The following is a 72089-nucleotide window of genomic DNA, read 5'->3' as shown; positions in this document are numbered from 1 at the left end:
ATGGGAGAAAGAGAGAGAAAGAGAGAGAATGGCAGGGGAACAGAGCGTGCACTGGTGCTTTTGACAGGCCGATGAATTGAATAATCGCAAGTCGAGTCGAGGGGGTCCGCCAAATCTCAGTCCCCAATACGTCGGTATATAGATGTAGATATCCATATTCGTCTAAGCGTATGAGTGTACATGTGAGGCACACCTATGATTCCTTCCAGTACGTATACATTTACGTATATATATTCGGTAGATTGTATGCGTGCAAAGCTCGCGGAGCTCGATCGAGGATTATCAGGTTCGTGGAAATGAATCCTGCAAAAGAGGGAAAAAGAGAAAGAGTCGAGGGTTAACGATATTATCCTGTGTCTCGTTAAGTGTACGGACACTTTGCGAAATCTCGCCCGAATTATGGCGACAAATTTTCTTGTCACTTAGGATTACTTTCGAATTAATTATTCTTCTTTCTTTTTTTTTCTTTCTTTATATTTCTTTATCATTATACGAATTTTTAATTATCATCGATATCATTATATTCATCGTAATTTATCATACAATATCAATATGTATTTGAAACCTTTCGTATTGTCTTATGTTCATTGAAGAAGATTTAGATTTGCTTACTTAATGCATTAATTCGTTTGCCAGGAGGAAAGCTATGAAATTACTCGGTTCGACAGTTCATAAGCCTCGAGCGGCGCCTGGCCCGCACGTGGCCTCCTCGCCTCCTCTTTTGCTCCTGTCTATAAACCCCGTTTCTGTTCCGAGCGTTTACTCAGCGGGATGTGCCTTGATCCTACAAAGCAGGAGGATTCGTTTCTTATGGTACGCGTAGTCAAACATTAGCGTAAGGATATGAATCTTTATATCCCTGTATAATATAGTTAGAAATTATAAAAGGGTTCAAAGGGGGAAAAATAAATTTGATCTTCGCAACGAACGATAGTACGATGAAAATTTTCAAACTATTTCAAAGCAAATTTCTTTATTATATATATCTTTATATATAAAAATTTAGTGTCACATTGTTGGTTTCCTATGAACTTTGAAATTACTGAACCGATCTTAATGATATTTATTTTATTTTGTGTGATTATTTTCAACTTAGGATATAGGCTAATTTTTATGGCGATTATTTCTATTTTTTATTGCTAATTTAAGGATTTGTTATTTAAAGGTTATCTAGATCTTTAGGTATTGTAAGTTTTCAAAAGATGGTGCTGTATTACAATTCAATTATTTCGATGTATTCACGTTATACGTTTTTTTTTCCAGATTTATATATGACATAACTAACTTTGTTTTTTTTTATTTTTTCCTGTATTAATATTTTATGTATTCCATTGCAATTGTATGTTGTTATAATTTACTAAATAGTTTAGAATTATATTAAATCCACATTTTATAATAAAATCACAGCAACGCGTGGCCGGAGCATCCTAGTATATATAAACATATATATATATATATATATATATATATATATATATATATATATATATATATATATATTTTTTTTTTTCTTTTGTTCTTTTTTTTTTAAATCGTTGAGAGTAAAATCGAAGGAATGAAACACGTAAAACGTGAGGCACGTAAACGAAAATGGATGTATAGAAGTTTAGGTGGACCGTAGTGAAAGGCAATATGTTACAAGATATCCAACGAACGTTAGGTTCGCTTTCTGAGTTGGACCCAGCCTACGTACAGAGGATGAAAATGGGTAGAAGCACTCAGAAAGGGAATGGAGAGGCGAGTCGAGTCGAGTCGAGCGTCTGGTGCGTTTGACGTTGATACCACGATAAGATGAAAGAGCCTCGAAGCTTATATCCGACCTATATGACTGTATTGTTGCGCACGTCTAAGCACAAGGTAATGCCATGCCGATACACGCTGATATGTCTTATACCAATGGAAACGAGCACGATACCAAAGAGATCCTCTCTATCCAATAGAAAGGAAGCGAACGCGTATACGTAGCAACGCAAAGGCCATCCAATTCCATTTCATAGACAGTAATCGTATAAGGTTTGATATACGGTGCAACCGATCTTACCAATTGAAATATTGACCTTATTTTATTTGTTCGATATTTCATAAAGTATGCTAGAAAAATATAAATTGTGTAATATTAATAATTATAATCATTTATAATTATAAGTAATATAACATCTAAATAAATAGAAGGTAAGTTATATGATTCATCATAAGACATTTATTTTTCCAACTGTCGAAATTAAGACGTGAAATATAAAAAAAAGTAAAAAAAAAAAATAGTTTACGACGTGATTTATAATATTTGTTTACATTTCGTATAAACTCTAAGTAAGAGTAATTGAAAACATTATAAGAATGTATAATACATACATATGTAATATGTGTATATACCAATTTCTCATAGCACGTATATATGTATAAATAACCATATGTATTGTCGTCGAGGTTTACCTGATTCTCGGCGTTTCCACGATTAGCTGCCAGTACCGCGTCGTTTCGTTTCTTCGTTTTTTTTTCATTTGGTCGTAGCACAGAGAGAGAGAGAAAGAGAGAGAGAGAAAAAAAGAGAAAAAGAATGGGCGGTTCGTTTGTTTAAACTGCAGGTGCCGGTGGAAAAATGCAGCCTTTTCTCCCACCTATCGGCGATATCCATACGCTTACACGCTTGACTTGATATACGTGTATGTCTATACATTTACGTATATGTATATGTGTGCGTGCGTGGGTGGAAGCGAGCAACGGTACACACATCCGTTCTACCTGCGGCTGACGAGCAACCGAACAACAAACGCCACCAGGAAAACGCGGAACCGCGACTGATTGCGGCTTGAAAATCAAACCAGACCCATTGTCGGAACGTCCTATTAGTTTTCCATTTAGTCCTGGCCTCTATCCACTCTTCTTCTGTCCTCTCCTCTCCTCTCCTCACCTCACCTTTTTCTCCCAACCTTTTGCACGTTTTCCTCTCCGATGCATCAACTTCCGATGCCTCGAGCATGGTTCCAAGCATCTCCCAATTCAATCTTTTATATTGTGAATACGATTCTAAAATGAATTGAACGATATTGTTATCGCAAAGAATGACGTAACTTCTTTAGAAAAATTCATTTAGGAGAATGAACTCTTTGTTGTTTGAACGTAGGTTGATATATTTTAAAATTAAGGTAAGTAATCGACATGTCTGTCGTGTGTACGTTATCAATCGTGCAATCATCGACCAATATAAGGGGGGAAAGCACATAATCGACGTCGCATAACGTACCATCCCTATATGCGATTACACGTACATGTGGCATTGATTGGTCGACCCAAGTACCCTCTTGAGTATCTTAAAGGACCCACAGGAGACGAAACGAGAGGTTCCAGTCATGGGAAGGTCGTATCGCGGTATTATAGTTGCTATCTGTCTTCGCGTATGTATGTCGAGCGACAGTCAGAAACACTCGTCCAGAAATGTCACCCACACGCCAGGTCTATAAAGGATTTCTATGGATTGGTCGCGTGCCACCGAGTTCTATATGGACGTACGCTTATGCCAAAGTGTCCTTTCCTTTCTAACAAGTAAGTAAGTATAAAAGGTTGTTTGATTCAACCCCAATATCAAGGATTACATCCCCACTATTGTAATAAGCTTACTTTCACGATTACCCAAGCATCCCGTAGAGATAGCGATCTATTTGTTAAATAGAAATATCGATGTCAAATCTAGTTCCATCAACGTCGTCGGATTACATTCTCTTAAGTTAAATAACATTAGGGCGATGTTTAAGGATCATTATTTCCGTTAATAGGATGATAGTGGATCGATTTAACCGAGACATTCTTGGATACAAGCCAGACGACTCCAAATGAGATGTTGTAATGTCTGGAATAGTCGTGTCGTCACTCGAAGAAACTCCAACGATTTTTCATTTTAATTCGAATACAACTGAATTTTCCGAGTAAGTACTCTCCGTAGTTATTATTCCCAAGTTCTCTCTACTAGTTCTACCGAAGCGCTCGCAAATTATTCGTGATATACTTATTCTAGGAGTGGCAGTAAAAAGTTTCCGCGACATTAGCCATCTTGTCTCTATTTTCGTTCGTCAAAATTTACCTGGCTTACTGACTGCTTGGTTGGTTGGTACGGCGAAGCAGGTTATGCAAATTAACGAGCACCAAATACGTCCGATCCAACGCTCCTGAGCTATGGGTGCCAGGGTTTCTGCATGCGGCGCGAGAGAGACGCGGATTTTAATTACCGAATTATGCGGAAGGCCCGTTTGTCCTCGAACTGAGCCACGGACTGTTTATTGCCACTGTCCTGGAGAAACTTTGGGCCCTTAATGATTCAATCGAGCGTATCAAGTACAAAGGAACGTGTTTCCTCTCTATTATACGGATCGGTCTATTCACGAGGGAATAATTAATGTTACGTAGAACGATGTAATTGCTTGTTAATACGCGCATCTGCTCTCATCTCTTTATCTTTTGTTACGAAACGTTTATTATGTAAACTTATGTTCCTACAATCTAACGACATATCATTCTAAAACTATTATATTTCAATTCATTCGAGATCATTTATCATAATGTATATGCATATTATTTTCACGATAGAAATTTCACTTTTTTTCTTATCTGTCGTGAATAGAATGTACGCATAAAACAATTTCATCATAAATCCAAACTATATTTTCTTGTAAGAATATACGAAAGAAATATAACAAATATTATGAAGAGCTTTTTCCTATCGTTGAAAAAGAAGGTACCGAGTGTCTTGAAAGGCTCGTTCGATCCTGTCGTCCGGTGTGTTCGTCCGTAACTACTATGTATCACACGTATACGGATACATAAGATCTATATGTTACTACCATGGACCTTACAGTAAAGCTATGCCGAGCAGCAAGCAATGCGAGTTGGTTCCATTTGAGTCAGGGTATCGAGGTGTCAATAGCAGCTGCTATGTTACACACAAGACCCCTGCCTTACGGCACCCCCTTGTTGCATTCACTTCGCTTCTTCACCCTTATCTACAACTCGGACTTGGATACCGAAAGCATATTCATCTATGAACCTCTCTCGAGGATACCTTCTTATCTTGACAAATCGACTTTTTTATATCTACCTCTATCTTTCATGAATAACATCAAAGAAAAACTAACTTGACACTAAATATCAAGATTTAATTTAAACAAGAAAAACCCTTAATAACTCTATAAAATAATAATAATAATAATAATAAAGTACTGTGATCATCATTAATCTAAAGAAAAAGAAATGATGTTCCTAAGCAAAATAACTATCCCGAACGATTGAATTTATTTATTATCCGAGGGTCGAAAGACTAATGAAAGGAGCAACGATAAATTAAGTCCTTCCACGTTAATTATTATCCTCGCTGGCTATGATGATTCCACGGTGGTACCAAAGGATCAAATGAAAGGTGTGCAAGTAAGTCTCGCGATTGTACTCGCGATAAAATGCGCTTACTCGCGAATGCGCTCTGAACGAGTAGGTGGAGCGACCCCCCGATGTTTTTAAGCGTCGGTGACTAATTGGTGATGTCGCGGCCAGGCGTTGAGATACACCCCCTTCGCTCTCGCTCCCGTTCCTGCTCTCGCCCTCTTTCAAGCCGTCACACCCTCTCCCTCTTTTCTACCCTTCTCTTTTCCACAATGTACCCTCTCTTGCTTCATCTCACAGCAGACGCCATCGTATCGTCTCCGTTATGTACATCCTGCTTTCAGTAACGGCTCTAGGAAATACGAGAGCCACCCTTCCCCTCTTATTTACATTCTCGCTATCTTCTTCTTTTTCTCTTCATCTCTCTCTCGATCCTCTTCATTAAGGACTTTCCGTCATTTGAACGTTAAAATTTCCTTCCATTTCTTAAATGAGTTTAAGACTTTTTATTATTATTATTCTTTTACTCGCGATGTTGTTACACTTTCATACGTTCGTTACAAGAATAAAAAATGTATCTTATCATTGAACATTTATATCATTACGATTATTTGATTAGAAATAAAATGATAGAAATGTTTACTTAAAAAGAAGAAAAAGAAGATGTTAGAGAGAAATGTTAGAAAGAAATAAGTTCCTCCTTCGATTTCCTTTCACGATATAGATGCTAGAACTCCAGGCAGCCAGTTATTATTACTATATACGCCTACTACTATTACTATATATATATATATATATATAAGGACGACCATATCCCGACATTGGCACGCGTTGGACGAAGGGTGTATTTCTATAAGGTGGAAGGGAAGGAAGAAGAGAAAGAGAAAGGGTACCCTTCATTAAAGGCGTTGGTTAACACTTGGCTATAATAATGTAATGGAGTACAGTCTGTTCGAGAGATTAAATCGAAGCTGGATTTTTTCGAAATAACAAATAAACAAAAAAAAACAGAAAAAAGAACTCATCAAAATGTTTCTGTTTAAATCTAATAAATGAAATGAAATTTTATGTATATAATAAATGAAATGTATATATAAATAAATAAATAAATATGTAATACATATTATAATAAATGAAAAATGAAATTTGATCTTTATCTCACATAAAATTATAGTAAAAAATTATCTAACGAATGATGAATTGTAATAAGCTTTTACTTGGTATAGTCGAAACTGCCATTAGTCAGTAACAAGGGTTAGCAAGCTTGGTATATTTGCGGCAAGATCGACGTTTATTGATAGGCGACCTAATAATGGGCGCAAAATCAGCTTTCCAACAATGAGATCGACTTCGTGCGAACAGCACGCTTTTATCCTATATTTGGGAAAAAAAGAGTCAACCGTTCGAAAAAAAGTGACGGTAAAAAAAAATAAAAAAAGAGTCAACCCCAGCGTTGCACGTACCTACCCCTAACTTTTTTTTTCCACGTTTTTAGAAAACGGTCGAATTATGCCGCCCACTTCTATCGTTTCCCTCTCTTTCTCTCTCTCTTCTGAAGTTCTTTCTTCGCCGTTCAATCCCCTCCCCCATTCCCCTCCTCTTTACTCCCTTAATCTCGTCACGTCGATAGTCGAACCCTCACCGTTCGCAGTGAATCTTTTTTTCGCGACTTTTCAATAGGAACATCGTACGGCTGTTAACGTCTACTCGGCCATTGTACGAAAAGTCTCGTGTCATCAGTCATTTCTTTCGGTCGGGGCTACCGACAATAATATGCCGTAATAGAAACGGCATAATGGCCAATAAGCTTGTGTCGGGCATTTTGCCTTTTCTCTCACTTTCTCTTTCTCTTTTTCTATCTCTTTTCTTCCTAGTCTTCATTCTTTTTTTTCTTTCTCTGACACGAAATCGAGAATTTTATTATGACACATCGGTGATCATTATACGCGTTGCTTTTCTCGCCCTTAATCTGTAATTTTTACGCAATCATTTGATCGTGTTTTTCTTTGATCGTATATATCGTAATCTGTTCTTCCACGATCATGGAAATGTAAATTATAATGGGGTGTATAATGGGGCAACGTTCTAGCCATCGTGACATGAGAATGTTAACGATTAAATTTAAATATAATACTCCAATGATGCATACATAATATATGTATAGTTTTGCCGTTTAGATGACAAAGGAATAATACAAAAATAAATACAAATAAATAAATAGATTGTGAAAATCGATCGAAATTTACTCGATAGGATATATAAACATCGATTATCTTTTATAAAAAGCTTTTGTTCACGGTGCTTTTCATGGATTAGATTTTAAAAATGGGACTGAAAAGTTTTAAAGGAACGTTCAACGGCTGTCACGGACGTGGGCGTATACTTTTTCCATCTACAAAAAAGAATTATTTTTTCGCGTAGTAAGCTTAAGTCTTTTTTCTATCTCTCTTCTTTCTCTCTTTTTTTTATTCCTCTCCCTCTCTCTCTCTCTCTTTCCACTGCTATCTTTCACCCTACTACCTCTTCGCTTAGTTAGTAGCAACCGAATATAATCTCCGTAACGCCATCGTGGCCAGCATTTTTGCCGGAGGCGTCGGGGTTACTAAAAGGCACACTCCGATGTTTGACCAAGCTGTGCAAATATAAACGAACATCGTTGTATATCCGTATAAGAGTGGAATACAATTCGAATGTGCTTCCACAGCCTCCCTGTTGGCAAACATTTTAACAGGATTAAAGCACACTTACAGGGACTAATCTGGCACAAATAGACCTATGGGAAACCACAAAGTTTAAGTAGCCTGTCATAGAGTCCTATTTTTTTCGGTTTATATATGATTTACCGTGCTAACACAAACTAACAATAAGAATGAGGAAATAAAAGAGAGAGAGAGAATTTCTTATAGAAACTTTTTCCGATTGAGGGTGGAACAGAAATATTATCATCGACACAGATCTCGCTCGAGTTTATCTAATTAATTACAAATATTTAAATTCAAAACGTTTATATCCCATTATCTCTTTATATCGTCCATAATCGAAAAGTAACGTATGATATAATAATAAATGTTCCCAATAAATCCGCGATATGAAGTTACGCCGGTGTGTAACGCGTTGTTTCTGTAATCGCGCAATTATTGCCGTTAATTAATTTCTCTCTTGCCGATTTTACGCTAATTTAATTTTTACCCGTGGAAAATTAATTACCATTTTCTCTATGTTTCTCTTTCTCTCTCTCTCTCTACATTTCTCTTTTTCCTCTCTCTTTCTTTTCAAACGGATAGAATTGATACACTGGCGGTGCACGAGCGTGCGCGCGCGCGCGTGTTTCTCTTTCTCACTTTTCCTCGTTTCTCTGGCTTTCCTTTACTCTCCTCTCCTCTCCTCACTTCACCATGCCATGGTATAAACAGAATACATGGCACACACGGTGAAAACCGTTTCCAGCCGATGCAAATACTTTCGAAGCGATGCACCAGTAATGTATTCTTTCTATCTCTCTTTTTCTCTGAAAAGGGTTGGCAAGAGAAAGGTAGAAAGAGTATTTGCAAACTGAATCTTTGCGGTGAGCGTGCTCTCGCACGTTTTCTCTCTCTCTCTCTCTCTCTCTCTCTCTCTCCCTCTCTCTTTCTCGTCTAACTTTTTGTCCGTCACCGCTTGTTGGCTGCGCTTACAGCGGCTATTATACATTCAAAATATTATCTTTACATGCGCGTCTACTGTGTAAATGCTACATGGAGAAAAAGCTACTACGATCAGATCGCTAGATATTTATTTAGAATGGCAATAGAATGTCGGTGTCTCACAGCAGACACGTCTCTTTCTCTCTCTCTCTCTCTTTTCGTATTCCCTTTAATTCTATCTATCTGTCTATCTCTTTTGTATAACGCCAACATCCGATTATTCTTCTTCGTATGCATAGAAAAAAAAAATATTTAACCCTTCGTCCCAAACTCCATAACAAAATGTACACCCCGAATTTTCATTTTTATTATTCTTATTATTCTTTTTCTTTTTTTACCCATACATTTCTTTTTTTGTCTACCTTTGTCGAATTGGCCGAATAACTAAAAATATGTATGAAGAAGAGGAAGAAGAAAAAGAAAAAGAAAGGAAGGAAAAGTAAAAAAAATGTATTAGGACAGAGGGGGGGAGATATAAAGAAAAAAGAAAAAAGAAAAAGAAACAAAAACAAAGAAAATGTTCGTTATATATCCGATACACGGCGATAACGAAAAGGTAGGAGCAACTTAATCCAAGCGAACAATAAATCATACACTTAATCGATTTCAGATACCGAAGCTGCTCCTCTTTCGGCAAAACGCAGAAGTTCGGCTTTATAATGCGATAAGGAGAACGCGCGCACACTCCGTCGTAGGAATAACGAAGCTGTCGATGAATATCTAGTCATATACACCACCATCGTAAGAACCTCACGCATCGCCAACGATGAATATAATGGCCTCTAATGGAATATTACCGCCACTCGCAACTAACTCCCTTTATCTCCTTCCCTTTCTCTCTCTTTCTATCTCATTTTCTCTCATATACTCACTCTCTCTCACTCTTTATCACACCATCATCCGCTATTGGAACACGCCTGCTGCACTCGTAGATGTCCATTAATCACGGACATAAACAGGCGACTAATTGTTGGCTTGCCCTAGGAGTGCTTAAAAGAGAGATAGAAATAGAAAAAAGAAAGAGAGAGGAAGAAGAAGAGAATGGGTAGAAAGGCATAAAATCGTATCCCCAAGTAAAGAACGCACCCCTTGCACAAGCTTACTACGATTCAACCGAAGGCTCGTAGGTTGACGCTGTGAAAAGTGATCATGATCATACGACGGGATATGACTCGACGAGATTTCACTAGATCGTTTGTTATTTTTCTTCGGAACATCGGTAGAATCATTTTACTATCATAGACATACTTCCATAATGATAATGATAATGATTATGATTAGAAAAATCTTATTTGATCTAACGTGACTCTGTTTTTTTAAATGTACTTTTATTTGTTGCTTAATTTACTTGGATTATTTGTTAATTTATATTTTCTTTATATATTTTATTGGAATTTATTTAAGATTAATAAAAGACGAAGATTGAAAGAGGTGTATAAGAAAATTCCCATAAAATTTGAGAACAATTCGATCGGCATTGAACTAAGCAAAAATCGGTAACCCTGAGGAGGACAATCGTGCTTGGTTCGCAACGTAAGTCAGATGCTGGCCCAAAAAGGTGCAAAGGGATATGTATAGATAGAAATCAAGGCAGTTTGGATCGCATAATCCATCATCGCACGCCTATTCGTAGGACAGAGAAACGATCTGTCATCCACTTTCGTCTCGTTGCATCAGTCCATCCATTCCTGAAACATTTCTTTTTACTATCTGGCCTAGAAATTGTCTAATTCGAACAAAAAAAAACAGAAAACAAATTAGAAGTTTGCTTGTCACCAATTGAAACTACCATAACGAAAGAAAAAGACGAACGAGCTTGTCCTTATTCTTTACCTAGTAAATTATTTATTCTGTTAATAGAAAAAATTAATATAACATAAGACCAAGAATCTTATCCCTTTATTTTATCTTCTAGGAAAGTTAAACGGAGTTTACCATAAATACAATTCGTCCACGTGTTAAGGGCCACAAAATCCGAAAGGAAGGATCGTTTGCTTAAAGAGGCGTGAAAGGCTTTGCATTGAGGATTCACTGAAGAAAATACGACTTTAATGGCTGTGCTTCTACGCTAGATGCAATGTGTATGCAAAACGTTACTGTGCACCTTTATATACGTATATATATGTATAAAGGTTACGATCTGTGTAAGTATATAGGTATATCTATACCTATCAACGAATGCGAGAACTGTTAAACGCACTTGAAAAGACAGGATCTATTTGTCATTAGATCGTACGCCGTGGAACGCGCGAATCTATTCTCTACCTCTCCCTATCCTTGCGCATCGTTGCACAACCATCACACTGAAAGAAGGAACTCGGCGCTAATGACGTCGATTCGTTCTACTTCGAGCTGCCAGTGTCGTTATTATTCTCAGAGTTTCTTGCTAAACGCCTGCTCGATCACCGTTTCGCTTCGTAAACGATTCGCGTCTTCTCGCACCTGGTGAACCAAAATGTCGATCTACTCTTCGATAAATATCTTTACGATATTTTTTTAAACATTTCGATATTTATGAATCCTAACAAAAAATTATCAAATAGTTCTTACATTTCTAATATGTCTTGTAGTATTGGATTGAGTCAAAAGTTTATTCATATTTTTTTAAGTAAATGTCTTTTTAGGTTTACGTAACTTTGTGCTTTTGAAAGTTGACATGTCATAGAATAATTAAAGAAAACAAATTATGATATTTGTTTATTCAGTCAAAAGTTATTGCGTCTTGAAAATGAGGGCAAATAAAACAGATATTCAACATATTTTGAAAATAAATAAGAAAAGTATCGGTATATATGTGTATGTGTGTAATAAAAAGTCGGTTCAAGCGTTTTCAATCTGAAAATTTTAATGTCAATGATACCCCTCGCTCTAGTCTACCAATCAATTGCATCGTCACATTAATAGCCATAATATTAGTTAAGAACTAAAAATCTAACACAAACAACTGTTAAAAGCATTTGGAAAAAATTGGATACAAAATATGAAAAAAAAATTATTTTACTTTTGCATTAAAATACGAAGAAACTTTATACTCGATCAAATACATTGAAAAGACAATTTGTCTGCTAATCGTCGAAAATAAAGGTAACAAAATAAAACAATAGGGAATATCATTGGAAATGGTCACGCCATGAGTATATATAAGTTCGAGGGTCACCATCCGAGTATCACTAGCGACAATAGAAGGGAGGTGACTGTCCCATCGCGTTTCTCATTCTCCCTTTTTGACCATCCCTAAAAAGTTCGCGCTTAATATTATTAAATTAGAGAACACAATGGTTGGGCCCGTGGCACGAGGCGTTTAAACGATTTTAATAACATTTCACGGAGAGATTTTTTTAATAATATGATAATAAAGCGAAATGAAAGAGAAACGTTCGAAAGATTATTATCATTCTGTCACGCAGCTTCCGTTTCTTTCTCTTCTATATCTTCTTTCTCTTTTTATTTCTTTGTCGGGTTCCATCTGCCTTCTATCACCCTTAGCAATTATTCCCGATGCGACTTACCCTTCGATTTCTCACCCTCTACTTCGACTTTTCTTTTTATTTTATCTTTCATTTTCTTCGAGTAATGTTTTCTCACTTTTCGTGGTATCAAAATCGATAAGATGTTATCCTATTTAAACTGTTCATCGTATCTGGGGTTAATACAATTTATAGATTTGTATCGCCATTTTAAAATATAAATATAAATATTAAATGATTTAGTCGATCGATAGTTTGTGCTTGAACGTAATCGAATATTTAACTTAGAAGAAGTTGCACGCTTTGCTTTAGGATCACCGAAAGTCCACCTTTCATGGTTTCATGATGCTTTGTACCACATAAAGGAGTGACGCCAGAGAACACGGTAACTATTATGGGTTAGAGAATGGCGATATTTTACGCTCGGTAAAGCACAGCCCATCGGTCGAACCACCCCGATTCGTTCACAATAGGCCGGGTGGCTTGATGCCCTAGGTGTCAACCCAACTTCGTTTCGTACGGGTGGTCTCGATACTCTTCTTCGCTTTTGTCCTACTCGAGTTGAACTTTCAAAAGGGTTGTCGTCTTTCATTCTTAACTTACGACATTTTCCTTTCCCTTTTTCTTTTTTTTTACATTCGAGATAAAGAATACTCCGTGTGTTTTATTTAAAGTACTTTCTTTTTTGTTTTTTATTTATAAGTATAAATTTTGTCTTTAACATTTTGAAAACATCAGTTAATGTTACCATATAAGACCAGTTTCAAAATACGTATCTCTCTGTCTGTTTCTCTAACACTTTTTCGAGTAACATGCAACGAAGTAGATAAAGCTTGAAAATATTAATCGCATGTCGGGGTAAATGTATTTTTCAAAATTTCAACGCGCCGTTCTATAATGCTCCAATAGTTAATGCGGAACCATTAGTCAAACGTCGGGATTCGTGCACACGAAAAGAGAAATTTCGATTTTAAATCGCTACATTTATCATGCAAGCAGGCGCATATGACACCGTTCTGATTTTATTTTATATATTTTCCTCTCTTTCTTGCTTTTCTCTCTCTCTCTCTCTCTCTCTCTCTCTCTCTCTCTCTTTCTATCTCATTCTCTTTCTATTTCTCTTTCTTTCTTTGCCTCTCGTTTCGCGTGTTAAACCCCTTTTTCGATCGTACAGCTATAACAGGCTACAAGTTTCGAAACGTTCTTCTCCTTCTATAAAACTAGTTCACTCGACACTGCGATACTCCTCTCTACGTTGGATAAAACATTTGTCCTACGAAAGAAGAGTTGAATTCGTGTTTTAAATTTAATCAAATAAGGTGTTAATAAAGTTTCTTTTAAATTTCCTTACCTTACAACCTAATTATTAAAATGTAATAATATGACAATCACGTTGAGAAGTTTATTAAATGATATTTTTTCGAAGTTTATCGTATGATTCGAAATAAAAAAAAAAGAACAAAAAAAAAGAATTATGTCACAGAATGATCACCAATACCTAATCTAAAAGCTATACTTGTCTCATAAAATTCTCTTTCATCCATCCATCCATCCATCCTCGTAAACACGCTATCAGAAAATAATAAAAATGCCGAGGGAAATAGGTTTGGAGTCCGTACCCGAGACTATAGCGCACCCAGGGCCGCTCGTAAATTTTGGTCCACGATTTACTCGTCTATTTATTTCTCCTTTAGAAAATCTATCGTTATATAAGTTTCTGGGAGAGAATTCTTCCGCCGTGCACGCCGTGTGTTCGGGAAACGAACTAAGAGAGAAAAAAATATTACTTCGCGTTTGAATCCTTTTCTTCTAACCGAATAGAAAACTATTATTCGAAAGAAATCGTGTCTCGTTTTTCTTTTCCTTTCCTTTATTTTTTTTTTTTTTTTAATTTTCTTCAGGTATCGTTTATGTTTGATATTTAAAAACTCTAAATGATCGTTCGATTTATCACCGAAGTATTTCGTTATTTAAAGCACCAAACAAAAATTGAATATTCAACGTGCCTATTTTACCGACGATCATGAAACACATGGTCCGTTACGGTAAACAACGATTCAATTGATTCGTGACTATCGAGATGTAATGAATATGGAAAATAAATATTTTACACATCGATTTACTCTATCGATCGTTCAACAACTGCAATTTTATCGCATGTATAGTTACATTGTATTTACATAATTTAATGTGTGTGTGTAACACATCTTTGAGAAGGTAGTTGACTCGAGGAATTTAAAGGACAGGTCGATCCTATCTCAACACACAAGGAACACGTATGCACAAATAGAAAAGCGTTTAGCAACCGAAATAGAAAAGAAGAAGGGGTGAGCTCCCCTCTCGGACCTTGGAGATAACTGGGCGTAACCCCCAAAATCATCTTACAAGTGTGCTCATGTATCCGGCCGGATTCGTGAGGGTCTACGAAAATAAAACGAGGCTTGATTTATTTATCGAATCATAAATTACCGAAGTTACAATACGATGCAACGTGCAAAACGCACATTTCTCTATCTCTCTCTTTTTTCTTTCTGTCTGTCTCTCTCTCTCTCTCTCTCTCTCTCTCTCTCTCTCTCTGTCTATCGACCTAGAGCAGGATTGTTTGCGAGGGACTGAGAGCGTAAACGTAACGCGTGTTTGCGTTGCGTGCTCGACCGGAAACACGATTTATACGATGCAAATTAAACGTACTCACTGCTATTCGTGCGACGGAAATCTCGTTGGACGTATTGTTATTATTATTATTAACATTTCTATTAATATATCCTACGATTATCACGAAATATCCTAGGATATATAGAAAAATGTCATTGGTTTTTAAAGTATTAAAGATTAAATCGCATATACGTTTAAATCGATCGTTATAAAAAATATGGTTATAACGTTAACGTGAGATAATCTTAACAGTAACTCTTTAGAAGGGAGTTAAATTTATGCGATCTAAACATAATGGATCTCTCGTTTATGCTCGTTATTAGAGTCCTTTAAATACTTACTGATTCGCCAAGCATCATTTGAGGGTTGATCTCATTGCATAGATTTTAAACAGGAGGACCCCTTTTATTGAATGGACCACTGAAATTCCATTTTGAATGCAGACGGGAAATTTTTTACGGTACCGTCTGCGTGTCCGTCGATTGGTCACACAAGATAAGAGCCACAATCCGATTGCAAATTGTAAAATTAATTAATCATTTTTCTCATAAGACCAAAAGTATGTATATAATATTTGAATTAAAAGAGAAAATAGAGAAAAAAAATATCAAACGATTTCATATTTATAAAGTATCTTCGAGAATCGGTATACAAGCGAATGAAGTAAGATCGGCATACCTGTAGATCCACAAAAATGGCTAATTCATAAGGCGCTATTAATATCGTTCCTTTTAGCACATCGTCGATAAACGTCCCAACGGCGAGAACATGTTGTGACACCGTTAAGGGGCGTTTTGGGGTCTGCCGTTTTGTGTATGCTCCCCTTTTAGACTTTTCGTCCTTACACCAGCAACGTATCAGCCTTTGACAAACGACCGACATTAATTTTAACCTAGTGAAATTTAAGTCGTCGTCGAATCGGCACGAATCTCGTTCCCTCGAATTTTGGCTTTCCTTTTGTTCAATGCACTTTCGACACGTCCAAATATTGGCGATTTATTTCAAATTTTATTCCTATTGAATTTATACCTATGCTTATATTGCAAGTAAAGGTTTATCCACATTAACGTAAATGAATATAATCGCATGGTGATAAAAACTAAAACGTTAAACTCACATCTCGGAGATATAGTTTATTAAAACACGGTCTTTACGATATAAACGTTAGCCGGTAAGATTTTGACGAAGAGATAACGGATAACGCGAAAGTCATCCGCTAGATAACCGTCAGATCGATGGATAAGGATGAAAAATGGCGTGCGCACGTACCAAGTGGAAATTCGCTTGCAAAAGGGTAGAACGACATTTGGAATTAAAAAATGGTGCCTTGGGCCGATGTCGCTCACAGTGATGCCACCGTGACAGCCAATGTAACGCACGAATTAACGAAATAATTGATTTTCATACCGTTTCGAAACGAACGACCAAATACAAAAGACCAGGCGAAAACGTTTGCCAAACCGAAAGGATATTTCCTCGATTTTCTATTCGCGAATATTTCAATGTTTGCCCACGCGACCGGCCAGTCGCTTGAAAACTTTCCGAAACAATTTTTTTTCTATATGCGCATTACGCCCTGAGCGAGTATACCATGAATACCACCAACTACGACAAATTGTAAATTGCCTTACAAAGTTCTATTTGCCTTTTTTATTTTTTGTTCATTTTTTTTTTAATTTTAATTTCCCTTTTTTTTTGCTTTTTTAGATAGAAAAAAAAGAGAGAAATAAAAAGGCGATCCGCAAAAATTGCTTTTTCAATCGAACGCAACACGAGCGTGTGGTGTACACCTACCTAATAATTTGATTCGATAGGATTGTGTATATCAATTTGGTAGCTCGAAAAAAGGAACCCTAAATTCCGGGCTATTGTACGCAGGTAAGCTCGTTTTTACGTCTCGTAACGTTAATGGGAAAAGCAAAAGAGATTATTCGTAGCTGGTCTGGTAATGTAAGCCGTCGAGCACGTTGCTATACGGTACTATGGTAGGGCTTACGTAGAGAAAGCAGAAGAGAAAGGAAAGCAAGAGAGAAAGGGAAAGAGAAAGAGAGATCTGGGAGAGAGAACAGATTTATATTTGAAATTAGATTAAGCTTCTGCGCTTGAAAGCTATATAAACGCCCCCCCCCCCTCCTCCTCTCCAACCTCCGCTCGCGTCGCTTACGTTCCTCGTTCCACAATCTAACGGGAGGAGAGGGACTCAATAAACCAACCACTCACTCTTTCTTCCTATGTCTCTCTCTCTCTTTCTCTTTCTCTCTCTATTTCGCAAGCCCGGCTTTTCTCTTCCACCGCCCTCTTTCTCTCTCTCTCTCTCTCTCTTTCTCTCCTTTTCCTTCTTTATCTTCCTACCTTTTCTCTTTCCTCATTTTCATCTCACTTTCTCTCACATCCACGAACTTCGCTTTTCCTCCTTTTCCCATCTCAAAACCGATCGTTCCTTCTCCCTTCGTCTCACTTTCAAATCGTATCGCCAGCCTTTACCACGTAATTTTCTCCTCCTTCTCTTTCTCTCCTACTCTTATTCCTACTCCTACTTCTCCTACTTTATTTCTTCCTTCATTCTTCTTCCATTCCTTTCATAGCAATTACCGACTCTTTCTGGCCGATCTTTCTTTCTCATTTTATCGTCATTTTCGTTATCTCGTTCTCCGATCCATTCGTATCATCTCTCTTTCCAACCATCAACCTCTTATCACTCCTTTCTTAGAATGCTTTAGCACCTTTTTTTTACCTCTAATACATTTGCTCCCACATAACTATAACATAATAATAATGATGATAATAATAATATCAAAAAAACCATCGGAGAGAAAAAATAAACATAAGGATATTATAATACCTAATACATTAAATGATTAAACTAAAATTTAAACAGAACTGTGTGTTTGTGTCGTGTATGATTGTCGTTTAACCTGTATGAGAAATCAAAATGTAATTTTATAAATGTAAAACTTCGTATACAAAAAAGGGAAAAAATCATACAAGCTACCATGTAAGATGCATTAAAAAGGATCGTACGATACGATAAAACAATATCTGCCACAACATTCGTTACGAAAATAGTAGTATCCATACAAATATTTGTGCATATTTGTAAATCAAAGTAGAATAACATTGAGTTTTTGCATATCCTCTCCAATATTATTGCTTCACATTGGGGTCTGCAGCGCACCGGCTCCGATACCATAACCGTATCCTTGCGGTCCGAAATTTCTGATGTAGCATTCTAACACACAGACAAGAAAAGAAAAAAAAGAAAAATATATGTAACATATTAGAAATCACAACGAAATAGAGATTTCATCATTTATACTAACGTTTACAATAAATCTCGCCACAATTCTCTTGATACGTTAATGGTTCGAGAGGTTTACGACAGCAGAAGCAACTGAAGCAAATGTTGTGATAGGGCACACCGGATGCGATCTTGTTAAGGTTCAATAAACATATATTTATTAAGAAATTCAAGATCACTTTTGTCGGTCATTTTAAGATCAAGTTCAAATATACACCACCTGCATTTCAGCTTGGTACACTTTCCGTCCGCAACGTTGACAATCTAGACCACCACCTAGGCATTCACATCCTGGAGGTAGTTTAGTCTTGCAACAGGAATCAGCTCTGTCGATATCGCAGCACGTAACGTTGTCGCAACAGCAACCACCGCTGAGAATAGTACGGCATGGTGAACTTCTCGACCTACACAGACGTTTGAAAATCATTTTTAGATGTAAGAGGTCGGTACATAAGTTCTCTTACCGGCAGTAGCTCGAGCCACTACCTCCACTGCAACATCCTCCTGCACTGGGTGGTCGGCAACATGGTGAAGTCGGATTACAAGGACGCGGAGATGTACAAGTTGTTTCAACGCAAGGAGGAAACGATCGACAAGGTGAAGTCGAACATGGTCGAGCCGGCATACAAGTTTGACCAGGCTTACCACATCCTCCAGAACAACCACTACCACAACATCCCCCACCACCACAACTTGGTAATTCTCCTTTACAAGGTGAACAACAATTTCTTCTAGGTTTCCTACAAACTGGTCTACATCCCGCTGGTGGACAAACTCTTCTATCGATACATGGTGGAGAACAACTAGCACTCTTGCAAGATGCACTTTTATGATTATCCAAACAAGGATCGTATTCCCGCGGAGGACATGACTGAAATTCTAAACATCGTTTGCGGTAACCGCAACCTTTATTTTCTACATTCTGACAAGAAAAACATCCGCATTCCTCACTAATCGCTTTACTAGCGCAACAACCTTCTACTTTTTTTGATTTACGACAACCGTTTCCTCCGTGACCTCCTCTCATACGATCGTCTTCATCCTCCTCATTTTTATCTTCAATGTTGTTCAACGAATCATGAAGATTTTTATGAATACAATTTGGCATATCCTTGTCAATATTGTTATCGTTATGTTTGCAAACGAGCGTATTATCATTACAAGATATTTGCGTGCAGTTAATGGTATCGGAATAATTTAAATCTTCGTCGTTTAAATCCTGATCGAGTTTTCTTACATCCTCGAAGGAACGTATAGTTAGAATATCTACATTTGAACTGTCGTCGAAATTACGATCTTCCAAGAATACTCTACAATCATTCTGCATATCCCGACGACAATCAATAATATTTTTCTTTTCGCAAAAAGACACACGACGGACCGATAATCTTGGACAAGGACGTGGCGTTGATGAATTGTTGATTTGATTTTTATGATTTCCTTCCGTACTGGAAATACCTGCACTTACGATCTTCACTTTTGCATTATTTTTTCTTTTTAAATAAATTGTTTCCAATAAAATCTTGATACGCTATCAACTAAATCAGGGCTTCTTAAGCTTTTTTTAACGAGAAATTTATATAAGATCTTAAGAATCCCTGAAATAGACTAGTATAAAATTATTGCAACAATTTATACCTCGATTGGGACTTTTCCTCTTCTTCGCCACCCCCACGAAGTCTACTCTTCTTCAAATGGTAATCCTTGTTATTTATCGACGATGTTCCACCGATCGAAGAATCTTCGGTGGCACAACAGCAACAGCAATAACAACAGGTGGAATCGTTTAGGGAGATCGATGTATTTGGGATTGTTGCACATGGAAATGTTTTGTTTTCCTTCGATGAAATATTTCCTTTAGTAGAACGTAAAATAGTTGGAAATAATCGGGAATAACAATTTCGACAAAATAATTCGCCACGATGAGTCGATACTGTACAACTGTCCAATAATTTTCGACAGTTAACTGTAGAAATAATTAAAAATTAAATTAGATGATAAAAAACAATGAAAAAAAATTGTTTATTAATATATTTATTAATTAATTATATTAATCGATATACTTACAACAGGAGAAACACAACGTATGCCAAACTTTTCCGAGAGCCAACCTTTCCTCCGCGAAATAAACTTCGCGATGACAACGTGCGCAAACTCCGGGCATTTATTTTCCTTATTAATCGCGTGAGCGCATTTATACCGTTATCACATTTCAAATTTTGAATAATTTTTTTTACATAAAAAAGGCAAAGAAAAGGAGAGAAAAAAAGTACTTGATAATATACGTCGAAATTCTTAATACATCTTTTCACTTATTTTTTGAAAAATAACAAATCGCGTAAAGTTGGCTGAGAAGAAGATTTCGATTATCGAATTATCGATTTATTTATATAAATCTAATACATTATCGAAATTTTCCTCTATCTTGTATTATTTTATTTTACCCAGTTTAAAGTATTCCTTTTTCATTCTTTTCTAATTGGCAATTTATAAAAAATGTTTTTTTATTTTATATATTAATAAATCATCTGAAAAAAAACAATATTGATATCATTAAGTATAATGAAAGGAATCTATCGAGGGAAATACTACGTGGCACATAAAAACATGTATGATAATATAGTATGTAACTAACTATGTGATTCATTACAGTATTGATATCATTCTAAGAAAACAGGTATGATCTAGAAATAACTGAAGTGAAAAATTAATGAAAAAGTCGGATTAAAATACAAGTTAAATGAACTCTAAAAAAGAAGATTGTACCTCCTGGTAGAATAACCTATATATTTAAATACTTTCTAAACGTTCAACGAATCAGATTGCGCGCTTTCTGCGCGTGAACGGAGTTACGTATGTGCGCATTCGCGGCAAACGTCAAGTCATAGCGCGAGTGGCTCTGTGATTCAAAGAGGTTAAGAGTCTACTTGGAAAGAAATGGCAGCGATAAAGGGTCTCGCAAGGAACATCCCTTATTTAAAACAACAATTTGCGGCTCTTTTAGGAAATACCAGTACCAGCGTAAAGTTTATATGCATCGTAGTACTATTCTCTTATTGTCTTTCTTTCTCCCAAGAAGCGGTGCGCGCTCTCAGCGTGACACCAGGTTACTTAATACCACCAGCATTTTGGATTTGGACGGCCTTCACTTTTTGTTTTCTTGAAATACACTTTTGGGAAGTATGTGCGGATATAGTGACTGTTGGTCTTTGTGGCAAATTAATAGAACCACTATGGGGTGCCATGGAGATGATGACCTTTTTTGCAGTTGTTAACTTTGGAGTAGCTGTACTCTCAGCATTATTTTATTTATTTCTTTATATGTGTACCAATGATACTGATCTATTATTTGATATACATATTCATGGTCTGGCAGGATATATTGCAGGTATTGTGTAATTAGTATTGATGGATATAAAAATATGAAAAAATTAAGATGTAAAAGATCAATTGTATATCAATTATTTATGTGTATTTTTTCAGGTGTCGCTGTTGCAGTTAAACAGATTATGCCAGATCATATTTTAATAAAAACACCGATTGGAAAAATCACTAATAGGAACGTACCTTTAATGGTTTGGATAGTTGGACTTTTGCTTTGGTTAATAGGATTATTGGAAGGTACCCATCCGACTATGTTTTTAAGTGGGTTACTAGTTTCTTGGACTTACCTTAGATTTTATCAGAGACATAATAATGGAACTAGAGGTGATATGGCTGATAATTTTACATTTGCGAGGTGATTATTTTAAAACTTAATTTGTCATTAAATTTCCTTTTGTTATTGCCCATTTGAATATTATGATAATAATGTATTTACAGTTTTTTTCCAAATGTATTACAACCTCCAATAGCAGTAGTAAGTAATACTATACATGGATTTTTTGTACGCATTGGACTTTGTCGAAAAGTAGTTAGAAGATTTGACATGTCAAATGCACCACCAGGTTTGGTAATTAATCTTCCTGGAATTGATCCACATGATAGTGAAAGACGCAGGTTTGTATACTACTTAATATAAAATCTAAAAAAGATAAAAAATGCTGGAAAATCTGCTAACAAGAATTTACTTTTCTATTCCAAATAATTGTATTTACTTGCTTAGCAACAAATTAAAATTATTATCATTTTTCAGGCAAATAGCACTTAAAGCACTGAACGAAAGATTAAGCAAAGATCATACAAAATCATGGCAACAAGATCGAACTAAAAAACATTCTCCTATACCACCTGCAATCTCTATACCAATTCCAGAATCTTCTACAACTAAACCACTCGCATCTCCTCTTATTCCACAAGTTAGCGTCAATATACACAATCATCCTTCTACAAATACGTGATTACTTGATGCAGACTGATTTCAATAGGTTTATGTGTAAATACATTAAGAAGCTTCTAAAGAAAATGTTCCTAAAATGGATTTTATAATATGGCAGTATACAATTAGTAATGAAATTCTAATATATGTATTTTTCGTTAAAAATATATTTATATATTTATGTATATAATGCAACTGTTTCTACATTTGGTCATACTATGAAACAGAGTCATTTAAAAAAATGAAAAGTTCTACATACATAATACATACACACATACGCACACAACATACATTATATAACATGATATCATAAACATTTTATATTTCCATTATAAAATATTATTAAATACAAAATTTGTAATATAACTTTATAGAAGTCTATAAATATTTTCAAATATTTTTAAGGAATTATCATTTCATTTCATGTGTTATTTTAAAAGAGCAGGATTTAATTTTATTTGTAAAAATAACCAAAACAAAATATAACTATATTATAAAATATATTAATATTAATTTGAATTTAATAATACGAAGATAAATAATTAGATAACTATAATTACAAAAAAATATGTTAAATAAATTACTATTTTAATTGCTTTCGTTAATATTATTTATCATATTATTATATTATATACATATATATATAGCAAAAATTATATATTTGATAGAAATTAATAAAACTTAAGGTATACATAATGTTGATAGATATAATGCCATATTATATTAAAACATAACGATCTTTAGAAGATTCTTAAAAAAAAATAGGAAGTATTAAAATTTATCTTTGTGCAATTTGTGATGCTGTTTTCCAACAAAAGCCATGTTCTTTGTTGCTAAAGATTATGGAATCTATTTACCTAATCAACGACTGTTGATAAATGATACAATAATTTAAATGTTTTTATACGAGGAAATAACCTCGTAGCTTTATAATGCTGTTCCGTCTAAAGTTTAATAGAAAACGACTGGAAGGTTGATAAGCAATGAAAATGAATAATGGCTTCCAGTACAACAGTCGGACATTTCCATTAGAAACACATTCAAACATAAAGAAAGATATAAATTATAATGTTTTTTTAATGGTTAACTTTTTACTACTACTATTGTAAAAATATTTTGAATGAAGTAGACTGGTAATGCAGAGATCATATTCACATTGAAATCAGTAGCATTGTCTTGAAATAAATAATTTCTTATATAATTTACAGCTCATTCATGATATATAGGGTGTCTCAACGTCATAATATTTTTTTTACATATTAACATGTGTTTTAAAAAATTAATAATGTGACGTAATCAGTATTAAAATGAATCCAATAATCTTAAGTAAAAATAATCAGAAATTAGTTAATGCAAAAAAAGTGATGATCATCTTGAAATGTCATTTAACTGCCTTTGAGGAATATTTTTTTCATCATCAGACACACGCTCTTAGGACTATATAAATTTTTTGTACTCATTTTGTTTTACTTTCAATATTAGTGTGAAAACAATTTAAATATTAAACTTAATTGAGACGCTCTATATAACATATTTGTGATTCAATTAATATGCATAAGTATATTATGATAGTTTCTTTATGTGTTGTCTTTTCATGTTGTATTCTTTTTTTCAACAATTATTTCTGATAACAAAACGTTTGATTAATTTCACATCTCAATAACATCCTGGAAAAATGAATATTTGAGATATCAAGTAAATTTCATTATCTATTAGAATTATTTGATTCGCAACCATCACGTTAATGTGTTGTTAATGCACACGCATCTATTACACACATTCCAAGTCTTTGTATGTTAGAAAAAAATGAGATGAGACTTCTACATTACTTAGCACCATCAAATGGAGCTAATAATGCTGCAATAATTATTGCAGATAAAATAACTATTCCAAAAGTACATAAAACAAATTGTAAAGACAGAACATTCGTGATGTAATTAAAAAGAAAGGAAAAACTATCTTGATGGACTGATGTACATAAATCGAATGAGTTGTAAATACAATAAGTAGGATATGTAATAATGAGAAGGGAACAAGATATTGAAAAAAGGCAGTAGTTATACATACGATCGTGTGATAGAATATGGTTCAAAACTATTTTTATGTATGATGTGAAAACATTCTGTCAATGTATGAGTGTTTGTTATAATTTTAGCCTTTCACGTTACTTTCACAACACATATTTTAAGTACTTCTATTTTACAAGATCCTTAGTAAATTAATATTTATTATTGAGATGATGTATAGCTGCTGCTGAAATATGAAAGGCTAAAATTATATATATGAATGGACATTTGTTAAAATCGTTGGGTATATTTTAAGAAAGTAATGTAATAATCATTATTACACATTATATATACATGTTATATATAGTTAGTTTTGTACATAAGTTATAACAGTTAAAGTCCTACCAATATTAAAGTCTAAGAACAAAATAATCAGTTTTTTGAATGCTACTTATATATGTGCATGTATTTATAGATTTATGTCCAGAAAAATTTTCTTTTTAAGTAACGAAACTTTCTTTTTCTTTATAAAAGTATTGTTATATCACATTGTACGTTGTAAGATTTGCATCGTCGATACTTAAATAGTAAACAAAAACTGATTCTTATGGTGTAATAAAATATTTCATCATCAAAAATATAGCAGTAGGTATTAAAACAAATTATTTTTATAATTACAACATTTTTTTATTACTATAATAATATTACTATAATTTTAGCGACTGTATAGAATGGTTATGTTTTATATGTATATATATATATATATATATACATATATATACATATATTTTTTTTAACTATATGTATATATATATATACATATATATATATATACTTTTAAAAAGTATAAAATATTTTAGTATTACTTTTTCCTAAAAGCCAGTATCGCACTGGCAATAAGTTTATGCAATTCACTGTGTATTATTCATGTTAGTTTTATCACAACACCTTGATGCAGTTTTCACGATGATCACTAAATAGTATAATTCGTTTCTATCTGTAAAATTGTTGTTGATGCTGTGACCATTGAGACTGTGGGGGAGGTGGTTGTTGTGGTGGTGGTGGGCCATATTGTGGATCTTGTATATATCCAGTGGGAGATGGCCTTATCGAAGTTGGGGCAGAAGATACATATTGTTGCTGAGATGGAGGTTGTGGCACGTAAGATACTTGTGTTGGGTGTTGAGCTTGTGGATAATATTGTTGTGTTTGTGAAACAGGTGGTGGAACATTGTACGTTCCATAATTCACTTGTGGAGGTGGAGGAGGATAATAATGATGACCTTGCTGAGAATGTATTTCATGTGTTGCCATTGTAGTGTCTTGGATGGGTACGGTTATGAGATTAGTTCGCATGGGTCCATTACTAGGAGGTGGTGCAGAATTTTGTGGATAATTTTGCATAGATATGATTGTTTGTGGTCTATGTTGTTGTCTATGTTCCACAGATTGTTGATTAACCATTGAATTCACTCTTGGATCATTTCCCATAATGGGTTGCACCATATGAGATTGCACTGGCTTTATTCGTGAATTCTGCATTGAAACAGAAGACACTTTAGACAACTGTGATTCAATATCTGATTTAGAATGCACGTATTGGGATGGTTCAACTGGCATTCCTTGAACCGGTTGTGGAGGAGCAGATATATGCCGATGATTAATATGTGCCTAACAGAAATGATCAGAATTACTCTCTTTGATCATCGAATGTATTTACATAAAATTACAAAGTACCTGCAAATCTCGTTGACTGAGATACGTTCTTCTACAACCAGCATTCCCATACCTTGTTCCCCCATGAGTACACATAAATACAGTACCCAAACCTGTTTGTTCTACTCTGGAAACCTTTTCCATGCAACGCGGACAAACTTTATCTTCTCGTTTGGCACAAGATAAACAAAAGACATGTTTACAAGGTATCTACAATAATATAATAATTACATATTTTCTACTGTCGATTATATATGTATATATATATATAATAGTGTCATAGAGTATATATACATATGTTGTTCATAAATGACTATATCATTATCATATCTCACCATACGTCCATAAATAAGAATAGGCTTCATACATTTGTCGCAACAATGTATCATAGGATTAAGAACTTTTTCACCGATGAGATTAACACGATGGTCCCATCTTAACCGTAACATAGGTTCAGGGGGTCCTCTATTAATAGTTGTAAAAGTGGGTGCCTCCAGTTGTGATATATCTGCTTCCAAATCAAACTGCTGCTCCAAAGGAGCTTGCTGCAATGGTGGGGGTTCATGTTCCTCCGGTTCTCCAGTAGTAACTTCTGCTGGGGTTTCTTCTGTTTGTGGTGGTTGATCTTCTTCATCGCTTTCAATAACCTAAAAATATACATACATTTTTTAATTTACAGAATAAAATAATATACAAATCATTTCTTAAGACTTAAAATTTGTTATCTATTTACTTTAACTTGTTTTTTTGATCTTCCTCGAGTCCTGCCACGAGCACGACCACGGGCTCTACCACGAGCTCTGCCTCTCATTCTTTTACCGCCATCTTCCTCCATCACTGAAATTAATATTAAGTGTCAAAAAACTAGTAAAACGGTGAATACATATAATATTCCTAGGACTAGATAATTATCGTCTTATTTATTATCGGCACTATAATAATATTTTATAATAAAGGTTATGTGTGTGACGAAGTTTAAAGTATACGATATAGATTAAAATGAATAAATAAGACAATAATACTAATATTTGTAATTACATAAACTAAATAAATAAATTTATAAATAGTACTTACAATTAAAAGGTCTTATTTCGAAGAAAATATTTTGATTATACAGTATGTTACTTATTTCCGTTACATCCCGTCATTTCATATAATACATTACTTCGTTCTTCAACGAGTTGATCCATGTGACGTACTCTTATCGTTTCCATAGAAACGACATTATAGTTGTGTGTGTGATTACAGGTATGTACATATTCCAGTTAGTACCTTATGCATTATTAAATATTGTTTCATGTTGTACTTGCCAATTTAATTTAATCACCTTTCAATATTGTTTATCTTTAAGCGTATTATTATTAATTATTTTATTACTTAGATATAAAAATATGAATATAATTGTTAAATGTAACGATTATAAAAAAATGTTACTTCATGAACAATCAATGTCACATTTATTTTATTTTCCCGCTCATGAATAATTTCATTGTGTGTGTGTAACGTCATATAAACTTCACATTAAGCGCTTCAATTGTTACACACAGTGATTTAGAATTTAGAATTTTATTATAATTACAGAATAAGAAATGTCTTGTTGTGGTGAAAACGATGAAGAGGAACAAATACCACAACCAACTCGAGTCAGAGGATGCACAGATATTTTCTGGATGTGCCTTTTTATAGCATTTTGGTTTCTTATGGTATAGTAAAAATGTTTATTTTTCATACTATATTTTTTAATGTTATAATATAAATGTTATATGGGGGGCTGACAATTTGTCAGTTTTGAAATCAAATTATTTTATATAACTGAAAGAAAATTTAGTTTATATTAACATCAATAACAAGAAGACGCATAATATTATTTACTTTTGCAATTTTATCAATTTTATCTTCTATTATTTGTTTATATAAATGCTTCATGATATGGTACTATGTTTGATTTTTTAATTATCATAATTTATAGATTTTAATAGCAGCTTTCGCATTGGTATATGGTAATCCATTACATCTTATTAATGGATACGATAGCTTTGGAAATACGTGTGGTACGAAAAATAATCAAAAATTTGGAAGCATGGAGCTTTTTGGGCAAGATACTAGTGAAAAACCGTTAGTTCACATTTATATTAGATTTTATTTTGCATTGTTTTTTATTAATATTATTAGTTAATTAATTTTCATTATAATCTTTCCAGATATTTGTTTTTCCTTGATGTGAAAAATGTGTCACAGTCTTTAAAAATTTGTGTGAAAAAATGTCCAGATAGAACTATGAAGACCATGGATGAAGTATGTCAATTTTATAAAGAAACAGGTTCTCAGTTATGCCATGATAAACCAGGAAATAATTTTAGTGCTTGTAGTACCGGAGTTTATAAGCACAATAAGACAAAACCTTGTCTTGAATTACCTGTTTACAATAGTGTCCCGATACTTAATCGTTGTATCCCAAAGGCTGTTCAAGATGTAGGAGAAACAATTATTTCTAATTTATATGGGCTCATTAACTCATGGGATGTAATTGAACAAGTATTAGGTGATTTATATAAAACTTGGAGAGAAATCTTAGCGTTATGCTTTTTGGCTTTTGGTAAGTAATATTATCTTGATCCACAATTGCATTATTTAATATGTTTTAAAATTAATACAGAAATATTTTCTAGTGCTGTCCCTTTTTATGATTGCTATATTTCATTTACTGGCAAGTATTGTAACTTGGATAGTAATGATTCTTGTTAGTATTGCATCAGTAGGTAAGAAATATAATTGATATTTTATTATAAATTAATAATTATAGTTTTAAATATATATGTATATTAAAATGTTACAGGTGGAACAGGATTATTATGGTGGACATATATAGGAATAAAAAGAACGTTAGATAAAACTGATCCAAATCAACTTTTAGAAGAATCAGTTAGAAATGAAAGAGCTTTTTAGTATTTTCTATAATCGCAACAATAATAACTGTAAGTATGATTTATTTATTTTTTTTAATCATATATATCTAATTAATACAAAGATATTAATTTAATAATATTTTTCTTTCTTGTAGATAATATTATTGTTACTCGTTTGTGTTTTACGTAAACGTATAAGCTTTATGACAGCATTGTTTAGAGAAAGTGCAAAATGTTTAGGAGAACTACCCGGTTTATTTTTTCAACCATTATTAACCTTTACTGCTTTAATTTTATTCTTTGCCTTTTGGGTTGTAGTCATTTTATGTCTTGCTACAGCTAGTAAGTATATTTACAACATTTTTTAACACTATATATATAGTATATAAAACTGGTTTTAAATTAAGCAAAAATGAATTTCAGATTATCCGGGAACAAAATCAGTTCAAATGTATAAAAATCATATATTTAATCCTCTAAATTTAAGTTCTGTTGGAGAAAAAAGTATCTTATCACAAGAAGAAAGACTAAGTTTTTCTATAGATAAATTTAAAAGTAATCTATTTCATATTTTTTATATAATTATAAGTGATAAAAATAAAATTCTTTTGTTAATCTATAAATCTGTTTTAGCGTTTACATTTGTTGAATATGTTGATGCAACCTGGGTAAAATATATGTGGTGGGTTTATATCATAGGTTTGATCTGGACATCAGAATTTATAATTGCTTGTCAAGATATGGTAATAGCTGGTGCAGTTGCACATTGGTATTTCAGGTAATGTTTATTGCAATTAATCAAAAGTAAATGTATAATCAAAATATATATAATTTATATATAAAAATATATTCCAGAGATAAGGATGCAAGTATGTCACCGGTATGTTCAGCTATTGGAAATTTGATTAGTTATCATTTAGGGTCGGTTGCTTGTGGATCATTCTTAATAACTCTTTTTAAATTACCTCGTCTTATTTTGACATATTTGCACAAGAAGTAAGTAAAAAAGTAACTAAATATACTGTGAAATTGTTTATATTAATTAAGTTTTAATTTCATTACGTAGGTTTGAGAAAAATAGAGAAACCTCTCCTTGTGCACAATGCGGTTTAAAGTGTTGTATTTGTTGTTTTTATTGCTTAGAAAAGTTCATTAGATATATGAACCATAATGCATATACGGTTGTTGCCATAGAAGGAACTAATTTTTGCAATGCTGCCAGAGTTGTAAGTCCTAAGTGATTATTATTTATTAATATTTAAAATTTAAACTATACATTAATTACCTCTGAAAAATTTGTATTTGTTACAGGCTTTCAAAACAATTGTTGATAATGCTCTACAAGTAGCTGTAATTAACAGTATAGGAGATTTTATATTATTCTTGGGAAAATGTTTTGTCACGGCCGCTACAGGAAGTGTTGGATTACTCTTCATGAGACAGGATCCACGATTGCATTTTTATGCAGCACCAATTTTTGTCACTTGTGTATTTGCATTTTTCATTGCTCATTGTATTATTTCTTTATACGAGGTATATATAAATGCATATATTCTTATATTTAAGTATTATAAAGTAACGTATTTTATCAGCTGTAATTCTTGTTAATATTATTTCTTTCTATTTTCAGACTGTTATAGATACTCTGTTTTTGTGTGTATGCGAAGATAGAAATTTAAGTGGAGAAAATGGAAAATGGCGTCAGTCTCCATTAGCACAAATTGGATCAGATGTTAATACTAATGGTCAACAATCTCATGAATTATCACCAATGAATGCCTAAATTCACATTTAAATAGTATTAATTTATATTGATAACTCTTCCATAGCTTATTTAAATGTTACTTAGGTATAATTTTTCTATTATCATTTTACGTTATAATGTATTATTATTAATTTCAGTATTTTATGAAAATTACGATTATTTATCGCGATAACTATATTTACTTTTATTACAAAGCATTGTATAATTTATATTATACAATATAGATTAGTAGTAAAAGTTTAAATATTTTAGGTATATTGATTTTAAATAATATAAACGTCAAAATGAAATTTATAATGATATATAATATATATAAATATATATATGAATCAGAACCAATCAAGAGAAATATTATTGATGTGCATTATATATATGAGATTTTTATATGAGATATTTTATCTATGCAATGACATATTTATATACGATATTAGATTAATTGCAGATTTTATAAGATAGATAAATACAAATTTAAATTTGCTGACAATTTTACTAATACAAACGGAGGCTTTAGATTTGTAAAATTAATACGAACTTCATAAGGATTACGTATTTATATATTTACTTAACAGTTAATATATATTTTTTAAAGAAATATATTATGTATTTATAATGTTAATATGACTACTATAAAATATGACTTATATATATATACATAAGTGCCTTTAAATTTGTGCAAAAAGAGTTATAATTGTCAATAACATTTCAATCGAATTAAATAATATTTATTTAATACGAGCGTATGTACAAACTTATGTCTTTTATAGTATAAGTTATGTAGTTCATATTAACATAATAGTATCTTTATATTATATCAATTAGTTTACACTATTATTTCTTTATAATTATTAAATGTCGTCTACAACGCACATTTAATTGCAATGTTAGTAACATGAATATGAGTGAGCTATATATAAGTATATGAACTGTTATATATTATATAAATTGTCTACAAACATTTATGTCTACGATATCTTGTGACATTTTCTTATGTCTTTTTAAAGTATTATTTTAAACAAAGCCATTTGTTCATTTAATAATTTAGTGATTAATACACTGATAATGAGAAGTGTACTTATAATATTACTTGCTATAAATTTATTAATATAAAAAATCATATATTATGATAATATAAGGTACAAATACAGAACAAATATAAACAAATTTTAAGAACAATATATAAGTAAATTTTATTATTGTGTAAGAAGAATTTATTTACACATAATATAAAAAACTTAATTAGTGTTTTATATTCTTTTTTACTTTCTTCTTTATCATTTTTTTCTTTTTTAATTGTTTATTCGGAAGTTTTTTAATTTCTTTTTTTATTCTATTCCTTCTTGGAATTTCTTTTTTCTTTTCTTCTTTCTTTTCTTCATTTACTTTATCCTTATTTTCTAACTCTAAAGCCTTTTCAAGAGGATCGCCCTTAAATATTTCATCCAGAGGATTTAAATCATAACTTTCTTTTGGTTTATTAGCTTTCTCTACCATCTTTTGTTCCAATCTGTCCACATATTTATTACCAGCTCGTTTACTAATTAATTGTCGAAACTAAAATTATAAATATGAATAGATTATATGATTTCGATGTAATTCTACTTAAAATTATAGCTATTATTATTATTATTATTATTATTATTATTATTATTACCTTAGCAGGTGAAACATAAAGAGGATTATCCCATAATGTATCCCCACCAAAACTACTAGAAAATATTTTAACTGGATTTAAAACAAATCTAGGACCAATTTCAGCTAATCCTCCATCTTCTGTGAGAATTTGGAAATTTCTAAACCATATTCGGTTATCTAACACTGTAAAAGTATAAACATGATCGAAGAATGGTTGACTTTTTGGATGATGATTTGGAACGCCAAATATTTGGGTAAACAATTCTTTTAAGAGACTGTAATGTGGTTTAGTGTTAAAATTTTCATCAAATGAAAGTAAAGGACGAGATCCTTTTAAACAATTTCCAGTCATTTTTAATTCGCCCATGGTATAAACTAAAATAAAAATAGTTTATAAGATAACTTTAAGTAGATTATATCATAAACGCTGAATATAAAATATAATATTATAATATTAATAATAACATAATATAATATTTTAGTACAGCTGCATAATTCACTAGTGCATGCACATAAGATTCTACTATATAGGTTAATTACAATGTGAATACACATTTTATCATGAAATAGATTAAAAAAAAGGGATATTACAATGTAAAACATTTTAACTATGGTCACCGACAGTACATCACAAGCATCAAATGTTGGATGACTATAGTTATTAATAGTATCAAAAGGGTTTAATAATATAGATTTGATAAATTTTATGAATAATGAAGTAATACATTACGTACTATTTTCCACTAAAAATTTAACACACGGACCCACAGATATATTAGAAAACCAAACATAAAGGTCCCTTTTCTTTCGGCCTTCAAAAAGTATACATTTATTGCAATTTTTCATTCGACATATCTCATTGACCACTTGCAAATCTTTTGAACGTTCCATTTTACTCTCAGCTCTATGATGCGGCATAAGATTCTTTATATCTTCCATGAGGTGACGGTGTAAATAACCAATACCTCTGGTTGAAAATACTAATACACGTTGCCTGTTTATCCATTTAACCTAATAAAAATTGTTTAATGATTTATTTATTATTTTCTTATAACTTACCCTTAAATAATTCTTCATTTCAATAGTTACAGTATATATGTAATTTCCAAAAGTGATATAAACTAACCTTTTTGGGCGGAGGTTCATCCGACATTCTTTTTACTGGTGGTAAATTCGTTTCTGTCGTTTCCTCATTTTCCAACTGTTTTCTCTTTTTCGTCATGATTTAAAAACAATTTATAATAATATTATTAAACAAAAGTTAAAATGTAATTGAAAACACATTAAACAAACGTGGGTACAATTGCACGTTAACATGTGCTTCCAACGTGAGAGCCTTCGTGCGCATGCGCATCAGTGCAGCCAGATCGTGGGTAAATCGTACCCTCTCCCTGTGCCACTATGGGATTGCACACAATGAAAGTTACCCATGTCCGTGTGTTTGGGATGTCGAAAGAAGTCGAGTGTAACCGAAGTTGGCGGGCACGCGGAACACATGGACACGAGTCGCTTTCATAGTGTGCCACTCCGGCGTGCCCGCCAAGTGCCAACTTCGGTTACACTCGACTTCTTTCGACATCCCGAACACACGGACGTGGGTAACTTTCATTGTGTGCAATCCCACAGTGGCACAGGGAGAGGGTACGATTTACCCACGATCTGGCAGCACAGGCTCTTCCCAGTCGTTTCCCGCGATTTTCGTTCAAGTGACGGTGAGTCGCATAATGTTATATAATATGTTTAATTGTAGTGCAATATTAGTGTATTACAGTGGCAGAAACCAAAAGATGGATTACCAGCAGCCTAGTTTACTAGAAGTGCAAAACGATCAGCCATCCTGTGGGAATTTCAGGAATTCTTTGAAGTAGAGTCACGACAAATTTTAAAATTTTCAAGTACAAGATGGCTCGTCTTACAGAAGTGTGTTACAAGACTTCTCGATAATTGGGAAGTTTAAAAACATTACTTGTACCTGGAAACTTTAGAAAATAAAAATAATTTGACAGCATCTATTTTAATTTCTTTAAACGACTGTAAAATTAAAGCCTTTATGCTATTTTTAAAGTATTCTTTAAATTCTTTTAACGATTTAAATGTTTTGTTCCAAGATAGAAAAATTTTAATACATAAATTGGCAGACACTACTGAATTTCAAATTTTTAGATGCAAATATAGCTTTGCGCGAGGAAAGTAGATTGCCCCTTTCTAGATTTAAGAAATGTAGCAAGCTATCGTTTTTGATGACGAAAACAAATCTCTTTTGGCCAATTTAGAAATTGATGATACGTCGAAGACTATCTTTGAAAAAAAAAATTTTTAAATGAAGAACCGCTTTTTCTAAATTTAGAAGTTTTAGTTCAAGCAGTTTTATTTCTTCCAGTATGCACAGGTGCATGATTCTTTGCGCAATATTAGGATATTTTTATTTATGTTTTTTTATATATTTTATGAAATAATATTTACTATATATTTTGTTTTCTTTTTTTTATTTATTTTTTACTTCATGAGGCAAACATATGTATGTGATTAATCTGTGATAAATATCTTGGTTTTAGCAACCTCCTGAGGTTGCTTAACCGGAGCATATTTTTATTTAAACGAGATTTTAATTTATTATGTAAATAGTATATTCTTATATATGTTTTATATATAATGTTTTTGTTTGAATACTAGTAAGGTTTTCTGCAGTTTTCCTTACTCTCGCAACAAATGTTGTTATTCATGTAATAAATTGGCTGCAGATGTACAAAATAATAAAAAAATATATATTCATTTATTTCCATGTAAATATGTTATTTCTTTTAAAAATGTCCTCTTCCTGTAATTTCTACCATATTTCAATTGTCATGGGGGTCTAACGATACCCCATATTTGAGTAAAGTATATACATTACTGAGGATTAGGTAATGCGCATGCGTGGGAAAAATCCACGTCCTGGCATCACTGCTTCCAATAACATGAGTTTCCGTTTCGTGCGCATGCGCGTTAGTTCAAATGAAATAAACTATAAACATTTTTCAAATTGAATGGATTGCATAGTTTACATTAATTATAATATACATAATCATAAAATAGAGTGTTTTGAACTTTCATCGCTTTATTCATGCGAAATGATTTGCTTCATGTTCATACAATGAAAATACAAATCAAGTATTAAATCCAGTGATGAACATTCATAAATTGTATCCATCCAGTCTTACGAAAAACGCACCACGCTTAAAATTATAAACCTTTATTTTATTATCACACGTGTATTAATAATACGTGTATATATTAGTAATACGTCGATTAATTTTTAATATTTCTTATTTCGTTATCGTTAATTATCACTTTATATAGCTGGGTATAAAATATATGATAAGAAAGGATATTCACATTAAACGGTAGGTAACATTCTTACAGACTAATAACAAATTATGGAATAATATCGCGAACTTTGCTTATTTTAAATACATTACGTTTCTTTTTTCTTTTTCGCTAATCAATTTATAAACAATTCATGATCCAATAGTTGCTTGTAATATATATATTTATGTATATGTATATATCACATAATCAACATATCTTGCATAAAATATACATGATGGATGTATATATGTAAATATATGAATTATATCGAAACTATTGTGATCATGTTACAATGTTACTTAATTCACATTTTTAAGAATACACAAACGTGTCATCTCGTGAATATATATGCATGAACAATTATACACAAATTATATCAATTAAATAGCATATTTTTATAATTTTTTATATTTTATCAGATTATTAATGCTTATTAATATACTTAATTAAGTATAAAATATTTTGTTAAGGAAATATGATTGAGTTGTATTCAAATTGAGTTACATATAAATAATACTTTCACATTAACATTGTTCTAATGTCATCTTTATATTTATTATTTATTTCTAACAATATTTATAAATTAAGAATTAGTTATATAAGTACTTAGAAAAAAAAGAAATCTTATTATAAAAGCTAAGTTAATAATAGTAATATTTTAAAAAGTAAATGGAATAATTCAATATTAATAATAATTGATTCACTGTTTAATCATCTCAAATATCACATTATACTTAAAGATTATAAGCGATCATTATTTTATTACTATAGACATGTTCTCTATTTCTATCTAAGGCAAACCAATCAAAACTTTAAGTATTTATATAAAGCATCTAATTCCTATTGTTATAGATACATTTTAAAATGTATTTATAAGTTAAAATATTTATTTGGGTCACACATGGACCAATGAAAAGCAATGAAATAAATTTGTTTTTGTTCATTCAATATTCCATGCCGGAAAGATTTGCGATAGTAAGAAACTATTATCAATCGACTATTATGCATTAAGAGTATATTTTATTTATTACATATTTTCGTTGATCTTGGTAATTCATGCACTGCAAAATATGTCCAACCTTATTCATACCTATCACAAAACAATGACATATGAAGATATAAATGATGACTAAATATAAGGACTATATTTTTTAGTACATAGTTTAAATGATAGTAGTGTAATAAAAAAAATGTGACTAGCAGTTCGTTTAAAAAGTTTCAAAAACTTAGTAAATAAAAAAAAATGTTTTTACATGTATAAATGCTTTATTACAACAGTTAATCTTAATCACAATGTTTCGAGACTGTATTAAGTTTGTAAATGCTATTAAAAATTATATTAGAGCAGATCTTTGAAAAAAAAACTGTGCGCAATGAAGGTATAAAAATTTACAATCTAATATATTCCGGAGCATAAATCTTCGCTTGAAAATGATGTCCTTTTTTGTAAACAAATAATTTCTAGCTTCAATTAATATAAGAAAATAATATACTATAAAATTGTGCATCTTATTTGTACAGTCAATTATTCTTTGTTAATATAAATTCGATCAGAATTTCAGCAATACTTGGTGTTCAATTAAAAATCTATCTAGACTATCTATGGTAAATAATACAAATATTTTTGTTCCCTTTCTGAAAAAAGTGAGATGAAAATGCTAAATCTATTCATTCTTTATTAATAGTAAAGTCCAGGTATAGAACACATATTTGCACATGAACTGCCTTCGAAGTTCTGACATATAAAAATGCTATATGATACATTCACTTTCATAATACTGTGAATGGATTTCATCTTAATTCTATATGAAGTATTAGGATTTTTCTGCGATAGCATTATACATGGACTTATTTTTTGGAAATGGAAAATGCCAGTTTAAATTTGAAAAAGGATTGAAATGTTAATTACTTAATACTTAAATTTGTTTATAGTAAATTTTTTCGACTGGAATGCATTGATAACACTTTGGTTTCAATAAAAGGATATTAATTTTATGATTGTATTAAAATTAATCAAATTTATATTAAAATAATGTTATAAATATGATAAAAAGTTAATAAAATACGTTAATTTGTGGGCGATCAATTATTGAACAAATTAATATTTTACATATTTTAATTTTAATGGTTTCTATGAAAATAAAAACATTTAAAATAGCAAGATTCTACATATATGAAATTCTAATTAGAGCAAAGGAAACCATTGTTTGTTAACATATTTTATAAAAAATTGTATTGCTAGTCATCAAATTTAATTTTCTAATATTTTCATTAATTTAGAAACATTTTTCAAGTCAATATTTAACTTAAAAGAATATACATTAACATATAACTTTTGAAAAAATAAATGAATTTTTTTTCGTGAAAACAAAGATATAAAGTTAAAATATGAAATAAATATAATTGGTAAATACATATATCTGATTTAAAAAAAAAAATAACATGATTACGCATTAAAACTAAAAGCCAATCCAAATTAAACCGAAAACTTAAGTTGCTTCAACAACTAGTCAAATCATGCAGAAAAATAATTATCTAATTAAACCTAAACTCTTTTTTTTCTAGAGTCTCAGTTGCTTCTCCATTGGCAGTAATTTTACATTTTTTTAAAGGGTGATTGTACATGGTTTGCAGTGGAACATGAAGGAGTTCCATAATTTGTATGAAGTTAGGCTCTGTAACAGTAATATTAGCATATTTAAAAAATATACCATTAGTCTTATTTTTTCCCCTTTTAAATCCTATTATTAAAATCTTACCATTCTCTGCAGTAATGTATCCATGTCTAATTAAAAAGTCAAGTACAACTGGGACTGATGTAGTTTTAAAATTTGTAGAAGCTATCCTTTCTAAACATTCATTTACTGGAAGCAATTCGAAAGTTTCTACTTCTCCATCACTATTACTTGGAATAAAATCTGGCGGCAATTCAAGATCAAAAACAAATTCTGTATTGGGAAACAATCCTCTTTCACTTTCGAAGAATAATGAAACACATCCAACACTTTTTAATTTTTCAATAAGATTCTTAGGGATACTGGCTTCTTCTCCAGCTTCTTTTATAGCAGTTTCGTTAATACCAAAACCAACACTTAATCCACCACTGACCATATTGTCCCAATATCCGGGCCATGTTTGCTTATTAGGACTACGCTTTTGTAACCATATTGACAAACCTTTTATAGGATCCATAACATATCCATTTATATCAACACCGTATTTACGAATTCCAAATAAACCTGTATATACACAAAATTAGATCAAACTAGAAAATCGTATATTATATTATAAAGTAATATGCTTACATGTTGCAGATCGATCCATTTTAAATAAAGGTTTTGCATTAAATTGAGCACGGACTTCATAATATTCTTCCCTCCAACCGCGTAATGTTATAAACTTTTCATCCGCCTTCCATTTTCGTAGTACTTCTTCCACACGAGCACTTCTTTCGTCATAATCCCGGAATGCAGGATTTAGTTGTACAAACTCAGGATCCACTTGAAATACCTTTCAATTATAAAAATATTTATTTAGAGAGCAAATAGTTTTCTTCTATATATAATAGCAAAAGACAAAATACTCACTTTTGGATGATTTAATAATTCTGTCATAACATCTGGTCGTACAAGCCCAACTTGCTGTCCATCGACAACAAAGGCTCTGCATTTACCTGTATGGAACCCTAAACATATTTGACTTAATTTAGTAAATATTTTATATATTCCTATAAATATACCACAAAAAATTGTTTCTTGAATAAATATATATTAAATGATGAAGAGCAACAGCATAGATAATATCAATAAGAGATATTTCAAGATATTGTTTAAAGAAAAAAAGAAAGAAAGTAAACAGTATATCATGTAATAATAATATATGCACAAAATCCTAAATAAAGTCATAACATTTTAGACAGTAAGGTCTTTATATAACATATTTAAAGTATTATTTCTAAAGTCTTTGATGTAACCTTATACTAGTAAATATTTATAATAAAAAATTAAAAGATATAACGTATAATAATAATACAAACTTTAATGTAAAATAATTATAATGTTATTTAAATGAAAAGAAAAATGATATAAATAAATCTTAAGATTGTGCAGCGTTTCTTTATTTCAACGAAAGTACGAAGATAAATACGCAACACTTGAAATCAATATCTTGGCGGACAGTATGAAAAACAGCGCGTCCTATATTACTACATGGTTTAGAAGGTGATATTTATATCAAATAATGAAATTATAGTTTAATTTAGCTTACCTGACAGATAAAAGCAATTGACTTTGTTTGCAAGTTTTAATAAACGTGACATTGGATCCGTATGATTATCCGTCATGGTGTTTCGACCTCGTCAGCCAGCTGTGATAAAAAATCCTGGCATCGAGCAAAAGATACGTCAGATACGTGTTAGATTGGCTTTCTGCGCATCCTATATATTCATTTCTAAATTAAACGTTCTTTCTGATTGGTTAAACAGTTTCTATGCGTCCGTTCTAAACCAATACGATGAAAGATACGTTCAGATTCGACTTGACGAACAACTAGTTACTTTGAACGGTTTTTATTTTTTTCTTATCTTCAAAGTTAGTTTATTTGACAAACAAAACTAATTTCAACCAGTAAGATATGAGATTAATGACCCTTTTAATTAAATTCTTGATATCATTATAAAGGTTATCGGTTTTTTTTTCAAAATTGATATGGTAACTTATATAATTTTTGAATTTTTTTTAAACATTATTAAAATATGTATAATATGTGGTATATAATGATTATTAGTGGCATTATTGCAAAATTCAATACAAAATGTCAAAGTGACAATTTACAAGAATAAATTTACAAACATATTACAGCGTTAGATAAAATTGAAATAGTATATTTCTAAAATAATTTATTTAATGTGTTACTGTCCTTCAATATTTTTTTCTCTTCTGAAACTCTTTCAAAAGCTAATAAATATTTGATAGAAAGAGAAGATTAATGTTCTGATTCATAGAATTTCTAATTGTTTCCACTAGATAGCGCCACCATTTAGATAGTTATACGAGCATTAATCAGCAAAGCACATGGTGTATGGGTTTGTGTATTGTCTGCTTAAGTTTTATTATTTAGTTAAATAAAATAATTTAAACGCGATTTTTAATTACAATGACGACTGTATCTGAATCTGATTCGGAAGTTAATTCTTCGGACGAAGAAGTAAGAATTTTATATTTATATTTTTCTATTGATAAAATTTTTCATGTACGTAACCTAACTTTTTGTTTTTATATGTGCAGTTACAAGAAGCCTTTGCATCGGGTTTATTAAAACCTGGCCTCAATGCTGTTATTGAGACAAATAAGAAGGTTCACAAGAATAATATTGTAAGTAAAACATTATAGTATTTTTAAAATATTGTTTCACAATCGTAATAAATAATTTACACAAACAATTTAATTTTGTAATACTAATTTGAAATGTTTAGGGTTTAATGAAAGCAAAATTAGAAGAAATAAAGTTAACTTTGCCATGGGTAGAACGGTTGGATATGGTCAATACTTTGGCACCATTAGCGCCAGAGTTAGCGCTTCAAATGCAAGACCAAGAAGTAAGACGCGCTAAACAATTACAAGGAAACAAAAAATTACCTCAATTCGATCCGTCAGAAGATCCGGTTTTAAATGATTTTCGTAGAGAAACAATGTTTCATCGGCAAGCACAAGGCGCTGTTGTTGATGGCATTGCAAGGTTAAAAAAACTCGGTGTCCCGGTTACAAGACCGGATGATTATTTTGCTGAAATGGCTAAAACTGACAAACAAATGCAAAGAATTAAAGAAAATTTAATGAAAAAGCAATTAGTTGCACAGAGATCAGAAAAAGTAAGGCAGTTGAGACAACAAAGGAAGATTAGCAAACAGATGCAAGTTGAATCAACTTTGAAAAAACATGCAGAAAAGAGAAAAATGTTAGAGGAAGTGAAAAAGTATCGTAAAGGTATAAGACAAGATTTAGACTTTTTAGATGATAAGAAGAGATCACTAAGTAAGTCAGGTAATAGAAAGCTAGATCCAAAAGTTCAAGCTAAGATTAAGATGAAGAATTCAAAGTATGGTTACGGTGGTAAAAAGCGTGATAGTAAAAGAAATACCAAATCTAGTTCAGCTGATGTTTCTGAATACCGAAAACCTCAAAGACCAACTCAGGGACGTAAGGGTAAAGGTGGAAAGACAAAACAGCAAAGGCCTGGCAAGAATCGTAGAATACAGATGAAAGCTAGGAAAAAATGAAATTGTTTAAATATTAAGTATTCCTATTTTTAAAAAGAATGACGTATAATACGTAAAATAATAAACAAAATTTGTTATTTCTAAATAAATATGTATATACATGATAACTAAATTCTTGGTATAAGATAAATAACCAAATAATCCTGAGCTTTTTACTTTTGTGTCGGTCGTTTGTAATCAATCAGTCGAATAAATATTTTTCGTTTATCAATTATTACTGTTGCTATAATCAAGTAACTAGTAAATATCGATTTTGAACAACTGATTGTAGCAGTTCTTTTATTTTAAATAATTCTTTGGTTCTAGTGACTTTCTTATTATTTCTATATGTATACATTTTAATGTCGAATAAATTTTAACCAATTACATAACTCGAATGGTACTCTTATAACCAATGGCTACTTTTAAGCGATTAGTATAGATATTAATTATAAATAATTAATAACATCTTTTTATTTAAAAAAATGAATTAACATTATTGTTCTTATTGAAGTTAAAACTTGATCTGGATCGAGCGTTCTACGTGTGTGTCTGTATGTTTGAATGTTTGTACGAGATTAGTATTTATTCTCTTGTTCTTTCTTTTCTTTATGTAAGCGATAATATTCATGTCTTCAGTTATTTAGAGAATATCGAAGTGTTGTTATTCCCGACTTCTTTACTGTTTAAACCGTTGCTAAGCACGCCTGTTGCTATGCTCGTCTGTTAGCATTTTATTTTACATTTTTAGGAAATATCGAAGCGATAATATTCATGTCTTTTATTATTCGGATCTTTCCACTTTTCAAACCGTTGCTAAGTATGCCTTGGTCGGTTTAGCAAAGAAAATCATCCTATTCTTCCACTAGACAGTAGATAAAAACGATAGAGTAGACAAAGGCTGAGAAAAAAGGCTAAGTACCATTATTTTTTATATTTATCATTAACAAGGCTTCGTCGTTGATTTGTATACAGGGAAAACCTGCATAAGGTAAGTCACGCGTCCAATCTTTGGTTGGACACCAGTAATTTAGGGTTTGTTAGGCCGTGAAGCTTTTCTTTTAGTTAAGGAGTGCATGGCAAGTGCATTTAGTATAGTGAATTCTATCGTTAACGGCCATACCGTGCTGAAAATACAAGTTCTCGTATAAAGGATGGATCCAGATTGGACAATATAATCAACAGAGAATATGATAAATTAAATAAAGACAGAAAAAAGTGGAATGGCATCTGTGAATTCAACAGTGAAAATAAAGCAAACGATCCGAAAAATAAATCCTTGAAGGAGAATTTAACATACCTCTGTAATAGACAACAACTTAGTAAAATAATTAGCAAATTAAATAATAAAACATCTTCAGGAGTGGATAACATTCTTAACATAGTGATTAAACATTTACCTGATAATGTAATAGAATGCTACGCAATATTATTTAATAACATTCTTAATAATGCATATTATCCAGTAGGTTGGAAAAAGGGAAAAGTAATGCCATTTTTAAAACCCAATAAAGAGAGGAATAATGTTAACAACTATAGACCAATTTGCCTAATGTCTAATATAAGTAAATTATTTGAAATAGTCATTAATACTACAATTAATCACATTACAACAATAAATAAAACAATACCAGATCATCAATTTGGATTCAAATATAAACACTCGACAGTACACGCCATACACAAGTTTCTTGCAGACTTATGTTGGGCTCTCAATGGCAAGAAAATGGTTGGTGCCTGTTTAATTGATCTCGAGAAGGCCTTCGATTCTGTCTGGATTAAGGGGCTATTGTACAAAATGTTAAAAAAGAAATTTCCTAGGGAACTAATTTACTTACTTATGGATATGTTCGATAACAGAACTTTTATAATCACAGATGGGACTCATACCTCGGATAAAGAATTCATAATAAAGGATGGTCTGCAACAAGGAACAGTGAATGCACCGATATTCTTTAACGTGTATAATAGCGACATATTGCATTTATATGGTATGAACGAAGAGGAAGATACATCAGCATTAGCATTCGCTGATGATTTCATAGTATATATTACAGGGAATAAACCATCTGAAATCAAAAAAAAACTAGAGATTAAGGTAAATCAAATAATTAAATATTATAAAACTTGGAAACTGAAAGCCAACCCGCAGAAATGTGAGACAATTTTATTCCGAAGGAATTTAAGCGAAATTGCCAAATCGGCAAGAAATTGGAGAGATTTTCAAATAAAAATAGAAAATGAAGAGACTGGAGAAGAAATAGAAATTCCGCACAAGCATACAGTTAAATATTTGGGAATGAATTTAGACGAAAGGATAAAACTTACCAAACATATAGACATCCAACTTAGCAAAGCAAAAAAGGCCTTCATGGCAAACTGCAGAATCTTTTATTCGAGGCACCTATATCCTAAGATCAAAGAAATATGTTATCAGCTTCTAATAAGACCTATAATAACGTATGCCTGCCCTGTATGGATGAACTTTAATGACTCAACTGCTGAAAAACTCAGAGTATTTGAAAGAAAATGTTTACGTGCTTGTTATAATTTGTACAGGTCCGCAGACACAGGATATAAAAAATATATCAGCAATGGTACACTATATAGAAAAGTAAATATTAATAGAATTGATAATTTTATTATCAGGCTCACTCGAAATTATTTTGCTAATATAAAAAAGATAGATAATAATAATCTAATAAGATCAAGTGTATACCCGAATAGACAATATCATGAAAGATCGTTTGAATCAGGATTTATTCCCCCTGAAGCTTTTATAACAATGGACCAGGATGGATTAATACAAAACCAAAACAATGTACCAATAATATACCACATTTTTAGAAATAAAGCCAATAAAAAAATTACTTATAAAGACAGAATAAGAAATAAGCAAGTAGTTAATCTTAGATACTCGACAGCATTACCAAAGAAAGATATTATGGACTTCTCAAGATTATCTAAAAAATATTGGTGGATCAGTAATGAGGATAACTCTATACAAGAATTAAAAAAAAGATATGACTTAGTAATAAGGGATAGAAAGAAGTAATAGACTCAGTTTCTCTAAACCACAAAAGTTGTGATATTAAGCATTAGTATTCTTGTACATATGTAAATAGTAGGTTTTTAAGATTCTTGTTAAGAGTTCACTATACTGTATAATTATATTTATATTTATCCTTTTTTATTAAATAATTCATATCTAAAATAAGCTAAATAGTGAGCAAAAGGTAAGATTTAAAAAATTAATATAAAGTAACGGTTAGAACAGGTTTTTTGCAGAGGGATAGTCTATTCGTAAACAGGATCTCTGTTTTTTCTCCAAAACTTGGAAACATAAAAGTGATAATCAAAATAATTGACTAAAAATTTATACTAGTTTTAGTAATATGTTACTGGAATAATAAATAAAATTAGTTTATTAACGCGTTCACTAGACTAAGTTAATAAATATAGACAGTTAGATTTATGGTATATTTTTGTGATGTATTTTCAAACACCATATATGTAAAAGAAAAATGTATTTTTATAAAAGAGAAAATAAACATCAATTAAAAAAAAAAAAAAAAAAAAAATACAAGTTCTCGACCGATCACTTAAGTCAAGCAGCACTGGGCACGGTTAGTACTTGGATGGGTGACCGCTTGGGAACACCGTGTGCTGTTAACACTTTCTTTTTTTTTTTTTTTTTTTATTCAATTTTTCTTTATAATGGTTGTCATAATCAAACTTAACATTTTTTGAAAATATCTTTTTCTTTTTTAGACAAAATCACGTACTTCAAGATTCTTTGTCAACTTCTTAACTATCTATATTAGTAATAGAACTTTTTGACGGTTCAATCCCAAAATTTCCATGAAAACCATGTTCCTCGTGAGCGACATGCTTTGTCGTACCATAACTGTTTACAACGTCGTAGAGGCTGCTAATTGTGGAATCAACGAATTAGGTCTGTTTTACCGTTTTTTGTTTTCTTTTGCTTTTTTCTTTTTTTTTATACTTGAAATTAAGATGTACATGACAAGAGCATATAGTATAATAAATTCTGTCGTTAACGGCCATACCGTGCTGAAAATACAAGTTCTCGTCCGATCACTTAAGTCAAGCAGCACTGGGCACGGTTAGTACTTGGATGGGTGACCGCTTGGGAACACCGTGTGCTGTTAACACTTTCTTTTTTTTTTTTTATTCTATGATATTCTTTATGTATATTTAACACGTTCAGTGCGTCTACGCCCCATGTTGAACTTTTCGTTCAAGTCGTTTGGAATTTTTATTGAGAAACGAAGAATTTTTTTTTAAATTTATTGTAATGTTAATATAGGCAAAAAGAAGGTAATTATGAAAAACTAAAAATTGTTATCGATTATAACGAAGTAAAATCCTACGTAAAATTTTTCCGATCTAATGTTGTCCTATTGTACTCCTTCACGTAAAGCTTTATGTAAGATAAATTTTTGAAGTGAAAACTTCTTTTGAATCGTTGTAACTTGAAACACGATAAAATGGAAAAGTGACATTAAAAAGAGACAAACATATAGGTCTACAGGATTTAGCCTGCGAGAGAATGAGGTAGAATACAGTATATAGTAGTAACAATATTGTAATAAATAAACCCTACAATTATATTCTACTCCTGATACTCTGCATTCGTCTCATTTTTTCGAAGTTTAGTTTTTTGAAGGTTTCACTACTACCGCGTTTAAACTGCATACATGTTTTTTTCTATTCCTATAAGTATAAATTTAAATATCATAAAACTTTTTAGCCAATCACATAATACGAATAATGCTCTTTTTCCTATAATCAATAGCGGCTTTATAAAATTATAATTATAGCGCGAAAAGAGTACTTCATAAAAATTCAGTTCAGCGATGATATCTTAACTTCGAGTTCTTTGTCGGATTCATAATTTTTTGTATTTTATAGTACTTTACGTTTTCAATATGTTTCGTTTAGATATCTTCGTGAAACAATTTTAACGTGCATATATGTATAAACATGAATTAATACGAATAAATCGTAAATTATATTTTTATTGCTTCAAAAGTGCTTAACTGCAATTCGATCGTTAATAAATAATTTATATTATGTTTAATAACGATGAAATATTTAACATTTTGTTGGTTTTCATAGAAAGAGAGAGAGAGAGAGAGAGAGTTATTAGTTATTTATTATATAATATCTAAAAAAATTAGTTAATTAATTCAATAGTCTAATTTATCTACAAGAATAAGGCAGTTTTACAACATGATGCTACAGGTTTAGATTCATATTGAACGTAATCATTATAAGTATTTTTTACAAGAATAAGCAACTCCCCACATTAAGTATTTATTACAAATCAGACTAAATTTCTAAATAAGATCAATATTTATAAAAATTTTGTTCATTCTTTTGGCTTTGTTTGCTCTCCGATAAAATAAACCTTGTATGATTTATAACAGTCAATTTTCGAAAATATTTGTCAGAATGCGATTAAATATGGTGGATCTCGATAATCTAAATAAAAACGTTCGATACTCGATTTGACGTGATAAGACACGCGTTTACACAGTCAATCTGTAATGTTCTTTAGTATCAAAGTGTTAGGTGGAATAAAAATGTGAAAGCTTTTTTATGTAATGCATTGATGTGGAAAATTTATTGAGTAATGAGCCGAGAAGATCGCAGCGTGCGTCGCCATCGTGAAGGTAAAAAGTGACCGGAAGAGGAAATTTCTACCGCAATTATTATCACCATCGAATACCGCAATACCACTAAAGCTATTAGGTAAAATTGCACTGAATTATTGAAATTTCCCGAATTTCAAATCGAATTTGTAGAACACACGTCTCTCTTCCTATCTTTCGGCTATTCGATCGAGTTTAACATTTTGTTATATTATTTCTTTTTTATTAAGCGAAATTATTCTAATGTCAGGACACTCCTCAGAATGAAAAAGACGAAAAATAAAATAAATAATAAATAAATTACATAAATATACAGATACGTAAAAGTGTCTCGTAAAATCGTACACCGTTATTAGATTTTTACTTGAAAACTATTGATATATAGGCGGCTCTCGATTCTCGCACATTCTACTTTTGCACAATTCGCTATTTCGCGCATTTTAAACCCATTTGCATCATGACTAGAACTAGTCTTTTTTTATTCAAACATCCGCGACATTCAACTTACGACTGACCCGGTATCACCATTCAAATGCTCACGGATAGGAAAACAAATGCTTCTTATGCGGATTATTTCACTTAACACGTCTCTTTAACTTCATTATGTATACATATTGATAGATAAATACTTTAAAATACAGTTTTTGGTACATATTTTTTTACATTCTTATCTTTCGTTCTTTCACATTCAACATTCGCACACACCTTCAGGAACCAACTATGTGCGAAAGTCGAGGGCCTACTGTAATGTGTTTAGAATTCAATTTGATATTTTGTATAAAAAATATTAATAATGTACGTTAGAGTGATCGATATACTTTAAAGGATTGATAATTAGTTGAAAAAAATGAATATTGTAATTTAAAAGCAGGGAATATAAGTTCGACGTACCGTTTTCTTCGAAATCCAAGAGTAAACTGAGATGAGTCATTGTCCTCTGTGAAAGGCAGTTAAAATTTGAATTGTCTATATGACTTTCAGAAGAATAAATTCTATTTATTATTGTAGACGATAAGACTAGTATTTAGTTCTTTCCTTTATATTTTATTTTGAATACGCTATCGATCTTAGTGAAAAAAAACTTCACTCAAAGATTAAGAAAAATAAGAAGAGTATTCTGGGAGAGCCATAAAATTCCAAACAAACTTAAGAATTATCGAGACATATTGGTGCGACGAAAACCTTTGTGCAGTGTCGGGCCCTTCGAGAGGTTTCGGATTCCTATGTAAACACATGCGATACTATAAGAAGAAATGATATTCTGTTATTCTAGACAAAGTTTCTTTATGCATAACTTCCACTACGATCTTTACCAAAAACATAAGCTGTACCTATCGAATGAACTATGGGGGTGGATTCTTCTACTATTGGTCAATAAGATTCATAATTTCTTTCCCTCTCGAAAGGGGTGTAGCTCATTTCTGATATAAATATGCGAAAGAAAGTAAGAAAGCTGCTGTCTGTATATCCGCTGTCTGCATATATCTGTCTGTATCTATCCTTAGTCTTTGATAATCAGTCTTTTATATCCGTCTGTGTATCATCTGTTATATCAGTCATTCTGCAAATCAGTCAGTTTATCAGTCATATATTTATAACTTATATTTGTAACTCTTTTGTACTTTGTATTTTTGCAACCACGCCACTTTTTGTAAACTATTGTAAATACCGCTCGACATCATAATTAAATAAACTATCATATATTTCTCTCCGAACTCCAATATATATTATTATATTATATTATATATATATATCATTTTTATTTATAACCCCATATTATAATTTTCATTAAATGTTATGTATTTGTAGCCTTTGGAAAGTCAGAAAAACAACATTGAATACAAGAACTTTCATAAAGGACAACGAGCCAGTTTACTTTTGTATTTTGAAAAAAACGGGTGCGTCAAACTTACAATACTCGGTGATTTCGGACTATAATATACATTTTTTTTGGATTAATTATCAATCAATTAAGGTAAATCGAACACGATACTATACTATTGTGGGGGTGGTGGTGTGGTGGTTGGCGTGGTTTCAGACAGACAGACAAAAATATCTATAAGATTTTATTGAATCGAAATAAAAGAAATGTTTATTATAATATAACAAAGACTTAAGTATTAAGGTTTAAGATAAAGACCGAAAGAAAAAAAGCAAGTAACCAGAGTTAGAAACCGTAACCACACTCGTATAACACTCACTCGTAACACCGAATCAAGAAGGGCCCAGGACCGCCCTCTTCACCGCGGTTATATATGCATTCACCCCACCAATGGTCCCGATCACTTCCGTTAATCATTCTAGAAATCTCCAGACTATTCCCAATCGGTCAAACAAAAAGACTTCTTCCCGATTTCCGGTTCGGGAACATTCGAGAGATTTCGGGGTGTTTACAAACGATGACATCAGCCGATATCGTACGCTTTTCTTTCTTGCCACATGCACTCGTATCCATATCGCTGCGGGCACTCACACTCATATCCATATCGCTACAAATCTTTCATCACCACTTCCATGTACACCATACACTCGCACTCTTACATATATATAACTGAAGATGAAATGACTAAATACCAATTTTCCTACACTATAATAATATTTTCGATTGTTTAAATTACAATATATTTGTTTTAACATTCCTAGTCAGTGATAATTTTGAGTTTATATATTTTCGTTTTATAAAATATTATATTGAAATTCATTAATATTCGAAATATAATTAATAATATTAATAGATATGTAATTTTTAATAATGTATTTATTATTTTTAATAAAAAAATACATTTTAATATATTTTATTTATTTTATTTATTTATTTTATGTATTTTTTATTATTCTTACTTTAATGTTTAGAGTTAGTTTTCGTTTTTGTTTAATGAACGCTTTTATTTTACTGAAGAATTTCGTTAGTTCTGCGTAAAAAAAGAAATATGCTGGCTCGCATAAAAAACAGAATTGTCGATAGGGAATCTATAATATTCAGAATATATTATATGGAGCAGTGGCATGTGGTTGTTACAGAAATACATGAGTTTCCTACTGTTCATCGAAACACCATACTCGATCGCGACTCATACTGTAAAATTGTTCCTCTTCATTCTCCACCTATCTAACCTTATTCTCTTTCTCTCTCCCTCTTTTTTTTTTTATCTCTTTTTTGTCTTTTATATACTGCTCGATACGAGCTACTGCAATATTTTTTTTGCAATAGCCCGAGGTTATTATATTTAAATCCCAGGGAGTAGTCTCGCATTGTCCTACGTTCTGGTTGATGTGAAAACTCTGGGAATTTCATATGCCGAAAACATCTGTTTTTGAAGCAAGCTCGTCTATGTTTCACTCTTTTCTTTTTTTTTCTCTTCTTTCTTTTTTTTCTTTTTTACATTTCTATATTTCGAACAATTACATGTATATGTCAAGATATCAGTGAATAGTATTTGTTATATTCTTTATCTATTTATTTCACATATAGCATGTATTTGAAATTTCAATTAAAGCAAACTTATTTACAGATAAATTTACAAAAGAATTTCATAATTTTGTTATAACGTGAAATAATAAAATTAATTAAAAAGTAAAAAGTGTCAAATAATTTAACTAAAATTACTTTCATTATAAAACGAAGTATTAAAATTATTTAAAGAATAGCATTGAATAGTTTTAATGAAATTTCGTATGCATTTTAATGTAAACTTTAATGTAAGAAGAAATATACAATATATACATATATATATATACTTACATATTTTTGTTCTCCCTGAATAAGAAACAAAAGGCCAAAATTTGTTTCGATGATTTTGGAAAATCTCGTGTATCGTGTATCGCGTATCATATATCGTAAGCAATACGATATGTTGAAATATGACACGTCGTCTAATCAATATCAATTTCGATTATTCGACTACACGAGGCATCGATTGATCGAACGATATTCGATATATAATATTGCTTCGATATTCCCAAACGTGTTTGACTTTTTCTTGATCATTTGAAATTATTCTGTGAATAGATATGATTTAAATGTTGTTTAAGGTAAAATTTTAAATCCTTACTTTTCTATAAGTGACTATAATAAGCCAATATTAAATGCTATATATTATACTACTAAAGATGAGACTATAATCATTCGATCAAATTCTTTTTGAATGAAGCATTTTAAATGAACGTAATATAACTTGATATTTACATGGCAACCAACATTTTTTACTTTCATGTATATTCATTTTTAATTCATTCCATATATGTTACATTATTCAAATAAAAAATCAATAATATGCATAATATAGCAAAATATCAAAGGCTAGATCCTGCAGAAAATTTTGTCATAGGAAAAGGGATTCTTGTTTTATGCTTTTGTAATTTTCCTCGGAACGATTTGCTTTTATTTTGTCTTAAAAAAATTTACGAAAATAGTTGATTTGATGAAATTGCTACATTAAAAGAAACAACAAAAAACAAAAATTAAAGCAACTCTAATACAAAAAGACGTATACGTAAATATATTTTATACAAAATTACAATACAACGTTAAAAAGTATGGTTTCCAGGTCTGTTTTAAATAATTTCTCATGTTGAATCATGAAACATGTTAAATAAATTTCATTCAAAATTAATTAGAATAATATGAGAAATAATATAACAAAGAGTAAATCCATACATATACAAATATTTTCGATGATTATTAATTAGTAAATAATGATTTAGATCAAAGTATTAATAATTAATGAAAATCCGTTATAAATAATCTTATGAAAACAAATATAAATTGGCTTATTTCACGAAGTATAGATATTTAAGTATATCTAGATACACACGCATGCATTTTGAAAGGGTTGATAATAAATAACTATTGTAATTTTGTTTTATTCTTTTTATTTCCTTGACTTTTAAGAACATATATGGCAAGTAGCGCTGAAAACTATTTCTTTTTTGTTTTTTTTCTTTACACGTGTCTCTCGAAAAAATGATCTTTCGTAGAATCATAAAATGTATACCTTAAGACGTTATGCAAGGGATACACGCGTGCCTAGTTCAGGTTACAGAATATAATGCAGTTGCTTTCTAGACGAGATAGTTAGCCCTCAGGCTACTTCCGCGTTCTCCAGCTTCGCGTGTACCATAAAGCTTCCAGTAAATCGACCGTGAGCTTTTCCTTCTCTTTCCCTCTCTTTCACTCTTTTTCTATCTTTGCGCATACGCGTACATGGAAAAATAGAAAAGGAGAAAGAGAGACAACGAGTGGAAAAGTAGAAAGGGGATGGAAACCATTATTGAAATGCAGTAAATGACCGTGAGTTTCAATTGCCCCTCGACTGTGCCGGAGGAAAGAGAAAAGCGCGTTTCCAGTTTTCTTCTTCCTGCTTGCTTTCTTTCTCTCTCTCCATTTCTCTATCTACTCTTTTTCTCTCTTTCTCTGTTTCGGTCTCTATCTCTTGCTCATTTCTTTTCCCGCTCGATCGGCTATCACACGGATGGTAGAAAATTACGAGAATTCGCGAATAATTCGCCCTCGGAGTATATGACAAAAAGAGAAATAAGGACCATATAGTAAAGTGCTTGGGACATCGACTGTTCGCTTTTGTAAAACTTGTTCTTTTGATAAAATTCATTTCTTTTTCCTTTTTTTTGTAATATATAGTTAAGTATCGATTTTACGTTAATGAATATAAATACGAGTGCGGTACTTTCACGAATTTATTTCGCGATTAAAAAGAAGAAGAAAAAAAAACAAAAAGTAAGAAGGAATTAAACTTTTAGAGAATCGTTTCGTTTTGGACGATAACGTTGAACGACGTTAATGCGCTTGTCCATTGGCCGTACCACTTGAACCCCAGAAATTTACAAGGTCTTGTTCAAAGTGCCGGAAAAAAGATATCCCAAGTACTAGATCGTTTCTCGTTCGATTCTCTTCGTTTTTCTCTCATTCGAAAAACTCAATTTTTCTAGAATACTTTTCTACATTTCATTTATTTCCTTTACGAACACGTTGTTACGTTCTAAGCGTCGAAAAGTCGCATAATCGTAGAGCTCCGATATACGAGCAGAATAAAAGTCGCATGACGCGTAGGGAAAATAGATTTCTCGCGTAATAGAATATTTCATTGCTGGGAGAAAGAGAGAGAGAAAGATAGGGGTGAGAGAAAAATGAGAACAAAAGGTAGCAAAATACAATCATTTAACTTTAGGTAACACAATCAGGGAGACAAATGCGATATATATATGTATATATGTATATATATCGCGTTTCTCATAGCTATAGTAGAATTTCAATGGAGCACATGATATTCGGCGATTCGCAGACGTCGGTAACGAAATTGGACTGGCGTGTCACTGGCATACCAATAAGCGATACGTGGAAAATTCTTCAAGAGTGCTTTATTTTCTCTGAACACACGACGAGGCTCGATCTGTTCGCGAGCGTGTATTTATCAACGAACTTTTTCCGACCGACTTTTTTCTGACTCCCCTCGTTTCTTTTCCTTTTTTCTTCATCCCTTTTTTTCTCTCTCTCTCTCTCTCTCTCTTTTACTCTATAAGTAGGTATATGTTAACACGTAAATATATATATATATATATATATATATATATAGATATATATTACACACGAATTTGATCTTTTAAGTGGTACTAGTCGAGGACTTGAACTCGTCATTATTTTCAATCAAACTCGCACGAATCCGTGATGCTGCTCGATTTGAAGAACTCCTGATATATCTTCTATCCTACTTGGAAAAGCTTATTAATTGACGTTCGTTTCTATTTAATATCGTAATTACATATTGGATGAGAAAAAATAATAATAGTAATGAAAGAGAGGTAAACAGAAAGTATAGTATTTAAGTGTTATTATATAATAATCACGTAATTTGATGAAACACTTACTATGTTCTTAATGAAAAGTGTCTTACATCAGTACTTTTAAAAAGTTTTTGACACAAGTCCGAATGAAAGAACGTTAATGGAATATCTCTTGTAGATTGAATTTCTTGAAATTGAAATTATTAAAAAAAGAAAAGGAAAAAGAAAAAACAATAAAAATAAATATTCCCTTTTTCATTTGTATATTCCTTTCTTTACTGTGACAAAGTATTTGTTTCAACAAACCTTCAACGGTATGATTAATCGTCTACGAGGACAGTTTAATTTCATCTTGGAAATGTAACATCACGAGAATGGGACATTACGTTATTATTTATCACTTAAATCTCAAGCTTTTCCTTTCCTAGTCATTCATTCGGATTCAATTGTGTTTCGTTTTATTTATTTATTGAATTTTATGTTGTCTTCTTCATAATAAAATCCTCATACGATATATAGATATTAACTTATTCATCAAAGAACGTAATATTCGATCATTCCCAACGCAACTCATTAAAATCAGTTGCCTCTTCCTCGCACTTTTTTCCCTTTTAGTATCGTATTAACGAGGATAATAATGGGTCCGGCATTTCGCGACTTAATCAACTCGCAAAGTGATCCTCATCCTCTCTACTCAGCATTTTTTTCATCATTAAAAGAATGCGTAATAAAAGGAAAACAAATATCAATAGGGAAAAGGTTTTTCGAAGGAAATGAACGGTGATAAGGAAAATGGGAAACGTAAAATTCGTTTCGTCTGTCTTCTCTTCGCCTCGCTCCACAGGGAAAATAACTCTTTATCGAATGGTACTTGAATTAATATACTCGATATTAACAGTTTCTTCTTTCCCTTCTCACCGAGCAAATAATACTAAAGATACTTATCCAGCTAGGAACGGAAAAAAGCTTTATTTCTCTTTATATCTGTTTCACCCTCTTTATGTCTACTTTACTTATTCTCTCTTTTTATCTTTACCCCCTCTCTCCCTCTCTCTCTCCTTCTCTCTCACTTTCCTTCTTCCCTTCTCTTCTTTAGTCATTAATTGGTGTGCAGTTGGCTGCACTCTTCTCTCTTTATACGTGTTTACCGCGAAATCTTATTACCATCGTAGAAGTTATCGTGATTTTTCTCTCTATAAATATAAGTATATATCTTTGATAAGTCGGTAAACAAGTAGTCATCGATATATCGTATATTTGTGATTCGAGACGATTAATGCGATCACACCGAACTTTTCCGAGACAACTTTCTTTTACTTTTCAATTTTTCTTTATTTATTTTGTAACGTAATTTATCTTTTAACGTATGCGCGAGCATCGGAAAATTGATGACAAGAGCGATATATCCTTCATTCTCTTTCGATCGTTAAGTTCTATATATGATAGTAATATTCGATGGAATCAAATATAAAATTGCTGTTAAATTCATAATAATAATGAACTTTAAAACAAGAGGACTTTATAACGATCCGATGAAAATCAACGGTATGCTTTGATGTTATACAAATCTTCTTTCAATATAACTTTTGAACTCATGTTCGGACATGAGATTTTCAATTTAAAACGATCAAAATATCGTTACGCATTCGTTGAAGCTTTTCTAATTTTTTTTCCAACGTATCAACTGTTAGCTTGTTTTATACAATTCAGTATAAATTTTCTTTTGATAGAATTACAAATTTTATAGTTAATTATTCCATTATCATTTATACATTGGACTAGGATATTTGTAAAGTGAATTTTTCAATGTTACATGGGAAATCATGTTAAATATTGACGAGATCGTTCAGTAAAAATATTTCGAATTAGAGAAAAAGTCATCCTGATGCAAACGGAGAATTGCGATTCGCGAATATTCGTATAGAGTGATTAAATTTTTAACGAGCGTGTCGTATCTACGCTTCTTTAGCGTAATCCTATACCTATGTAGAAAGCTAGTAACGTAGACGAGCGATAGTCGATATTCTATAAACCCCAAACAGTACCTAATGGACTCTCTTGGCATATACATACATATGTATATATATATGTATGCTTCTTGTAAAATGTCTAGTTTTTTTACGTATTACCAATTTATTTTATGAATTACCTAAATAATACAATTTAATTGTAACATTTATATATATGTAATATATTAACATGTTATATATACATATATTTAATATTACTGTATTGCATATACAGGTATGCATATATGTATTTTGTAATACATATGTAAGATTGAACGCACGCATGCATATATATATATATATATATATATATATATATATATATGCGTGTACACGTACGTACACATATATATGGTATAAACGCATCGATGCTTTCGGTAGCCCCTTGCACGACTTGCTTGTGTGTCATCGATACGCTTGTACTATGGGATACTGCGTCTGCAAAAATATTCTCTCGAAATCTCGACATCGTAGCAACAGAAACAGCAGCTTCGCTCGAGGCCCCTCGTATTGTTCTGTGAAAATTCTCGTTCGAGTTCGTATTCGGACTCCGACATTTCGAGCGCTTTTATCCTGTTCCCCTCCTCCCTATTTCTTTTTTTCGTTTTCTTTCTCTTTATCTCTCTCTCTCTCTCTTTTCGACCGATCGAATCGAAATCTCTAAGGATCCGTTCGTTGACGAGTAATCAACTATGCGTTACGTTTCCAACATTTCCTGTCGACCTTTTCAAAAGGTTCTTACATTATTCGTAAAACGCATCTGTATGTACGTCTTACTAGTATCTTTTATTTATGCAATAATGTTACGAGATAAAGTAACATATGCAGAAATAAAATAGAGAAGGATAGAGAAAATAACGTATAAGGTACTTACTTACTTATTTGTACGTTGAAAAGAGGAAAAAAATCTACGCAAATGTCGGCGGGGGGTGTGTCGCGTATTTATTTGCAACTACATATCTAGACTATGTAGATGTAGATAGATGTATGCATGTATATGTATATGTATAACATAGTAGGTGCGGTCTTCGTAAGTGATTACAAGCGGTACCGGAGAGCCAGCTCGCGTTTATCAACGTTACGGTGCAGTTTCCCGGCTGTCTCCCTTCCTTTGCTATTTTACTTTTCACCGAGCTTCGCTACCGACAAATTTTCTTTGCTTTATTTATTTTAAACCAACGATCTCTATGACGTTCACACGAATTATCTCAATATAATAATGAGAAAATCTGAACAAATACTAATGATTTAGATTTTTTGTTTATCTGACTGGTGCTTTTTTCTTCCTTCCAGATCTATCAAGTAAATTTATTTATTTATTATACTTATCGATCGATTATATATTTTCGATGTTACAATTGTGCCAATGATAAATCATGAAAAGCATAAAACTAACAGATTGATTTTAAGTAGATTTCATTTTCTATTAAACATTCGCTAACGGCGAAAAACATTGGCGAGGATCAATTAAATTTTCATTGATTTTATACGAAGTAAAGCGGTCAGGGTAATCGGATAATGACATTGAATTTAATACGGATGTAATGCGGATGGCCTATGTGGTAAAAGCTCATCGACGAGAAAGTATTTCTGGTATGGAAATCGGAGGAGAATAAAGCGTACTGCCGTATTTTATATTTATCGCCATATAGCACCGTGGATAAAGCTTCGCGGTATTTCGACAGTTCGATAAATTTCGATTCGTCGTTGGTTGTGGTGATGGTGGTGGTGTTGGTGTGGGTCGCTTTTGCAAGGTCGTTCGTGCATTCGACCGTGCGATCATCGCCATTGCTTACCGTGTAACTCGTACGCAGCAAATTTTCTATCATTATGAGAATGGGAAAGGGTTAGGGGCGGTTCTTCCGGGGAACCTTGCCAAACAAAGCAGGGAATTTCGCTTCTTGCTGGTAGAGCCTCTATTATTTTCCAGATTTACCGACTAGATAGGCCGGTTTCCTTAGTAGACCGGTGTTAAGGTGCCTGTAGAAGTTCATCTTTCTTTACTACTCGTATTTTCTTCCCTCTACCTTTTTAAAGCGATCAAAAGACTATGTAGAAAGTCGTTAAATTTATGATAAGAATGCAATGCAAACTTCAAATAGAATTTTCGATCGGTAGCATTTTTATATTGTACTGTTTGTGGTTAATTTAATGGTATCGCTCGCGTGGCTCTGTGTGTGTGTGTGTGTGCGTGTGTGCGTGTGCGTGGTCATAGGGAAAATAAATAGCACTTTTCTTTAGACGATATTAGAGCTACGAAGTTCCGAACAATTTCGAATAATAGATCGTTTGCAACTATATTACATCTCAATTATTAAATACTTGAATTTGTATTTTGATTATTTTTGTTTGTTTGTTTCATCGTATCATCGTATATTTGACGTATATATTATATATTTTCGAAATAACGTTTTTCACGGTCTTTCGATGAAACGTATTTTCTCTTGGTATGTTTGTATATACTAGAAATACATAGGATAATCGAAGTTAAATATTTTCGAGGGTGGTTCTCCTCGTGTATATATAATTCTGGAGGTAATGAGCTCTCGCGTGGGCGAATGTTTTCTTTAAAAAATTGATAATTCAGAGATGAGTCTGATCTCGAGTATAGGCTGTCCTACCATTGCTAGGGTCTTCTTTACATTTATTATGTATGAGCCTGATACGTGGAATTGATTTTCCCTTTAAAAATGACCTGTAATATTCAGTATGCTGTGCGAGCCCTTTAGGGCATCAATTTGGTATAACGTGCGTTTCAAATTCATGCATGAATAATAAATCCGTGTACACCTACCGGCAGTAATATGTACATGCGGGTCGGTAAACGAGCGATCGTACTAAACTCAACTTTTTTTCCCCTTCTTTCTACCAGCCGACGATGCGATCAAGCTGGATCTCGCATGAAATGATATTAAAATGGCATACCTTGCCGAGCTCGCGCTCGTTTTCGAACAATGTATTTCTCCGTTAGAATAATAAGTACGTGTACACATACGTACGACGAACGTATCCTGCTTGTGCTGCTTGCTATTCCGTAAACTTCGCAGTACGCTTCGAATAATAAATCCGTGGGATATTACGTACCATGGGAGAGCGAGAAAGAGAGAAAGAGAAAACGAAAGGAAGAAGAAAGAGAGAAAGGAGTATCGCCTAAATTAAAAAAAGGATTCCGCGAAAAAGTAGGGTGGTCCGTCTTCATGAGAGAGAAAAGAAAGAATACTATGAAGAAGCTAAGATTGTACGGTGGTGAACTTAGAGAAAAAAAGTGGTGAAAAAAGAAAGAGAAATAGAAACAGAAAGAGAAAGAAAGAGGTAAAGTTCGCGTGACGACCGCAAGAACCAAGAGAGGATTTTGAATTTTCAACACTCCATCCTCTCTTCCTCGGTACAACTAACTTTTGTCTTTGAAAGTGTATGTACATTAAAGTCTTTGTAGGTAAAGCCAGACTTCTCCAAGCGGACTCGTGCATCTTGCATCAGTAGCTCTAAGAGAAGGAAGAGAAAGAGGAAAAGGAGAAAGAGGTAGAGAAGGCAGTTGGAAGGAGGCCGACCACGCGCGTTGCCTGATATCGCGGTGTTTCCTAATTAACTCCCTGGATTTCCTTCGCGCATACGGCCCGTTGCAGTGTCATTATCCTCGTGCTATGCTTCTCGAAACCTAGTTCCGCTTTTAAGCTGAAGAAGCCGAGAAGCGTTAAGTGCATCGATTGACGCGTATACCTTACCCACTTGCACATAAGTACATGTATATAACAACATTCATATACATGGACAAGTACATTCACGAACGCATTTATGTATATATATATATATATATGCATACTTACATAGGATCATGTCTTGCGTGCACGTCCGACTTCGTTTTCCAAAGTACGATGTACCTACCGGCTCAGTATTCGCCTCTATCGCTTTCGACTTTGCACGCCAACCTGGGTTCTCAACGATACTTAATGGATGTCTGCGGAATACCTTGACACCGAATTTCCGCGCTTTAGCACCGTCGTAGATTTGCGTTTGAAAATTTGCTATGAGATTTAAAGAGTGTTCTCATGTGTTTATATATATATATATTATGTATGTATATATGTATACATATGTGCGTCTATTTATGTATACATGTATGTGTGTTGTATCACTGCTACCAAAACGCTATCTCTCTTTCTCTTACTATTTCGTTCTTTAACTTCGTTAGGTTTTATTAAATAATAATGTAGTAATTAATATGCGGAACAATGCGCGGACGGATAATAAATTTTGACGTGAAACTCGAGATATTTCGTGGGATGCTCGTAGCCCGAAAACACGAGTTACGTTCGTCCGTTCGTCGTTTTAACTTTTTTTCTAGAATGAAATATTTTTCATACCAGCAGAGAGACGTGTACCTACGCTACCCGGTCATTCTTGGGCACGATTGAAGAAAGAAGGAACATTTTTTTTTCTTTTGACTCTCTTTAGAATCTAATGGTTCAGATGTAAGACGATAAAAATTGTAAAGCTCACATTGCGTTGAACGACTGCGAAAAGGAGGTAGGTAGATAGGTACGTACGTATTTGATTCTAAGGGTACTTGATTTTCCACTCGATTACGAATATCCACGAGAATATATATTCGATATTTCTAAGGATGGATTTGTAGGGATAGGGATTGGGGAGTGGAACGAAAGGTTTTCAGGGATGACCCGTTGGTAGTTCGAGGACGGGACGATGGTCCCCGAGGCACTTCACCTATCGTGCTGGTTTCATATCAGCCAACTTTAAAGCCGCCGTCAGATATAAAGTTTATGTTCTCCTCTCGTGACTTTCTCTTTACCCCGTTCAACGGCGACGTTGATATTACTTGTCACGAGCATAAATTACTATCTTTTACTTCGAAGTCCCGTTAAATATAATCTCACCCTGTTCGTGACCTCATCTTTATTCGTTCACCTTTTCTTATTAAGAAAAAAAGTTCAAAGGATCGTAAGTGTCTTCTCCCATTGTCGTACTTTTTCAACTTTATATTTTTATCTTCATTTATTTTTTTTTATTGTTACTCTCTCTCTCTCTCTCTTTTTATTTTGCTTTCTTTTTATTCCTTTCTGTATTTATTTTTTACGAAGTGATAAATTTGTTTAATTTTCAGATCGTAACGTTTAATATTCATTTCGATAGATTTTAAATTATCGAATAAAAAGGTGATTCGAGAATAAAGGTACAAATAAAATCGTTCACTGTAGTATATCCTGTTAATGAATTTCGAAATATTTTTCTATATTCATCTAATTGTGCTCATACATTCCTTCATTTCATTAATTAATTTATAATATTTATACGCAGAGAATTTATCTGTAGGTAGATAAATAATATACGTATACATAGTATGAGAGATATTAAATAGTCGGATTCTTGCGTGTCTTGGTTTAAAAAGAGAGAGAGAGAGAGATAGAGAGAGAGAGAGAGAGAATAATAATACATAGGTAAATACATTCGTGCTTATACACGTATAGGTCTCATCGTTATGTACAAATCTCTCGCGAATCGCTTTCAACACCGAATTCCAGAAAGTTTGTCGACTAAACAAAACTCTCGGCTAAACGTTTCTCCATCCTACCGGAAACCATTAATGGTTCCTGCAGAGTGAGAAAGAGAGAGAAAGAGAGAGAGAGTTACCTCTTGAATTTATCGTATTAGCTTCAGAAATTACATATTTCAAATCATAATCTCATTACTTTCGTTCGTCGTTCCTACTTAATTGGAAATTTTATAAATTTCCTTTTTATCAAATCGAGGCAAAACAATTAGATAAAATAGTAACTTTTTTCAATTTTATTATCCTCATCAGCCATCGTTTAGAGTAAAGGGTAGTCAATCTAGTCTCCATCGTCCAACTAGTAGGCGATTCCAACTTTTTATGGTGGGCAGTAGAGGGTTTGTCCGATGTTGAAGCATCTGAGGTAGATCTTCGATAGACTTTTTAGTTTTCATATTTAATTTCGTTTTTTATTTTCAATTTTAAAATAGCTTCCGCACTAGTAGAAGATATATCGATGGGGGATGCAGAAATGTAGCATTAAATTAAATTTTCTGTGTATATATATATAAATAAAAAGATAAATTTAATATTTTAATTAAACCTCTGATTTACACAAATTAATAAGCACTTTGCAGTTGCGTTAAATAAAGTTATTGCGAAATCGGTGAATGCATAAGAAAGTTTAATTACAAATAAAGATAAAAAAAATATGAGTTAAATATAAAAAGGTTAACTACCCCTGGTTTAGAGTCTAGACGATGGCTTTTATTTCGATGATTGATGTTTAAAAAAAAAAACAAAGAAAGAAACGAAAAATATCATGAAGGTATCATGTTACGACGAGACACAGATAAATAGATAAATAGATAGATAGATAGATAGGTAGGTAGATAGATAGATAGATAGATAGATAGATAGAGAAAGCATAGATGAAAAAAGACGGGTGCATCGAGTCGTCGTTCGATTACTTTTGCAACATCGTACTGCAGCTGAACGTAGGGTTCGTTCACGTTGGACGTATGGAAAGTATCTGTGTTTCGGCGACAGGGCGTGGCAGCGCGAAATTTGATCTGCGCTGATTTGCAAACGATCGAGGACAATCGTCAATAAAATACTCGGAAATAGGATACTCTTGTCTCACCGTTTGAGATCCAGGCAGTCTGGTTAAACGAATGGATGGATGGATAGATGGATGGATGGATGAATGGATGGATGGATGAATGGATGGATGGATGGGTGGATGGATGGATGGATGGATGGATGAATGGATGGATGGATGGATGGATGGATTGATGGATGGATGGATTGATTGGGTATGCGTTTTATATATCTACTGTCTATTACGATCGATCTGTTTTCTCTGTCTCTCTCTCTCTCCCTCTCTCGTATTCTCGATGATACTTGCAAACACACGAAGTAAGTATTCATCATAGTACGCGAAAGGACTTTGAAAACTGCAACGGCTCGCTTAATTCGAAAGCTCTTACCGGATGCCATAGTTCTTAACGCGCGAGTTCTACACTCTACCCTTTACCCGATTTTCAAATACGCTGACAACTTTCGTTACGTCGATCATATCTCGACCTAATATTTCTTTTTCATTTTTCGTATCGAGAATACTTGCAAATAGAATTAGTTTGACATCGTTCGTTATTTAATTTTGGTTTTTATTTACAATTAATTTTTCTATCAATTTTTCTTAAACTTTTTCTACTGCTAAGATTGCCATTTGGGATGGCAATTGTGTTGTGATGTAATATTTTCAATATTATAATGTTATAAATAATTGGTCCAGTTATGATTGCGTTGAACGATTTAGAAATCTAATAAAATGAAAAGAAAATTTTCTTTATTAAGTTATATTTGTTTTTCTCTCATTTTGAAAGGAAATAGTAAAATATTAAGGTACCCCGAATATTTTCGTTATATTTTCTTTAGCAAGATTTTCACAGCTCTAGATCCTCGGACGTTCACGAAGGAGAGAATATATCCCTTGCATCGTTTATGACGGGTTTCTGATTCGGAGATGAGTGTACGTGGGACGCATAAGATAGGGTCTCACCTCGGCAAATCTGCACGTGACCTTAATACGGGTTACCGCGCCGTCCAGATTCGCACGTTCCCACGTGCATCCTAAAGTCTAAACACTCGTATATGAGCAGGAGCTTTAGGTGGCCACAGTGTCTCTTTCTCTATCTACAACCCTTCTTCTATCTATCTCTCTTTCTCTCTCTCTTTCTCTCTCTCTCACTCGTTCAACTCTCGTATCCCTTTGCTATCGTGTATGGAAGCTGCCTCCCAGTGCATACGCTTTCCATATATGTCTATCTGTATTACGTATGCAGTCGTTTCCACAAATGACTAGTCACGTTCAAGATACGGAGTCAACGTATTTCCACGATTAATTATCTCGATACTTTTTCTTTTTCTTTTTCTTACGCTTATTCTCTATCTCGATTCATTTACAAATTATCACCAATAGAAAACTGTATAAAATATATAACTAATATATATATATATAACTAATAAGAAACATCAGACTTTACGATGAAAGTACAAAGTAAAAGGGAAGATAAACGTTGTACTTTTACGAACCTTCTTGGACGGCCATACCTAGGATCGAAATCATTGGAATATCTACAGGCATCGACGATGTTCGATGCTCGCTTGGTCAGTGGCTGTTGTTTTATTCAAGAAACTGAATATTGAAAGAAGAGTCAATATCAGCCATCCGTTTCCACGCTGGCTGAAGGGACACTCGCGTTTCGTATCCTCGAGAGTGCTTATATGAATACATCCGGAAACGTCTGCATGGAAACGCGTTTCAACCCTCCCCTCCTCTGACTCATCCCTCTCACGTCAACTCCAGCCCTTCTCTCTCCCTCTCTCTCTCTCTCTCTCTATCTATCTATCGATCTATCTATCTATCTATCTATCTATCTATCTATCTATATATATGTTTATCTCTTTCTCTCTCTCTCTCTCGTTCATATCTCCTATCACCCGATCCCGGAGGTCGGTAGATGCTTGTGGATCCTCTGGGAGAAGCAAATTAGTTGCTGGGTTAATAGATCCTCGTCTATCACAAGCGATTATCATCCGACTCGTCATCGTCTTCGTCGTCCTCATCCTCATCCTCATCCTCGTTCTCCTCTTCGTCCTCTTCCTCGTCGTCGTCGACGAGCAATTCACTATTGGTGGCTTTAATGGCACCCGTCCTCTCAGGTTTACCTTCGGAAACACATAGAGTTTCTTACTGATGACGATAAAGATGATAATACTTCACCTTGATAAAACTTTTCCTTCGAAATTAATTTTATTTGTTAGATAAAGAGGGTTGAATATTTGTTTACGTTGAAGAAAATGTTTATGATAATGTATTTTTTATATCTGTCTTTTATATTAAAGAGAATTTATAATTTTTAATTTAACGAGTTATGAATCAGTAAGATCATTTTGTTAAATTAATTTAATAATTTTAAGATTATATTTTTTTGGCTACAATAATTTATATAACTATGTATGTATTATAATAAAATATTTTCTTACATATCTTATTAACCTGTGTTCAATTACATACAAATTTAAACACTGTGAGAACATTTGATCAATTGTTTGAGTTACTGTATGTTTAAGATAAAGCGTTGTTTTTTTTTCCATATCGATTCCTTAGTTTCGTGATATATGTTACAATATGCATAGTTCGGTATTGAAAGTTAGCTGCAAGGATGCAAGAAAAAATCATGTTTCAACGTTGGGTATCGCACTATAAATTGAGCAGAGACAGTAATAGGCGGACTATTACTGATGCAGGTTTATTGAAACTTAAGTTTCGATATACTTCAACATGTTTGAAATATGTTCGTTAATGTCAAGATAAGAGACAATAAATCGATAAAGTAAAATAACAAGTTGATAAGATCGTTTTAGATGGTATCAGAGAGAGAGAGAGAGAGAGAGAGAGAGAGAGAGAGAGAGAGAGAGAGAGAGAGAGTGCTTAGGAAAATTCAACCTTTTTATTCTTTGTCCTGACAGAAGGTATTAGTTCCACGTTTCGTTTCTACGTGTGAAGGTATATACATATTCTCTTATGCATCCGCTAACACACCCTTCCACTTACATCTATAGAAGCCGTTGTGCATATCTCCGTCTCCAGCTGCGGGAACTGTTGCGAAACGTTCCGCATCTGAGCACGGTAATGTAAGTTTGAACACGGTCGCGTCTGTGTACAGAATGTTACAGATACACTTTTTCTCAGACGAAATATACTTTTCCTACCTTTAATATTAATAAACAACATAACTCTCTCTCTCTTTCTTTTGAAATAATATATATATATATATTTTTTTTTCTTGAAATAAAATAAAAATATATTCGAAAATAGAAGAATACTACAACCAGTTGTAGCTTTTATCGCGTCGATTACAATATAAAAAAAAATGATTCGAGTCGACAGAAAAAATTTGTCCTCGAGTAACACGATGCGATCAAACGTATTTAAGAAACCACGTTCATTTACGACTTTACATGAGCGTCCACCGTAAAACAACTTCCTTCCTGCGAGAGTAATAACTTACAAACTTCTTCTCGACTACTCGGATAAACTTTATAGTACTTTTTCCTTAAAAATATGATGTCAAAAAATGAATTTTCTTTGGAACCTCGCGAGAGATGCTAGCGTTAGTGATAGCAGAAGAGAATTGAAGAGAAGAAAAGAGAAGGGAAAAGAAAAGAGCAAGAGGGAGGAGGGTGGACGTGGATGAAAGGACTCAGAAGCGGTAAGGAAATATCTTTACGACGAACGAGCAAGCAAGTATTCTCTTTTATACGATCGTCGTTAAAGATCGAAAAGTCCGCCCGCCTTTCTATTCGCCTTAATTTTCAATTTAGTCTTACCTAGTCTCTTTTTAATACAACCCAACCATACCTACCTAGTTTTCTACCCTATTTTTTTCTTTTTTTCAATCAACCATACTATTTACGCTCTCTTCTAGGAACCTTTAACGTCATTATAATTTCTACAGAGATATTAACGAACGCGATTTATCGCGTAAGAGATTATTTTTCTTTTTTTCTTTTAACCCTTTCTAGCCTTCCCTTCCCCTCTCTACTCTCTTCGCGCGTCAGTAAAGAGGGAGGAAGGGAAGCCCTTTTCGCGCCTTACGAGCTAGCTTGAAAATCGTTATACGAGTTGCATTATAGCCATAACATGGATTTACGATGCACACGACGTTCCCGGCAATATTTGCAGCGAATTTGTCATTTCGCCGTGCGGTTATTACTTTCTAGTTGTTGCTGGTTCGTGGCGTACCGGCGGGGCTATAGCTGATGGTGGTGGCGAGTCGTTCATGGTGGGGGTATGTGGTTTCGTGGGGTAAAGAGGGTGAGAGAGAGAGAACGAGCGAATGCTCGGAGGTTCTCTCCCAGTTATGTTAAGCAAAGAAAAACAAAGAAGCTTGTATATATTCGAGCCAGAAATGCCGTGGAATACGCGCCGAGCAATACGCATTTACATAAACTGCTGGTTAAGTGATTTGCAATTTGATAGAACACGGCAACCGTTCGTTTCATTCGATTTTCCAAAATAGGGAGGCGAGAAAGCCGAAGGGTTTAAGCCCTCTTACTTAACTTTCAACCGTTGCACGTTGTATTTCCGTATTTCAACTTCGCTTAGTCATTGGTACGAACAAGTTTGCTTTCTAAATACTTTCCCATTTCAAAATGTCCCTTTTTCTTTTGGATTATCGTATTCGTCTATGCGAAGTTTCGTATTGCGTAAACTGAAACTGGCAGACGAAAATTTTCGACACGATCGGCCCACGAAGTGGAATCATCTGTCCACGCGTTTACTATTTATCTGAATTTATATCGAATTAAATGGAGTATTTTATGGATTTATGGATATTACGTCGTTGTTATATCAATATGGTAGATCGATAAAGGTACACGATGTTAATAGTGGTAAAACGTTATCACGTGGTAGCATGTGTTTTCATCTAACGTACTGAAAAACGTATAAAGTCTTCTCGTAAAGAGTACAATAGGTCGAGGAGGATCGAGAGAAAGAGTGAAATAGTGAGATTGAGTAAAAGTGAGAATGAGAAAGAGAAGGAGAGAGAGAGGCTGATAGAATTCGAGCGTGTGGAAACAGAGTCGCAAAGAACGCGAGGGAGGCGGATACAACGGGCTTCGTAATAGGATTGTAGAGGGTCGTAAAAAAGATTTTAAGTGCGCCGCAATGCATTCTGCCCTTACGGTAGTCGCGATTGGTTGAACGCTACTCGGAAATAGTACTTGCCCTTATTTTACTCGATCGTCTTCCTTTGAAAGAAGAAGAGGAAGAAGGATAAAAAATAGAAAATAAAAAGAATAAGGATAAGGAAAAGAGAAAGAGAAATAAAAAAAAAAAACAAAATACAAAACGAAACGAAATGAAGGAAAAAGAAAGCAAAACTATTCCCTCAGTTCCTTCTTCTTAATCGCGTATTTACCGTAGTTTCAGGTTTATTATACTCCCTCCCCACTACCCTTCCCACTTTTCTCGTTCTTCCTCCCTTAGAAGCCTTTCGAAAATCGCCATAGCTTTACTTTAACAAGGTCATTTAGTACGGAGAAAGACAAAATTAGAGCGTTGCACGTCGTAGATTATCGCGAAATTGGAGTCAACGGGGACGGAGTGAGTCTCATCAGAGCACATCTCTGGTTTTCATTTAGGAAAATTAAACTCGAGTACAAATATTACTTGATAAGCAGGCTAACATAAGAAAGGAGGTTAAGCGTGGTATAAAGCGCGGTGACACAGCTAAAACCCGGACCAGTTTGTTTCCCCGAAATATGTAAATTTTCACGTTTGTATCAATTATGCTTACGTCTAATCTAATACCGTGCTACTACCTAACAAATTTTATATTATTATACATATTTAATATTACATCGACGATTTGCGCAAATAGTAATAAAGTTTGTCATTTAAGTATATTTGATTTATAGAAAATAGGAAAAAATATATATTTTATTCTAAATCATTGATTTTCAAACGTTTAATACATAATTCATTAGAAACATATATAATTTCATCTACCGTATTAAAGATTCATATCTCATAGAAATCGATAAATGATTAAATTGACATTTATAACGACACAAATATTTCGCTGAGTAAAGACGAAAATTCACTCTTTTTAAATCTATTTTACAAAGATTTTTCTTTCTTCAATATTTTAATATATCTCTCTTTTCTTTCTCTCCTTCTCTCTTCCTTCCTCTCTTTTTCAGTAATTCGAATACGTCCGATTCTTTAACTGTGACTAATAAAATCCACTTATGCGATAGTAATCGCAACAAGGATTTACGAGTGATCACTCGTCCTTCTGGAAATTATAATGTAATTTATTTTCCAATTTGTTTCTCTCCTCCCTTATTCTCTTTCTCTTTCTCTGTCTTTTGTGAATCTGTCTTTCTTGCTGTGTCGCCGCCGTTACTTTCGAGGATATTCACTAATTAATTTTCAAGAGCATGATACGTTATAGTCGTTGGTATTTATTGAAATTTTTTTCAACTCTCTCTCTCTCTCTTTTTTTCTCTTTCTCTCTTTTTCTATCTTTCTTTCGTGTACGCAGCGAATGTAACTCATTAATCATTCCTTTCGGAAGCTCACGAGACGCGACGGAGAAGAAGAATTCATCCAGAAATTGCACTCGTTTTCCGCTTCGATAACTTTCCCTCGTATCTCCTCATGCAACTTTCATTCGGCTTTCGGTAAATCGAAACTCGTTACAAATTAAAGACGTGAGACGATGTACCTGTAATCGATCCATTAAAAAAGAAAAAAAAGTCGAATAGAAAAGAAACGGAATAAGAAAAGGAAATAAAAAAGAAGAAAAAAGAAATATATCCTCTAAATGTTATACTTTTCAGAGTTGAGAGAAATATCGAATGACGTTGAGTAACTAGGACAAAAGAAATAATTCATTTTCGTTTTAAAAATCAAACGGATAGTTTAAATTGTACTTCTCTCGCACGGGGATCGCGAGTCAATAGTTCGACAAAATGAAAAGTTTTGAAAAGGTAGTACGGTTCTCGTACTAGAGAGTTCTTTCGAATACAATTTCTCGAATATTCTGATGATGCCTAGTAGTTGAAAAAAAAGGATGTACCGTCTCTTTTCTGTAATAAAGGGTACAAAGTAAGAAAGAGCATCCGGTCGTCAAGGCGGTTGCTCCCATTGACGGAGGCTGACCAGCCTCTACGAATGAAGGACCTACCTACTCGAGAGTAGACGTACCACCACAGATAAAGGCCGAAGGATCGATCCAAAAGCTCCCCACCATGGTGCATAGTGGAGTGGGAGGAGGGGGGGGGGTTCACTCGTGCTTTTCCCGACGAGCACACGCAAGCGCGCGAGCTTGCCTTGGCCGTCGTGTTTATTATACATATTTTACGTATATACATATGTGCGGTGCGTATACCCTTTCCCCCATTCCTCACTCGTTCATTCTTTCTCTCTTTCTCTCAATAGTTTGGTATATAATACGCACGCAGTCCAAGAGCCAAGTATCCGACCTCTTCCATTTTTCCTTTCCTTTTCCCCACGAAATTTTTTCTAATTTTTTTTTGTTTTTTATTTTTTTTTTATGAAACGCGAACGTGAACGCGAACATAAACGCGCGAGCGCGTCTTTTCCCCCTCATGCTCTTCTGAATGTTAACAAGGAGATCTCTCGTGGTTGTATGAAATGTCGGAAATGGCTACGACTCTACCACAAAATCCTCGTGAATTTCTCTATTTCACGGACGATTTGTCGACGTTGGTGAGGTTCGTCGTGCGGGTCAGTACGTCACGACTTTAAAATCGATCTCTCTTTTTCTCTCTTTCTTTTGCCTCTTCTCCTTCTCGAAACTTTCCCCACCTATTACTGATACTACTTTTCTACTCTTCCGTTCTTTCCGTTCGCGAGCGTCCATACACCATACACGTATACACACACATGCACACGTGTATACGTATAAGTTCGTATGTGTGCATAGAATGTACTGTTTCCTCCATCTCTCCACGCTTACAAGAAGAGACCACCAAGCCACCACGATTTTATTCGCGAACCGATCCTTGACATCGTAAATCGTTCGTCGTTAGTTCCTTCACTCGTGAAAACGGTTGCTCCCCTTACTTACTCTTTACGGATAATAGAGCTATCGTTTAGTTTTATTCGGAGTCCTTCGGATATGTTAATGCGTGTAATTGGTCGATCGATGTTTCTATTGAATTTTAAAGACTTTAAAGGTCCCAACGGAGAACACTTGCTGCTGAAAATCTCGTCAAATCTTTTCGAATAAATTTCGTTCGCCTTTTAATGAACTATCACAAACGATTTCAATTAAGAAGATAAAAAAAAAAACAAGTAGAACGATAAGCTATTTAAAAGTATCTTCGCATTTCTTTTATTTTATTTCAGTTTTTTTCTCTTTTTTTTACTCGATATAGGATATTTTTGATATTTTCAATGGTCAAATTTAATTATCAGAGATATTTTTCGGTCTAGATTACAATGAACGTTATTTACCGGAAAAAACCTGTAAATAACGCTCTGATTTGCAAGAAAAGAATGTATAGTATAAGTAACCAAGAGAAAATAAGGTGCAAAGTATGTGAGGTGTGACTATGAATCCTTTACATTCG

At 32.8% G+C, this 72089-nt stretch overlaps 8 protein-coding genes and 1 non-coding gene across 11 annotated transcripts; 5 read left to right on the top strand and 4 right to left on the bottom strand.

Annotated features, from left to right (window-relative positions):
• Positions 1-15239: 15239 nt before the first annotated feature.
• Positions 15240-20202, bottom strand: LOC107063823 (uncharacterized). Of its 2 annotated transcripts, XR_016177917.1 has the most exons (6): positions 18935-20202; positions 18691-18874; positions 18493-18601; positions 17525-18401; positions 15851-16034; positions 15240-15639 (listed from the first exon to the last, which is right to left on the bottom strand). XR_016177917.1 is itself a non-coding variant. In XM_089176553.1 (4 exons), exons 1-4 carry the CDS (start codon positions 19795-19797, stop codon positions 18325-18327), a joined length of 1233 nt encoding a protein of 410 aa, XP_089032679.1. In that variant the 5' UTR covers positions 19798-20202; the 3' UTR covers positions 15240-18324. The 2 variants fall into 2 exon arrangements, 1 of the variants encoding a protein (XP_089032679.1); XM_089176553.1 differs by having other exon boundaries at positions 15240-18401.
• A 1138-nt stretch (positions 20203-21340) lies between these two features.
• On the top strand, positions 21341-25456 carry LOC107063822 (transmembrane protein 115). Its single transcript, XM_015315938.2, has 4 exons — positions 21341-21858; positions 21954-22209; positions 22293-22469; positions 22606-25456. Exons 1-4 carry the CDS (start codon positions 21408-21410, stop codon positions 22808-22810), a joined length of 1089 nt encoding a protein of 362 aa, XP_015171424.1. The 5' UTR covers positions 21341-21407; the 3' UTR covers positions 22811-25456.
• Hakai (E3 ubiquitin-protein ligase Hakai) lies at positions 23957-27742 on the bottom strand. The gene is made up of 5 exons (XM_015315935.2): positions 27585-27742; positions 27244-27347; positions 26846-27157; positions 26532-26720; positions 23957-26465 (listed from the first exon to the last, which is right to left on the bottom strand). The coding sequence occupies exons 2-5, from the start codon at positions 27343-27345 to the stop codon at positions 25788-25790; spliced, it is 1281 nt and encodes a 426-aa protein (XP_015171421.1). The 5' UTR covers positions 27346-27347; positions 27585-27742; the 3' UTR covers positions 23957-25787.
• Positions 27743-28009: 267 nt separating this feature from the next.
• Ctl1 (choline transporter-like protein 1) lies at positions 28010-32219 on the top strand. The gene is given in 13 exon segments (XM_015315934.2): positions 28010-28213; positions 28480-28625; positions 28712-29106; positions 29180-29269; positions 29347-29448; positions 29451-29485; positions 29572-29758; positions 29840-29971; positions 30050-30194; positions 30272-30412; positions 30483-30642; positions 30728-30949; positions 31047-32219. Coding segments are annotated over 13 exon segments (2022 nt in total). The 5' UTR covers positions 28010-28099; the 3' UTR covers positions 31200-32219.
• Positions 32220-32349: 130 nt separating this feature from the next.
• On the bottom strand, positions 32350-34077 carry LOC107063639 (ribosome biogenesis protein BRX1 homolog). Its single transcript, XM_015315546.2, has 4 exons — positions 33940-34077; positions 33548-33824; positions 32833-33188; positions 32350-32732 (listed from the first exon to the last, which is right to left on the bottom strand). Exons 1-4 carry the CDS (start codon positions 34033-34035, stop codon positions 32418-32420), a joined length of 1044 nt encoding a protein of 347 aa, XP_015171032.2. The 5' UTR covers positions 34036-34077; the 3' UTR covers positions 32350-32417.
• A 165-nt stretch (positions 34078-34242) lies between these two features.
• LOC107063806 (uncharacterized) lies at positions 34243-34821 on the top strand. Of its 2 annotated transcripts, none has more exons than XM_089176556.1 (2): positions 34243-34525; positions 34585-34821. In XM_089176556.1, the coding sequence occupies exons 1-2, from the start codon at positions 34243-34245 to the stop codon at positions 34626-34628; spliced, it is 327 nt and encodes a 108-aa protein (XP_089032682.1). In that variant the 3' UTR covers positions 34629-34821. The 2 variants fall into 2 exon arrangements, with proteins under 2 accessions (XP_089032682.1, XP_089032681.1); XM_089176555.1 differs by having other exon boundaries at positions 34575-34821.
• A 1069-nt stretch (positions 34822-35890) lies between these two features.
• On the bottom strand, positions 35891-40585 carry LOC107063804 (uncharacterized). Its single transcript, XM_015315905.2, has 5 exons — positions 40428-40585; positions 39749-39846; positions 39467-39671; positions 38921-39400; positions 35891-38836 (listed from the first exon to the last, which is right to left on the bottom strand). Exons 1-5 carry the CDS (start codon positions 40501-40503, stop codon positions 38697-38699), a joined length of 999 nt encoding a protein of 332 aa, XP_015171391.2. The 5' UTR covers positions 40504-40585; the 3' UTR covers positions 35891-38696.
• Positions 40586-41172: 587 nt separating this feature from the next.
• On the top strand, positions 41173-42550 carry LOC107063805 (putative rRNA-processing protein EBP2 homolog). Its single transcript, XM_015315906.2, has 3 exons — positions 41173-41366; positions 41447-41533; positions 41635-42550. The coding sequence occupies exons 1-3, from the start codon at positions 41316-41318 to the stop codon at positions 42436-42438; spliced, it is 942 nt and encodes a 313-aa protein (XP_015171392.1). The 5' UTR covers positions 41173-41315; the 3' UTR covers positions 42439-42550.
• A 3923-nt stretch (positions 42551-46473) lies between these two features.
• LOC149031222 (5S ribosomal RNA) lies at positions 46474-46592 on the top strand. The gene has a single exon (XR_016177920.1). It is a non-coding gene; the product is annotated as a 5S ribosomal RNA (ribosomal RNA).
• The last annotated feature ends 25497 nt before the right edge of the window (positions 46593-72089 follow it).

Source organism: Polistes dominula, unplaced genomic scaffold, assembly GCF_049000335.1.
Source record: "Polistes dominula isolate Pdom_NZ unplaced genomic scaffold, Pdom_raw_medaka contig_25, whole genome shotgun sequence".
NCBI classification, from domain to species: Eukaryota; Metazoa; Arthropoda; class Insecta; order Hymenoptera; family Vespidae; genus Polistes; species Polistes dominula.
The sequence above is the reverse complement of the archived record's forward strand: the minus strand, read 5'-3'. Positions and strand labels throughout refer to the sequence as shown.

Coding starts and splice junctions, on each gene's coding strand:
- LOC107063806 (XM_089176555.1), top strand. CDS start 34,243: ATGTCCGTGTGTTTGGGATGTCGAAAGAAGTCGAGTGTAACCGAAGTT. Junction 34,526..34,574: donor CGATTTTCGTTCAAGTGACG/GTGAGTCGCATA, acceptor GTGCAATATTAG/TGTATTACAGTGGCAGAAAC.
- LOC107063639 (XM_015315546.2), bottom strand. CDS start 34,035: ATGACGAAAAAGAGAAAACAGTTGGAAAATGAGGAAACGACAGAAACG. Junction 33,189..33,547: donor TAAATTTTTAGTGGAAAATA/GTACGTAATGTA, acceptor TTTTTATTTTAG/TTTATACCATGGGCGAATTA. Junction 32,733..32,832: donor TTTATGTTTCACCTGCTAAG/GTAATAATAATA, acceptor TTATAATTTTAG/TTTCGACAATTAATTAGTAA.
- LOC107063805 (XM_015315906.2), top strand. CDS start 41,316: ATGACGACTGTATCTGAATCTGATTCGGAAGTTAATTCTTCGGACGAA. Junction 41,367..41,446: donor TTAATTCTTCGGACGAAGAA/GTAAGAATTTTA, acceptor TTATATGTGCAG/TTACAAGAAGCCTTTGCATC. Junction 41,534..41,634: donor AGGTTCACAAGAATAATATT/GTAAGTAAAACA, acceptor TGAAATGTTTAG/GGTTTAATGAAAGCAAAATT.
- LOC107063822 (XM_015315938.2), top strand. CDS start 21,408: ATGGCAGCGATAAAGGGTCTCGCAAGGAACATCCCTTATTTAAAACAA. Junction 21,859..21,953: donor TCTGGCAGGATATATTGCAG/GTATTGTGTAAT, acceptor GTATTTTTTCAG/GTGTCGCTGTTGCAGTTAAA. Junction 22,210..22,292: donor GATAATTTTACATTTGCGAG/GTGATTATTTTA, acceptor ATGTATTTACAG/TTTTTTTCCAAATGTATTAC.
- Hakai (XM_015315935.2), bottom strand. CDS start 27,345: ATGGAGGAAGATGGCGGTAAAAGAATGAGAGGCAGAGCTCGTGGTAGA. Junction 27,158..27,243: donor GATCAAAAAAACAAGTTAAA/GTAAATAGATAA, acceptor GTATATTTTTAG/GTTATTGAAAGCGATGAAGA. Junction 26,466..26,531: donor TCAGTCAACGAGATTTGCAG/GTACTTTGTAAT, acceptor CATTTCTGTTAG/GCACATATTAATCATCGGCA.
- LOC107063804 (XM_015315905.2), bottom strand. CDS start 40,503: ATGACGGATAATCATACGGATCCAATGTCACGTTTATTAAAACTTGCA. Junction 39,672..39,748: donor AATTATTAAATCATCCAAAA/GTGAGTATTTTG, acceptor TATAATTGAAAG/GTATTTCAAGTGGATCCTGA. Junction 38,837..38,920: donor ATACATTACTGCAGAGAATG/GTAAGATTTTAA, acceptor TTACTGTTACAG/AGCCTAACTTCATACAAATT.
- LOC107063823 (XM_089176553.1), bottom strand. CDS start 19,797: ATGCAGAATGATTGTAGAGTATTCTTGGAAGATCGTAATTTCGACGAC. Junction 18,875..18,934: donor AGTGGCTCGAGCTACTGCCG/GTAAGAGAACTT, acceptor ACGTCTGTGTAG/GTCGAGAAGTTCACCATGCC. Junction 18,402..18,492: donor TGGCGAGATTTATTGTAAAC/GTTAGTATAAAT, acceptor TCTGTGTGTTAG/AATGCTACATCAGAAATTTC.